The sequence below is a fragment of the Photinus pyralis genome, unplaced genomic scaffold, assembly GCF_008802855.1.
Source record: "Photinus pyralis isolate 1611_PpyrPB1 unplaced genomic scaffold, Ppyr1.3 Ppyr1.4_LG8, whole genome shotgun sequence".
Taxonomy (NCBI): Eukaryota; Metazoa; Arthropoda; class Insecta; order Coleoptera; family Lampyridae; genus Photinus; species Photinus pyralis.
Window position 1 is genome coordinate 27626404 of NW_022170819.1, and position 56417 is coordinate 27682820.

Genomic DNA, 56417 nt, shown 5'->3' on the forward strand with positions numbered 1-56417 from the left:
TTTTTTCGAAATTGGTTTCTAGTCTATAACTTTTGATTGAGAAGTCTGATCGAAAAAGTACGAATAGTTTTGGATTCTACGCACCAAAATTAATAAGAAAAAGTGTTTTCCCGAGAAATTTTGGTGCAGTCGATTTTTGGCAAAAAGGAAGGTAATACACTACCTTTTTTTGAGGCGCGAAAAAAAAATGTTCTCAGATCGACCCGGAAAAAAATTTTCTTATAGAATGTGGCCTGTAGAATCCATAATTTCAAACTGTTCCAAGATTGGGCTACTAGTTCAAAAGTTACAGCCCTTTGAATTTTATTTCGAAATTGGTTTTTAGTCTATAATTTTTGATTGAGAAGTCTGATCGAAAAACTACGAATTGTTTTGGATTCTACGCACCAAAATTAATAAGAAAAATTATTTTCCCGGGAAATTTTGGTGCAGTCGATTTTTGGCAAAAAAGGAAGGTAATACACTGCCTTTTTTTGAGGCAAGAAAAAAAATTGTCCCAGATCGACCCGGAAAAAAAATTTGCTTATAGAATGTGGCCTGTAAAATCCATAATTTCAAACAGTTCCAAGATTGGGCTATTAGTTCAAAAGTTACAGCCCTTTGAATTTTATTTCGAAATTGGTTTCTAGTCTATAACTTTTGATTGAGTAGGCTGAGCGAAAAAGTACGAATTGTTTTGGATTCTACGGACCAAAATTAATAAGAAAAAGTGTTTTCCTGAGAAATTTTGGTGTAGTCGATTTTTGGTAAAAAAATTTTTTGAGGCCCGCAAAAAAAATTGTCTCAGATCGACTCGGGAAAAAAATTTTCTTATAGAATGTGGCCTGTAGAATCCATAATTTCAAACTGTTCCAAGATTGGGCTACTAGTTCAAAAGTTACAGCCATTTCAATTTTATCTCCCAATTGGTTTTTAGTCTATAACTTTTGATTGAAAAGTCTGATCGAAAAAGTACGAATTGTTTTGGATTCTACGCACCAAAATTAATAAGAAAAAGTGTTTTCCCGAGAAATTTTGGTGCAGTCGATTTTTGGTAAAACTGCCTTTTCTTGAGGCTCGAAAAAAAAATTGTCTCAGATCGAGCCGGGAAAAAAATTTCTTATAGAATGTGGCCTGTAGTCTCAAAGTGGTAGCTAATAGAAATGGCGGCGAATCAAAGATTGCGGATACTGAGTTTTATAAAATCAACTATATCTCTGGAATTATTGATCCAATTTCATTATTCTTTTTTTGTAATGAAAGCTCTTTATATGTGCTATAAATATACATAAGTACTGTTTCGATAAAATCAACTGTTAATAAGTAATTTAAAAAAATGTTTTTTTAAAAGTTTTTGCGAATTTTCTTGACTACCTGTATTAATACACAATAAATGGTAAAATATGTGCAGATATATGCAGAATATTAATGAAAAATACGCAAACAGTTTTGATGTATATGCATACATGTGCCAAATTATATATGTTGCATAATTTCTAATAAAAAAGGAATTACGATAAACACTAGCAATAACATGTTTTTTTAAGTTTTCTGCACGAAGTCGCTAAGAATTAATTTATAAGCACTAAGCAGAGAAACGTCTCTCTACATCAACAAAAGTAATAGGTGCATTAGAAAACTACAAACTATGGGAACAACCTTCTTCTATAATCTCTTAAAACAAAAATCTATTAAAAATTGACATATTGGTACTTAAGGTTTACTTGCACTTTTTAGAGAAAACTTTTGGATATCAGAAAACAACAAAAAATGCCATTTCTAAATGTACTCTGTGCAGAAGGTACGAATTTCGAAACACCCGCATTACCATTACCAGAGAATAGAGTAGCGGATCCAGCAATTTTTGAATTTATTGGAGTGGATCTTGCTGGTCCCCTTTCTTTATATTATTAAAAAATTTAATACCACAATTAAAACTGATCTAAAGAACGGATTTAGATCTGCATATCTTGGTCAACTAAATTTAAAGCGAAAATTAAAAGAAAAACGCCCTATTAAAAAAGGGGATGTAGATGTAGGTATACTGATTGGATCTAACACGAAAAAATGGATTGACCATTAGGTCTAGGTGTTAGAACTCTATTCTAGAAAGGATAACCATATTCGAGTGGTGAAATAGAAAACAATCCAATGGCACTATCGTCAGACCTATACAAAAATTATCTTCTCTAGAAATAAATTTTATTGAAGAAATAAGTGAAACTTTTCAAAATGATGATACTAATGAACCTAAGAAAAAATGAAAGAACTTCAACACAATTTATTACCAAGTTTATAGAAGACGATTTCTACAAAAAATGAGTTCAATTTGATTAGTAATCGTTTAATAAATCATGACCAATTAGGCAACCCATTTGTTCCATAACATTGTAAATTATGCTGTTTGGTTACCTTAACGAACTCGATCAAACTGTCGGTTGTAATTTCGATTTTGATAAGCGAAAATCTGTGGTAAAGTTGCAAAGCGCTTTTCGCAATAATAAACTGCACTAAAAAATATTACTTCACGTAAAACTGGAGTTATAAAACTAAAAAAGTTCGGTCTCTAAAAGCAAAAATCCACATAACAGCCATTGTTAAGTATGTAATAAATTTGTGCGGTAGTGCTTCCACTAACTCTTTACCCTTTAAAAATTATTACGTTTCGAGCGAAGTTGATTTCCTTTGTAATTTTCTCTGTTTTACGTCAATAGGCCAAGAAGTTTTCCGCGGAAATGATTTGGAAACAGTCGTAGCGCAATTTTCATAAATAATAAAACGCAACGTCATACAATTCCGGAATAAGTGGGGCCATAATAAACCGTTTTTTTTCCTTTTACCGACCATCTAGACTGTGATAATACACTTAAAACGTAGCATAAATTGCAAACTCTCTCTTTGGCCAAGAAAGCAAATAATATGATGAAGCCGAACTAAAGCGAATTTACAGGTCCCTGTAGCCTTTTAAGTCTCCTACTGCGGTTTTTCGGCTCTAAGCACATACGCGAAATAAAATTAACTTTCCCCAAATAGGAAAAGTTGAAAATTGCGTTCGGAGGGCAGATTTATGAACATCCGTCTACCTCTACGCTGTACTTATGCACGCGTAACCATGCAACAGAGCGGGAGGTTTTCAAAGGAATTCATTAAACGTGAAATTTTCCGAGGCTTTTTATCTTGTACGGACGTTCATTACACAAAACCCTCACATGGATACAGATAATTAAATTAAATTTAACTAAAAGGCTGTTCTTCGGGAGCAAAAGGAGATTATCTGCACTTTCGCCTTAGCACAGAGAAGGTGAAGTTCCTCCTACTTCATTAATGGTAGGTACCTACATAGAATTTGGTTTTATCTTCTAACTCTGAATAAGGAAAGATGGCTAAAAATGTCAGCCATCTTCTGTTTGCTTTTATTAAACTAAGTGAATATGGAAAACGCTTGACGTTAACTTCTCAAACTTCCCGACGACGTCAACGACGATATGCAATTCACTTTGAGAAGTTTCCCCAACCGAACTTCAGTCGACACACAAAGTTAATGAGTATAACGACGACCTCGTACTAATTTTTTACATATCTTTCGGTTTATAAAAATAATTGGGAAACTTGCTTATACCCTACTGCCTTTATTGCGATAACAATGGAGAAGCCTCGCGCAAATACTGAATCCTGTCCATTGTAATTCTTAAGCATCAAAAGAAACTTCGAAAGTTCTATTCGAAAAGGGAACTAGCCTGATGGATTCAGTTCTTTTGTTTCGGGATTTTTGTATTAAAAAATACTGCGTTTTCCACCATCTCAAATAAATAAATGAGAACGTTTCCACTTCAAACGTCCTTCACTATAATACACAATAAGGCGAATTCAAGAAATATTTAAAATTAAGCTCTTAAATCACAGCTTTTTTTAGTACATTTTACTTTCGGACGATATCCTCAGATCTGTATCATAGTAAATGGCACAGAAAGCTCACCTACCCCAAAATTATAAAATCCCAATTTTTGATTTTCCAGATTTTCCGTTGCAATGCCCGGAGATTGTTCGAATTCGACTACCAAATATGAAATAATCGAGCATTGTATTCATAATAGGTTTCGGATGTTTGGAGATGAGAGGTCACAGGGGCGTATAAAACAATTTAGTAAGTAACTGTGGGGCATATGCACATGAGCCTTTTTAATAAATGACGTATGCGTATGCGTGACTATGACTTGATGCCCACGAGCCTTATCTACTCCAAACCACCGGATAAGCATGAGGTTATTTCAGTATCGTGGAAATTGCAACGTGGTACACGTTGGTCATACGTGAGATGAATTTGACTCTTGGAGACCAACAATGATCAACGATTAGAGATGGCCGATTTTGTTAATAAGAAGCCATTTTGCAAGCGTTCATTAACCAGTAAGGGGTGGGAAGGGGAGGTCATTCGGTGAGATTCATTGCATTCATTCGGTGCTGGTTATGAACATGTTTTAGTTAAAGAACAATTAATTAGCTTCGGTTGAAAAATGAACCCAGTGCGTATTTCGTGTACAAATTACGTTGCCAGACTTCAGGCTGCCAGCTTAATTAAAAAAAAACAATAATAATCGCGGATGGACGTTTGTTCATTAATGAAAGATAAATTCGCGCAGTAATCTATGAAAAAACTAAACCTTTCCCTTTGACCATTATTGGTTTGGATTATTGCACAAAAGCATTAAAGAGAGTTTTCATTAGTAAACAAGGTGGCAATATTTTCCTGGCTATATAGTAAACAATAAAAAACCACCAGCGATTCAGTATCCGATAAAAATTCAATTGCGTTTTACATCTTCGCGCCAATTCCGAGACATCCAACGGCTATCCAAATTCGTTTGAAATAGAGTATTCGAAAATGCACCCCTTTCACACAGGAAACCACAGACTTCCGTTCAATTTTAAATTTCTTGTTGTACAAATTAAATTTCTGATTTGGAATCGTTTAATAATAATCTAAACAATAGGAGAAATAATTTCATTGGTGTAAAATGGTAATTAGAATTTTGTGTGATTATTACACAACAGAAGGCTTATGAAAACCTTCATGTGCAATGTATTTATTTACCAACCCAGGTAATTTCCATCGAAATCAACTTCTTTTATTCAGTAAAATTGTCCCTGTAAATGGGTCCGAATTTATTAATTTAAAATGAGTTTCTAATAGGTAAATTTAACGGTATTTTTGATTTAGTCATTCTTATAAAAAATTAGGAGTAGATAAGAAAAAGTTTGACAAAAAGTTAGGGCTACAAAGTTATTCCAGATAGGATTGAGATTTGGTTTAGAATACCATGTGCGAGATAAGCAACGCATGTGTTTATCAATACGGGCGACGAAGCGGTGTTTCGAGAATCGCCGGGAAACCACGATATGGAACTTGTGAATGGAGGTAGTTTCTCCTTTAAAAAGGAAAACGAACAAATAAACGTGGCTGTGTCAATTAAATCATATGCTTCATTTTGGTCCAATACCTTTCGCCATCTTTCAGACAGTAGATTCCAAGAGCTATCAATGATTTCCACAGCCTTCTAGGGTCAGTTTCTAAATCATTTTAAGGATCTCTAAGAGTCAGCAAAAGTCTTCTGAAGGATTTTAGAAGCTTCAAATTCAAATGCTAACAAAATAGAAACAGAAATCAAGAGACCTAAAAAATGACACCGTCCACGTTAACGCAGAAGCTTGTACATGGCTTTAATTCGAGGAACAACCTACACAGATTTATAACAATAGGAATTAATGATAACATTAGATATAAAATAATGATGCATATAAGAGAAGGAGAGATCAGAAAAAAAATTCAACAGAAAATGTAAAGAAAAAAATCAGAGAAATAAAAACAGTGTAGGACTTTTGGAACATGATCATAATCATGAGAAAGAGGAAAACCATAAAAAGTTGGAGAGAAATACAAATATAGCAAGGGAAACAGTACTTTATTGAGGTAGTACAAGGAAAGCAGGAGAAAGATCCTCTATCAACTCATATTTCTCCTGCTTTGCTTTTCGTACCTCAATAAAATGCCGTTTCCAGCCCTCTATTGGTACTTCTCTCCCACTTGACTGAGGAGGTGGAAGAAGGCAAGGTTTCACGAGAAGAGATTGGGCACCAATTATCTGAAGACAGTAAGAGTGACAGGAAGGGATGAATTTCTAGCAGGAGAAGCCAAGAAAACTAATAAATAAGGCATGGAAAGAACTACCGAAAGAATGGCAAGAAAGGGTAATAGTGCTAATCCATAAAAGAGGCGACAAAAGCTGTTGGAAAATTATAAGGGAACGCCGGCGCGGCGTACAGAATATAATATGCGATGGCATTAAATAAAAGCTTAGAAAGAGAAATAGAAGTGAAACAAGAATTGGAAAAAAAAGCTAATGATATAGCGTTTTTCATGGATTTAAAGAGAGCGTGTGAGATAGTGGAAAGGGAAAATGATGGAAGTTGGGAAAATAGGCAATAGGAAAAAGGACAGAATCAAGGAAAAAAAGGAAAAATGAAAAGAGTCTGCACGTGTAAAGGATTGAGACAGGAATGCTCAACATAAGAGATATGGAGAAAATATTAAGACAGGGTCAAAGTGGAGGAATCATAGTAAGAAGAACGAAAATATGGTCTCTGGCATACGTTGATAACAGTATGCGAATGACAAAGAGGGAAAACAGATGAGGGAAATGATGGGAAAAATGGAGAATATCTGGGAAAGAATGAAATGTCGAAAAATCATAGATGATGAACTTTGGGAAGGGACGAGGAAAGAAAAGGACGATAGAATGGAAGTTAAGCGAGAAAAGGTAGAGGAAGTAAGAGAATTTAAATATTTAGAGGTTTAGCATCAAATAATAGGGCAAATGCGCAAAGAAACGAACTAAAAAAAGAGAGAGAAGTGGCGAGATTAGAATATAAAACCCTTTTTGATGGAATGGTGAAAGGGGCGTTGCAACGGAGATATGGTGGTGGAAGGAATGAGATGAACTAGAAAGAATACAAAGAAGGTGCTGTGGGTACCGAGTATTGTGTCTAAACGGAATTAAGTACTATTATAGGAGGACATCGAGAAGATATAGAACAGCGTCGGTACGCAGGAAAGTAACATTCGTGGAAAGGAGTGAAAGAGAAAGTGATTTAGTGAGAGAATGTTTGTGAACAAGGATAAACACCAAAGGAAATTAGGGGAAACAAAGAAAAAATATGAAAGAAATAGATACACGGACGAGTTGAGGTCAAAAGGAGGAGAGAAATATGCGAAAGGGTGGAAGATAAACTTACAAATAAGAACAAGTACAGCAACAGACGTCGAAAATCGAGAGCTAACGAGGAAACAGGAGGTACAAGGAGCTGATAAGGGAGTGGTTGCCTAAAATATCAAGATAATAGCGAGGTTTAGACGCGGAAACAAAAAAAGAAGGAAGTAAAAGTGGAGAAAAGAAGAAAAGAAATGCAGAATTTGTGGAGAGTAACGAGGCAGATATAGAGCGCATGCTATGGGAATGCAGACGTGCTGAAAGAGGAGGAATCGATGAAGATGATTTAAAAAAGAGAAAGAACACATAAATTTTAGTTTTATTTAGTATTTCATAAATAAAACTTATTGATACCTGATACCGCTCACACAAAAAGTAAAGAGTACAATTGAATCTCTGTACCCCTCAAAATCCAAACTTTTTAAGAGTCTCCATGTTCATGGGTCTTTTCAAGATTCTCAGAAATACTCCAATTATCCTGTAAATTTAATGCTTGCAAGCGTATTTGGGAGGTTTTAAGGGAGTTGTCTTGAAGAGCCAAGTTTTACGGGTTTCTAAAACTAAAAGCTTTGATTTCTAGCGTCGTGTTTCAGCCTCCGATAGAGAAATCCAGATGCTGCAACTAATTTGCCGTTTCTAACGGTTCCGGTGGGGATATTTAATTATCTTTGCAGCATCCGAAAGTCCCCTTTGATTGAAAGAGGGGAAAATTAATACTGCTGGGTTAATTAATTATTAACCGATTTTAGTTTTCCAATGTTAAGAGAAAACAAGCATTAAAACTGCAAGGCCGTGCAGTTGCTTTCATTATCACAAACATTTTGGGATTGACCCGAAATTCCATGGAACTATAGGTGTTAATTAGATTATCGAAATTAGAAATTTCAACTCTGTCAATTAAGTCAGTATAATTAACGGTAGTTAATTAAATTCGTTTGATGTGGGTTTGGTGTCACATGAATCGCGCTTAATTAAAATGAGTTAAGACTAGTCTTAGATTTTTGTGATAACCGGAAGCCGAGAAATTAATTAAAGAAGTTTTATTAGCTTTATTTAGGAACCTTATGAGTTTTAAAAACCTTGAAAGCTTAAAAGTCGTTAAGCGTGTTTAAAATACATGAGAATTTTACCTAATAGCCCTTCTGTTTTGTTGAGTTTTGGAAGCCTTTATTAGTCTTTAAGAGCCCACAAATCTTTAAAGGCTTCTAATAATCGCCTTTAACTGTCTTTGACGAGAGTTTTTCTTGTGTCTTAAAAGTTTCAGCAAGTATGATAAGTTCTCTGATTACTATCCGACACTTTGAACAATTTGAGTTATACTCTTGGTACTTTTGTTTTTAAAGACACGCTCATAGTTTCAATAATGAATGAAAGACAAACAAAACGTAAAGTTATACACTCGAATATGTTGAAAGTATAACATCCGCGTATATTTGCCGAAGTAAATTCGCGCAGAATTTCGCAAAATTCTAATATATCGACTTCCCAAGGAGCTACCAAAGTCCGTATATCAACCGAATAAATCCGGCCAAAGAATTTCCTATCGACCAACGACGACAAAAACGTTCGCGCAACATTAATCTCCGAAAGTCTGTATTAGATATATAAATTATTATTTGGCCAACGGAATCCTAAACAAGAGGAATCCTTTGGAGAGGGATTTATTAAATAAAAAAAAAGTCCGACGAAACGAGGCCCAATTGTAATCACCGGCGAAGAACGAAAATAATGAGAAAATCCCTTACTAATCAACTAATCTAATTCAATCCGATTAAAATTACTCCGAAGCGAAGAAATATAGACGAATAAAATTGTTGGATAAGTACGTTTCGAGACTCGTAAATATACACCAGCCTGCAGTAAAATGTGAATTATTCGGCGGGTAGTTTTTAATATATTAGACGAGATATCTGGAACACTATCGTAAATGCCATTTTCTGTAATGTAAGCCCCTAGAAATATGTTCACTTTTAAGGCGAAATGTAAATCTACCCCTATTATATCGTTTTATATTTCCTTAACGTTAATTTAGTGAATGTGTTACGAAGAGCAATTTTGTCAAAGTTTCGAAATGGAACAATTGCATTTTTTCAAGTTGCGACCATTAATCTGGACATTAAATTTTGAGCGAGCAAAGAAAGTTTGAGAGAGTGCAAAAATATTCGTATAATCACACGAAAGGTGTGAATAATGTAGAAGGGAGGTTGTAGGGGTAGCAAATACCTCCCAAGGCGAGGGTGACCCGAGAAATATTTTAAAAATTTAATGCAAAATTTCAGGACGTTACATTTACCAAATTATATGTCAACGATATCGAAAGTGCGTTTTTTAAGAAGAAAAGGATATTTTGTTAGTAGTAAAAGAAAACATGTCCTTATTTCCATCTCTACTAATTCTTTCAATTTAATTCATTGGGAACACCTCCAACTCTGCCTTCGAAGCTTGAGGAGCGATCCCCTGATACGACAGGTGTGAGGAGTGTTCTCCAAAAGACTGCCGCTGATTGAGGAAGGAATCAATCCCTCGAAGTACTCCTTTGAATTGGAAAATCTAGTGAAGTCGTGAAAACTTCCAGAATGTTTTTAGGGCAGATTGGTCAACTCGAAAAGAATCTAGAAGTAGAAAGAGATCTACGAGAAGTATTTTAAAACTCAAGAGAAGTAGCAAACATAGATCTAGGGCCGAACAGTATCGATAGGATCAATCACGTGAGGTCCCATAAACTGGCAAAGTTGCGTATTTTTGTGCTTAACGTAGTGCCGTTTTGAAACTGAAAAAATTCCGACTACTTTCGGAGATACCTATCCTGAAAAAAAAACGGAATTTTGCAAAATCGTTTTTATATTTTACTGAAGGTATTTAAAAAGTTATCTCGAAATAAATGACACATTATTTTGTCCACTTTTTTCCCTCTATAAGATGCTATTTTTAAATTTTAAGTTTGACGTTTCGTCTCCAATCAACCATCATCAAACTTTACTTTTCCTTATGGAAGTAATTTTTACTTTTTGAGTCATTTGATAAACATTTTTTTCTGATTTCAAAAATGTAAGATCCCTTTGAAAAACCCGGGACAACAAGTGGGGACACTGCTGCGGCTCTTTTATATATAAAGTTGCGACTATCCGCATTTATCTAAAAAAAAACTAGTTCATCTTTTTCGAAATTCATCTTTTTAATTAATTTGTGACTTGTTTACTTTCTGATATTCTTTTGTTTTTCATTGTCACAGACTACTTCGGTGTATAAACATGTAATTAATTAATACGTAGGTACTTTTGTGAAAAATATTGAATTACCTAAAAACTACCGAATTTAAGGGTCCGTTAACTTGGCCCCCCCCCCCCCACTGAGAGATTTCATAGTCGTATTATTTTGAAATGAATGCGCTCGTTATGCGCTCATATGCGCCACCGATAATAACTCTTGCGCCATTATCGTTTTTTAGAAATCCGAAAAACATTTGGGGGGGGCCAAGTGAACGTAGCCCCCCCCCGTACGTATTTTGTCCCTTGTAACTAAGTCACCTGATACATTTGGTTATGCGCTCAATTGCGCCACTTGAATTAAAGCTAGCGCCATTACGGTTAAGCCGTGACAAATTTTCAAAAAGTGGGGGGGGCCAACTTAACGTTTTTAAAAGTTACGTTTTTTAACATGTTTTTTCTACTACATCGTACCTTTCATCATGCGCTAAAATGCGCCGTAAACAAAAATCTTGGCGCCATTATAGTGTTTCAGAAACACTCTACAGGGTGTTTTTTTGGGAGCTTTAGTTAAACGATTCTGAGAAAGTAAAATAGGTAGGTTTTTAAAAATTTGTATTTAGGAGTTACTCCGAAGGCCGAATCGATGTAAAATATTTTCAAAATGGACGCACTTCCGGAAATAACTTTTGAAAATGCTAAGTTAGACCCTCCACTTTTTAAAAATTTTTTATGGCTTAACCGTAATGGCGCTAGCTTTAATTCAAGTGGCGCAATTGAGCTCATAACCAGATGTATCAAGTGGCACAAATACCGGTAGCAAAATGCGTTATGGGGGATTCCGTTCACTTGCCCCCCCCCCCAAATATATTTAAGGATAACCAAAAAACAATAATGGCGCAAAGATATCTTTTTACGGCGCATTTCAGCGCATACCTGAGAGTACAATTTCGTATGAAAAGATGTTAAAAAAAAGTAACTTTTAAAAACGTTAAGTTGGCCCCCCACTTTTTGAAAATTTGTCACGGCTTAACCGTAATGGCGCTAGCTTTAATTCAAGTGGCGCAATTGAGCGCATAACCAAATGTATCAGGTGACTTAGTTACAAGGGACAAAATACGTACTGGGGGGGCTACGTTCACTTGCCCCCCCAATGTTTTTTCGGATTTCTAAAAAACGATAATGGCGCAAGAGTTATTATCGGTGGCGCATATGAGCGCATAACGAGCGCATTCATTTCAAAATAATACGACTATGAAATCTCTCAGTGGGGGAGCCAAGTTAACGGACCCCGAATTTAAGCACAGGACATCCCTTATAAAAATTGAAGAGAACACAAACGACAATCGAATAGCGAAATAAAATAGTAAGAGTTCCATTTGAAAAAGAACAGTTATTGCATTGAAATTTGGAAATTTTACCATGTAAACACCCTGTATCACTAAATCCGACTTTCTCATTATCAAAGTGTTGTCCTTTACTCTGATTAACATTTATTATTGATCAAGTGTATTTCTTAACTTCTAAATCAAGGTGGCTATAATTGATCAAAATGGGGCTTGCTTATTATTCTGAAAAAAATTAACAAGATGGCAACGTTGACAAAAAACCAAAAAGTGAATAGGTTTCCTTCCATCTAGAGGTTAACAAATGACATTGAAGCAAGTAAAAATAAACAGGGTGTTTCATTTTCAAAAAATCAATTATTTATTGACACCGTAAAAATGGAACACTGTGCATTCAGAAGTAATGTCTGTAGATGTGCAACTATCTATACTTGTCATCTGAACAAAAGCTTCTTAAAATATTTTTTACCAAGTGTGAGTTGGGAAAGACCCACGCACTGTTACAGGACCCTGTATGTAACCAAATACTATATACAATGCTATTCATTAAGAAGTAGACATAGGGATTTACGGGTATTGTTTTTTCTTATGTCTACTTTTGAAGGGCGCATAATTTTATGCAACGAAAATCTCTTAAAATCTTTTAAAATTCCATGGCATCGCAGATTATTGAAAAAGATGCGGGTTTTATTTTTCCAATTTTCCCTCTTTATTATGCAAAAAATTGAAAACTAATACGGTTGATTGACGTAAAAAAATTTTTACTACAAAAGATTTTTGCTCTAAAATAATTTGGGGAGCCAATAATCGCATGTTATGAATTTTACATTGAAATCCCTATGATGCGTTACGCAAGTCACCACCCTGTATATGATTTTTAAGTTATTTTGACTTTAAGAAAAAAATGGCGGATGCAGACGTTACCTTGATCATTGATTACTTGAAAACGGTTGTAGTTATAGTAACTCATTTTTTACAGTTCATAGAGAAAGAATAAGGCTTTCTTTTAGTGTATTTAAAAAAAAAGTTAAGTTGCGCATGACCGCACCTATGGAGATCCAAGTTTAAGAAATTTCAAAGACTAAAAACTCGGTTTTTTTTAATGGAATGACCATTTTCTTACTATTGCATTAGATAGAAAATCGAAATTGACAATTTTTGATATTACATGTTCGTAGTTTCTGACTTATTTCCATTCTGTTGAATTGATACGATTTTCTTCGGATTTTCTTTATACAGGCTGATTCAAACTCGAAGGCCACCATGGCGATCTCGGGAACTGTAAGAGATAGGTGGGTAGTTTAAATTTGGCAAAGTTGCGTATTTTGATGCTGAATAAAATGCAGTTTTGAAACTGAAAAAATTCCATCTACTTTCAGAGATGACTTTTTCATCTCCAATAGTGGATATTGTTGAAAAGCTGCAACATGTTGTTTCCGTCATGATCTTTGGTCCGATATGTTAGGTTCTAAGGAGGGGGCAATGTAACGATCAAATGAGTTATCAGTGTGACATTAGGAGAATTTTTTAATCTGGTCGTTTTCTAATAAAGTCCTGTTTTATAACGATTCGGCAAAATGCAAAATACCATCCTCATTTTAGCATACATTCCAATATCTCTCAGAAAGGTAAGGGTATTTTTTGCAGTGGCAACATTTTCAATAAGGATTAGTTGTTTTTCGTGGTGTTGGAAGCTCAATGAAAATGAATGTTGCAAGAATTTGGCCAAATTTAATTAAAAAATAGATGGATACGGTTCATCGTTTGGTTTTGGTAAACAATGGTTATTGAAAACGAAGCAACACGCATCATATTAAATGTAAACATCAAATTAGGTCGGCCCATAAAAAAAATGTGAAAACATCCCGTATACGCTTATACATTCGAAAGAAACGAGGAAGAGAGCAGTTACCGATAATGAAGAGGGGAAGGCAGCATTTTTAATTTAAGCAAAAGGTTAGCATGCGACGAAAAGAAAGTAACGTGGATCGATTAAAGGCGGCCATCTCCAGTATAATAATAAATTTACAATTTGGCTTCGAAGCTAAAGGGAAGTTTAGGTGCGTTCTTGCATAGCTTTGTCGATTTAGTACCCCTTGCAATACGTTTCGCAAAATTTCACAATGCGTAAGCAGGAGATATTTCATTAGCGTAGGGAAAGTTTGGAGAAGTTTACAAAGCGTAATCTATTTCTAAAGGTTGCAGTTAATTTTGATCAAAACGGAAATGACTTGGCGGGAAAACAAGCGAGGGGGAGAAGTTGCAAAAAATAAAACGGGACAGATAAGCAATATTTCATTGTCAAGTTTTCCAGTACATTATGCCCGTTGCTCCATAACCGAGCCATACTGCTTTTGTGTCGTGGTTAATTTCCCGTTATGTTCTGAGAGTAATACGAGCTAAATGCAAATAAAATGCCTTCCAAAATCTATCGAAAACCGATATTTCAACGCGACATTTTCATTTACCCGGTTAATATTTATGTTGGCAAAATCCTTACTCTCTCTAAACCGTACGTCATATTCCATTTGAAAAGACCTAACGGAGAGTCGGTTTTTTTACGGCGAAGTTACGACTCACACTTAAGATGGAAAAGCACTTAGCGGAAAACGCCATCATTTTCGATGAACTTAAATAAGAGCTGGCTTACCGTAACTACATACGAAAGTCCATCCCACGTCATTCTGGCTACGGAGTCCTTCCTCTTGACGCTACTGCCGTTCCTGTATTCCGGCATACTGTCGGGTACGTCGCTTGGTCCTGGTAAAACGTCGGGTCGCCAGCCGGATACTCGCCCAGGAATCGGCTGTACGCCGGTAATTTCGGAGACGGCTCTTCGATGGGCCATACCACCCGACGATTGCCGATATTCCGCCTTAAGAGGTCCGTATGCTCTGGAAAAGTAAGTCAGTGTTAACACTAAGTTCAAACTTGTACAATATCAAGTCAAGAAACAAAATATCTAGCAAATTCTTGTTTTCTTTTACTCAATACGTAAACATCTGAAATTTTCAAAAACGGAACTCATTTAGATCCTGCAACCATATGGAATACCGGAATCCAGCATTATTTCACATTTACTTTTCGTTACCTGGATTTATACCGAAGTAAGGAAATTAGGGGAAGGGAAAAAAAAGGAAAAATTCTGGAAGGTTGATGTCAAGTGAGAGTATCGGTATTTCTATTTCATTTTTTTTAAATTTTGTTGTAAAGTTAGAACTTTTGGGACTTTTTAAATTAATTTAAACACTGTGTATCAACCGGCTGTCAAAATTTAGAAGTTCGCAATTACCAGGTGGAAAGTGGTTTTGTTACAATTTAAAAGAAGAAATTCGTTTGCAAGGCAAGGAACGTGCATTTATTTCTGCGTTTTTTATTTTCTATGAGGTTTGTTTCTTAATGGGTTTAGGAAACCTTTCGAGCCGAGATGTCATCGATATTTCGTGGCTAGTTAGTTACTTCTGGCAAGAAATCCTAAGAAGTAAGGCTCGTCAAAATGTTGTTACGTGGGTTAACAAACTCATTAATTTCGGGGCGACCTCCAATAAGATTTCTTTTTGAGAAAACATGGTGGACTTAATTATTACACGTGACAAGCGAATTAGGGAATTAATTAATGGGAATCGCGATATAGCAAGCGAGGCGACCAGTGTAAGTCCATTAAAAAATTTGTAATTGTTTCCCATTTAAGTATTGAACCGTATAAATCGCTTAAAGTTCGAGTCTTGTTTTAAAAAAAACCCAAGCAGGTTTAGTTCCTAAGAAAGATGTTTCGAAAAAATGGGGTTCCGTATTAAACGCGTTGCGTCTGTAATTTGTGATAGCGAATGCAATTTGTTACATACAAATCCATTAATTGTATGAGTATACAGGGTGCGTTCCGAAAGTAATGCAATTATTATAGTACTTGACGTCCTGTCGTTTCCACAGCTCGGAGAGCACTGAGGTCTGTTTTGCGCACCGCCCCACCAGGATCGGCGCGGGAAATTCATTTGCATTACTTTCGGAACGCACGATTGTACGAAAAAAAGAACTTGTCTTAACATTGCGATAAAGATAAAGATAACGAAAATTGTACACAATTATGGTTGCCACCTTTCCAAAATATTTTTGATCACCAGGGGCGTGCTGTATTCCAGTGGCGTAGCAAACTTGAGTCATTTTTTTAATGTAGATTTGGAAAGTACTTGAAAAGTATTTATTAACAAGCTCCTAGCGCGGTGTCTGTCCGCCTGTTCGTTAGCACGATATCTCGATAATGAATCGAGATTTCGCTGAAATTTTGTAGGTGGATTCCTTGTCAAATTTGTAGAAGCTCGTGAATTAGCAATGTATCCGTATCCTTATCCTTGAAGTTAAAAGTTTAATATGTTGTATAAAAAAGAAGTACTTTTCAAGTTCTTGCAAATCTGCATTAAAATGTGGGGTGTTCTATTAAAAAAAAACACACGTTTGATACGCCACTGGAATATACTGAAATTTAACATTTATGAATCTAAAATGTAAAAATGGATTGAATGTAAAAAAGTGAGTCTTGTTTTAAAGAGTTTGGTCAAAGTTTTGAATGTAATCAGTATGCATAACTGGCAGCTATTGAAGTGATTATGAGAGAAGAGTTGGAATTAATCAAGTTTTGCGTGTTTCACAAATCCTCCTTCTTTGAAATTTGACCGGCAGATAGGTTTATCCGAGGGTAACATGAAGAACCCTCTCTAAAAGGCTAAATTATAAATATTATAAACGATCCTTTTATGAAGGCTATTATTATAAATAATGTTTATTTTACATTGGAGTATGTAACGGTAGCTCTAAATTTGCGTTTAAATTTTTTCGTAGATTTAGGTAAAGTTGCAATTTTTGAGATTTCTAAGGGCAGAGCAGTTTAGGAAGGGTGCCAAAATCATGAGTTGGATTTTCTCCGACAATATGGACGATAAGTGAAACGACAAGCAAGATTTGTAAGCCGTGGTGGAAATCAACTAATCGCCTTTATTCTACTTGTTTCAATTCAGTAGAGCTTTGTTATCTTTTAAGAATGACGAAATAATGACACCAGATTCCGAAGAAATGAAGTGAACTTTTAATTAAGATTGTGGAAAATTTAGGGTTTCTTTCCCAATTTTTACCCGAATTTTTGACAGAAAACTGTTAGTAGTTTAAGGTTTCACTAAATTGTTTATTTGTTATTGAACGCTAATGCGGGGTGTGTAAAGCGAACTTATTAATAGTCCGCCTTAATTAGTAGAATTTTGTTATTAGTTTGATTTGTGTGTTAAAATAAACTTTGTGTTAAGTCATATAAATCGTGTGTTTATTCGAACCCTATAACGATCCAGATAGATGTCTCATGCTTAATTATGATTAATTTTGTGGATCCGTACTCAAAGTTTGTTTCAGATGTTTCCAAAATTTTTAAGTACTGTTTTTTGGAATTTAAGGAATTTGTTCGGGGCCGTTATTTTCCATAACATTTGGAATTTGAAGTCGGGATTGGAATTTCTTATTGTGCCGAGATTCAGATGGTCCTGGGAAATTTTTAATACGAGAGTTTAAGGTGTTTTGTGTATGGTTTATTTTGGGCGGGCTATTGCACACATCATTATTATTTGGCGCCCAACGTGGGGTATTGCATTTATTTTTTATGTGCCCTAATTTAGAGGGCCACCGCAATTTATTGCATATAGTTTGTCATTATAGAGCCCATCAGAGTTACACTTAGTAGTTTGTTAAAATCTGGGGAATCATAACATCATATAAATTTTGGCATGAATATATTTGAATTTTGCGGTGTTTGATTTTGCACCGAAGCTATTCGGCCAGGGAGAAGTCTGATCGAAAAAGTACGAATTGTTTTGGATTCTACGCACCAAAATTAATAAGAAAAAGTGTTGTTCCGAAAAATTTTGGTGCAGTCGATTTTTGGTAAAAAAGGAAGGTTATACACTGCCTTTTCTTGAGCCCCGAAAAAAAAATTGTCTCAGATCGATCCGGAAAAAAAAATTTTCTTATAGAATGTGGCCTGTAGAATCCATAATTTCAAACAGTTCCAAGATTGGGCTAGTAGTTCAAAAGTTACAGCCCTTTGAATTTTCTTTCGAAATTGGTTTCTAGTCTATAACTTTTGATTGAGAAGTCTGATCGAAAAAGTACGAATTGTTTTGGATTCTACGCACCAAAATAATAAGAAAAAGTGTTTTCCCGAGAAATTTTGGTGCAGTCGATTTTTGGAAAAAAGGAAGGTTATACACTGCCTTTTTTTGAGCCCCGAAAAAAAAATTGTCTCAGATCGACCCGGAAAAAAATATTTTCTTATAGAATGTGGCCTGTAGAATCCATAATTTGCAAACAGTTCCAAGATTGGGCTACTAGTTCAAAAGTTACAGCCCTTTGAATTTTTTTTCGAAATTGGTTTCTAGTCTATAACTTTTGATTGAGAAGTCTGATCGAAAAAGTACGAATTGATTTGGATTCTACGCACCCAAATTAATAAGAAAAAGTGTTTTCCCGAGAAATTTTGGTGTAGTCGATTTTTTGTAAAAAAGGAAGGTTATACACTGCCTTTTTTTGAGGCCCGCAAAAAAAATTGTCTCAGATCGACCCGGAAAAAAATTTTCTTATAGAATGTGGCCTGTAGAATCCATAATTTCAAACAGTTCCAAGATTGGGCTACTAGTTCAAAAGTTACAGCCCTTTGAATTTTTTTCGAAATTGGTTTCTAGTCTATAACTTTTGATTGAGAAGTCTGATCGAAAAAGTACGAATTGTTTTGGATTCTACGCACCAAAATTAATAAGAAAAAGTGTTTTCCCGAGAAATTTTGGTGCAGTCGATTTTTGGTAAAAAAGGAAGGTTATACACTGCCTTTTTTTGAGCCCCGAAAAAAAAATTGTCTCAGAATCGACCGGAAAAAAAATTTTCTTATAGAATGTGGCCTGTAGAATCCATAATTTCAAACAGTTCCAAGATTGGGCTACTAGTTCAAAAGTTACAGCCCTTTGAATTTTCTTTCGAAATTGGTTTCTAGTCTATAACTTTTGATTGAGAAGTCTAATCGAAAAAGTACGAATTGTTTTTGGATTCTACGCACCAAAATTAATAAGAAAAAGTGTTTTCCCGAGAAATTTTGGTGCAGTCGATTTTTGGTAAAAAAAGGAAGGTTATACACAGCCAGGTATTCGGCAAATGAAATTTTAGAAACTGACTTTTAGATAAATCTAGCGAAAATAAAAATACGGAAGCCAAAGCAACAATATTCAAATTAATTGATATGACAGCCAGATCTTTAATTGCTTTAAAAAGTTATTTTGCTTGCATAAAATTAGGCGCGCTTCAGAAGAGATTTTGTCATTTAAAAGTAGACAGGGAAAAACAATACACGTAAATCTCTATGTCTACTTCTTAATAAATATCACTGTAAAACTAACTGATTAAATTTTGGTCATTTGGACTTGCTGTCCGTCCGTCTGTCGCTCGTCGACTATATTCGTTTGAACAGTTTACGGAAGTTTAATGATGAAAGGAAGATAAAATGCAGCACCAAATTTAGGGGTGAATCGAACCATCCTTCTCTCCAATAAAATTTGAGGATTGTGTGATGAAAAAGGGACGACAAAAATGGAATCTTATCTGAGAAGAACAAACAAAATGGCATATAAATTCCGACATGTTCTTAATAAGTAAAATCTACGGTCCTCAATGATTAGGTAGAGAAGTACCTATTATAAAAAATACAGTATAAAAGTTAAAAACGGTAATGCAGATATAAATATTACACTTTGATTTTCCTATCTTTTTTATTTATTGGTATTCATATAAACGTTTCCCATTCTAAAAAGTAAGAATGGAAAACCGTACAAAGGAAAATTCTCGAATTTATTTCAGCATAAAACGCAAATCGTCTCTTAAGTGGAGAAACAATACGAAATAAAATATATTGAGCAATAAAGATTTTTATCTAACACCAATTTTTACATAACAAAACTTTTCTCCTAAACCCACTTTTAACAAACTCTATTGCTTTTCCTTTTTGTGTGTACAACGTTCTCATTTTTATTACTTCAGAATTTTTGCGAAAACCTTTTTTTCTGTGAAATCTAACCCTAATTTGACAATTGAACGGAGGACTGGTACACTCACAGGTGGAAAGTAAATGCAGAAGTACAATGCTCATCAACTGCTTCGACGCGTATATATCGCGTGGAAAACGCAATTACTTTATAGCCCTTGGCCACTGAACGACGCCATTTTAATTACCTACGGAGCCCGCTCTAGGTTATAACTAATAATGTTATCTATAATAGTGGAGATCTAGAACGATTTATTAACGAATCAACTATAAACTTGAAAAAGACATAAACTTTATTGCAACTAAACTCTACTACAAAGAGAGGCACTATAACATTTTATGCAAAAGGCACTTACATTTTAGAACAAGCAGACCTTAATTTCCGGAAACTGGGTGCCCGCATAATTGCAGAGATTTTTGATAAGTACGCTTAAGTAAGCAAAGTGAACTATTGTTTCAACAAGTCTACTGACCCATGAACAGTGTCCTAGAACTACCGTGGATAAATAGAGTGCCGAAGGTCCGCTTCCAGCATTTCAACTAAGTTGAAGTGAAAGTTTCGCGCACAAACTCTTAATAGAAACATTCGGAAAGGTAGTTATTACAACTAACTTTAAAGGCCCTGACATGCTTGGTAAACAGAACCCTTCCTTGTATAATAATTATTCCTCCTCCAGGTGTTATTTCTCGTTGCCTTCTGAAGAAGTAATAAAACAAGTATAAAAGGGCCATGGATTTGAAATGTCTATACACCTCCTTCAACCAGTCAAGGGAATGGTTGTTCTACGAACATTATCATCTACTGACATTGTTGTAAGAGATACTGCACGCTTGTTTATTTAACATTAAAGGATGCGTATTTTTAAGAAAAATCATCGTAAATTATATTTGCTGAAAGCTAAAATTATCAATAAAAATTTGGTTACGTATGTTCTTAAAGAGATCAATATCTGAGCAAATTAAGGCCGTTTGTATTGCATGTATTTTACAATTTATGAACTTTTCAAATCGCTTCGTTCAAATTTCAAGAAAGAAATTCTCTAAATTAATGGGTCCATTTTGATTATTTAGAAGGTGAATTGTGGGCACATTGGGCGCTATATTATTATTAGGTATGATATTGAGTTATTGGTAGTTAACGATCGGAGATTTTGGAGAAATCTTTTTGTTCCAAAATCTGTAAAATCTGGAGCGAAGCAAGAATTTGCATTTTCACGTTGCCTCCTTTTAAAAACAAGGTAGGCTACCTGCCACCAAGATGTCATGGACTTAAGAAAATTAGATGAACATACCTTGAAGCCAGTCTTTTTCTCCTATCCAACCATCTCAACTGTTGATCGTTTTGCTTACTTTCATCGACGCCGAAAAAATTCGCCGTCTCCTTTTTGACAAAGTTCTTAATGGCCTCCTTCCTCGACGTCGACCTCACGAGCTTCGGCCGGTTCGGCAACCGTTCGCTTTGGCTATAATCAAGTCTATGTTCAGTCTGCGGTAAGGCCCTGTATCTTTCCGGCGGCGAGGCCGGTAGCGACACGGTCCGCGGAACGGTCGCCGATTGTTTTGGAGGCGATGGCGGTTGTGACTGCTGCGGCGTGTGCCGGAGTTCGACATTGTCCTGCTCGACGACATCAGTCTCGGCGGTCGACGGGGGCGTTGGAGATTTCGTGGGCGCCACTTGCGGCGATTGCTGTTGCTGACTTACAGGTTGCTGCGGCGACGGCTGCTGAAGTTGCGGAGGCTGTTGCGTTTGTTGCTGCGGCGGTTGCGGCGTTGGCGTTGATCTCCTACAAGGAATGAGAATTGTTAGAGGATCAATCAACTTCTTAGTCAAATAAAAAAATTCATCTCATTCCGAAAATGGAAATGTAATCGTGTTAGCGTTCCTTAAAGTTCATAAAAATTGAATTCGACAATAATTTTAGAACAGAACAGTTCTTAAATGAAGTGCTTAATTGGAGCGCTTTGGTAATTACTTATGATAACATTTTTTAAAAGAAAATTCTGAGATTTAATTTTCACGCTTTCAGAATAATAAGGATAAGCACTGAAGAAATCTTTTGTTTTACTAAATTTAATAATGGAAGTTCTTAACGGCGTTGCGTAATTCACTTATTTTTTTACTCTGAGAAGTGGAACGTACGTTTGAAATCCGAGGTTTTCTTTTTCGCACTTTTATTAGGTACTAGTAAAATTCGGCTGTAGGGCCATAGACGTTTCAAAATATAGAGAAGCTGGTGACTACTATAAGACGCTTATGATGAGATGTGATTGATATCGAATCTCAAATATAGGCTTGGAATGCTCGAACGAGGGTCAAAATTACCGATCCCCGAGAAGGGCCGCGCTGACCTAAACTCTTCAGTTTAGAATCTATGTGCCGTATGAGTTGCGATTCACTAATATCCGCATATTCGATTTGTTAACGTAGCCATGTTCCTTTAACAAAAGGTAACCAAAGATAATACCACACGTACAGCTACCTTGTTTTGTTACCCAGTATCCCAACCAGTTCTTTGTTTAAAAACTTGCCTTGAACCTGTTTTGATATATATTTTGTGAATGTTATTTATATTTATCATGCTTTTTACCAACTTTCGAAGCTATCCAGTAATAAAATCAATTCATTTTTGTACGTTTGGAGAAAAACGCAATAATTTCGGGTTTATTTTGCTAACATGTATATAAATAGGCAGTAAACAGAAATGTTTGATGTTTGATATCAACAGAAAGAAATTAATTAACGCTCAACGAATCATTTTCTCCATAAGAATTACCTACTGAATATACGTTTTATTAAAGGCAATATATATCTGAGTTTAATTAAAACGAATTTTAGTAAGAAATCGCCGAAGTGAAAATTTACGATAACGAAATGAGAACGATTTTGAATGAACTTGACTAGAAACTTCATCATTTCCACAACTCATCTTAAAATACTAATAAATCTTGAGCTGTATAATTAGGGTCAATGTAAAAGCGCCATAGGAGACTTTTCTTCTTTTATTTTCTCGTTTGCTAATTGCAGCGAACGATTTATGCATTAAATTCGTCTTAGGCAACACTGTAAAGTAAAAAATAATATTTTTGTTTAAATCTTCCTGCGATTGTGCATCATTTTGATACTATCAATAATTAAAACTTTAATAATGTGTTGGGGGAAGAAAGTGGTAGAGATAACTATATTATAAACTAAAATTTAAAATTTATTAAGTAAATTTGGGGGATTATTTACGAAATTAATAGAAAATCAGTTCGTTTTATTTGAATTTGTATTTCAGTGTTTGTTTTTCCTTTTAGAATTTTTTGTAATTGCGTAGTTTTCGATTGAATTTATTTCCCGTTTAGATACGATGTTTTAATTAAGACAAATCTGGTTAAGTGTGCGTACCTTTTATAAAGGTTTTTATTTATTCTTAGGAGCAACAGTTAATTAATTTGAAAGAAATGAACATTTGGTGAAGATAAAAGATATAGTGGTACGATTAATTGCGCGTGTCATGTGAAGATGGGGGGACGTTCGGCGCGTTTCATCGTGGCTGGGTCGATTTGAAAATTCAGGAGAAAGGAGCTTGTTTTATGGTAGAAGTGATAAATACTGGAATCAACGTAAAGACGAGGCCGATGGTTTCATGACGGTTGAAGAGCGTGTACATCTTTTTCGGTCAGTCGGCCCTACTTGTGTAGTTCAAGACGCAGTTCGTCATTTTTATAATAAATGTGTGCAGAAACAAGTTAACCAAAGTGGTGTTGTCCGATTACGGAAAAAGTCTGGTCGAGTTGAAAAAGCAAGCAGTGGTAGTACAGCGAGACGTTTTGCTAAGGTTCTTTCCTTATTAAAGGTTTCTACCGTCTGAACAGCCACCGAGAATTTGTCTAGCCAGTTTTGTTATAAATAATTTTTATGTGAGTTAAGTGCGACTAGATTATTTGGGTTATTTAATTTAAATTTAAATTTTTGAATTTTAAATGTTGACTGCCTGCGTGACGGACCGATGGACAGAAAGTCCAAAATCGGGGTCGCTCGTTAATAAAGGTGTTCGAAATCGCGAAAGGTTAGGGGAGATAGTGGGATAAGCGATTTATTCGAAGAGTTCGACGGGGTGTGAGGATAGGCAACACACTATGCGAGATCCATTACTGTTAGTAAGTTGGGGGAATTTCACACGGAAGTGACTGAGGGGGGCGCCTCCGAGCTGCCGAGGCTGGCAAGCCCCTAACGCAGTCGGGGATCAGTGTAGGGGGTAAAACGAGAAAATACGCACAAAAGGAAGAGTAATTCGGAGCATTTAAAAAGAATAATGAAGATAAGATCACCGGAACAAAGGAAAGGGGGGCGAAAAAGAAGAGAATGGCAGAATAAGGAAAAAAAGAACTGATGAAAGGACAGCAAAATTAGATGAAGAAAATGAGAGAAAGGGAGGAGAAGATAAGGAACAATATGACATTATAAGTAGTAAAGAAGGAAAATGAAACGGAGGCTAAAAGAAACCTCCAATTAGAGATAAAAGTAAACGCAGTACGGTCTTAGTAGGATAGGGTAGTAGTCGCGGAGAAACGAACAACAGAAGAAAGGAGCAAAATTAAATAAAAATGGAGATGAGTAACATGAAACTGATGTTCTGGAATATCGCGGGGGTAACAAGTAAATATGACCAATTCTTGGAGCTTATAAGAGGATACGATGCCGTGAGGATGGTGGAATCGTGGATAAAAGAAAAGAACTGGGAGAAAATAACACAGGATAACAAGGGGGGGGGGAGAGAAAATTCCAGCGCTATTTCGCCCTAAACACCAACAATAATGTCGGTACAACTGATATGTAAGAATATCTAAAATTTATTAAGTAAATCTGGGGAATTATTTACGACATAAATTCATTTGAATTTGTATTTCAGTGTTGTTTTCCCTTTTAGAATTGTTTGTAATTGCATAGTTTTCGGTTCAATTTATTGCGTTTTTAAATGGTTCAATTTAGATATCAGGTTTATCTGGTCAAGTTTGCGTACTTTATAAAAGGTTTTTATGTATTCGTTGGGAGTTAGTTTCAAATAAATGGATATCTGGTGCTGATAAGGTGTTACGAATAATTTCGCATGTCACGTGAAGAGGAAGGGACGTTCGGCGCGTTTCGTCGTGGATGGCGTTTAGCTGAATGTGATTGGCGATTGATTTAAAAATTTAGGAGGAAGGAGTTTGTTTTATGGTGGAAGTGGTAAATATTGGATCAACGTAAAAACGAGGCTGCTGGTTTATCGACGGATGAAGAGCGTGTAAATCTAATTTTCGGGCAGTTTGTTTAGTTCAAGACGCAGTTTGTCATTTTTATAATAAATTTGTGTAAAAGTAAGTTAAGCAAAGTGGCGTAAGAAGTTTCACGCGTGTTGTCCAATTACGGAAAACGTCTCGTCCAGTTTCTACCGTCCGCACAGCCACTGAGAATTTATCATCTTATTCTACAAGTTAGTTTTGTTTGTCATCTTGTGTTATAACACCTAAGGAAATTCCCATCCCTCCCACAGATGAAACATTCTCACCTCAGCCCAGGTTCGAACACCCGACCTTCCGGCTATGTAACCCAATGCTCTGCCACTAAAACACATAAATAAATAAACAATTGCTTGTTTTCTAGGAATGAATTCAAAGAAGGTAGGTAGGTTTATGTATCCAAGTGGGAGTAATAAAAACAGAGAAGGATTTTTGGAAGATGATAACTGATTATACACTCACATTTTATTTACACGGCGCTTCCCCCTCGATCTTTCGTCCTTAATTTTATAATCTAATAAACGACTTGACTAGTCTAAGCACCAAAAACTTCATACGCGTTTTTTTCCAATAAAATACTACAACAAAGTAATAGCAACGTTTTTAATGATGTAGGCTTGTCAGTAAAAGTAAAAAAGTAACCTTTTACAAACTGTCTAAATAATGCTATATAAAAATGAGAGAAACTATCAATGCAATTATTGATTTGACTTAGTTTAAATCATTCTTGTGGATACAATCTTCCATTTAGTCAGCCCGAGAGATCAAATTGATCATCTATAAAGAAATATTGGTATTGTAGAAAACAATACTCATATTTTAGCAATTTTGGGAGCTGACTAAACTCCCACATACTATAACCAATCTATTTTTTTAAATACTTCGTTACTTATTTTCCACATTTTTTAAGTTAGGAAAACTTGGTCAGTAACAGTGTTATTCATTAAGAAGTAGACATAGGGGAGTATGAGAATTTTTTTACTATGTCTACTTTTAACTGACAAAATCTCTTCTGACGGGCGCCTAATTTTATGCAGCCAAAATAACTTTTTAAAGCAAATGAATATCTGGCTGTCACATTAATTACGTTGAATATTGTGGCTTTCGGTTTCGTTTTTATTTCCGTTGATATTGCTAATTGGTATAGTGCCGGTAACAGTTTAAGGAGCATAAAAGATTTATTTTCTGGTAATCTAAAACAATATTAATAAGACAGGTATTAATTTAATTTTAATTTTATCCCTCTCTTGTTTTGGGCCCTCAACAGGCATGCGCCCAATTACAGAGTGACCCGCATAATGCTATTTAGAGGTGTCTCTGCAGAAGGTCTTAAGTTGGTCTATACTACTCCGGTATTTACCTTACGAATTAGGAAAACTGCAGGAAAACCTAATTCGGAGTAGCCGGTAGAATGCTCGGAACTGGTCTAAGGTAATTTCCATCTCCGCCACAGATGAAAAATTCACCTCAACCCAGGTTCGAACACCCGACCTCCGGATTTATAACCCAATGCTCTACCACTGAGCCATAAATCCCTATTGTTATTTTAGATTCAAAAAATTAGGCGCTCTTCAGAAGAGATTTTGTGTTTTAAAAGTATAGACATAGAGAAAAACACACGTAAATCCCTATGTCTACGTCTTAATAAATATCACTGTATATTGATAACTATAGTCAGTTTAATTTAAATTATGTAAGCAGATAACACAAAGGAGTATTTCCATGGAGAAAGCAGTATGTTGTGAATCAACTTCTAAAGACCAAGGAAGGTTCGAAGAAAATTGCTATGCCAATTTTCTCCTGTTTATTTGATCTGGAGCCCGACGTGGGGCTTTGTGTGCATATCCCGATGCAGACGTGTGTGATCGTATAATTCTTTTAGGGTAAAATATGAGGTGCGAATTTACAGTGGGAGCTACACGAAAATCACAATGTCATGCCATCATACTCGCTGTACGATGAATAGACACGTAACCAAAGAATATTTTATTCTTTGACGTAACTGAGATCGAAGATAGGAAAATCGTAAGCACCAAATAAATAACACGATTTGTGTGTGCCGATAACACGACGACATAAATCTACGGTGACAACTCACTTTTTCCAGACTTTCCCCGCTTTTTTTTTCTTCCATGCAGATTATCTTTTTCTACTCGACTCTCGCGAGCCGTTATAAATTTCATCCTTCCTCCGTGTATTATGTAGTAGGTAAATATATGCATTTTCCGCGTGAATTTTGCTAATTAACTCCAAACGTCACAAGTTTTCCTCGCAGAAGTTGTTTCCCAAACTGTACAATAACAAATTTCGTCGTAAATGATCGGCGAACTGCTACGGGGATGATCTCTCTTCTCGTAATTAGTTTATATTGTTCTAAATGCGTCTTCTCGCTCATTCATCTACGAAATTTAATTAATTACGTCGCAATTGTTGTTTTTGATGTTGTGAAAGTTGGAAAACGACGCGCACGCTTCATATTCGCGCTTTCAAAGAGACATCAAATTTAATAACGACCTGAAGGTTCCGATAAAACGTCGACTAAAAACTAGCGCTTTGTCGAGATGTCGTTGGCAGATGTTTTATTACAATTTTCTCCTGTTGTCATTTTTAGGTACGTTCGAGGGAGCTTTTTCGCAGACCTTAATAATGAAATTCTTAGCGTGTTTACTAATGCTCATGGTATCGCTAGATCCTGAGTGGAAAAGCCATTGCCATCCTTCGGGTTGCGCGGAAAAACGGTAACTAATCTTTCAATTACCGAATACATAAAACATGAATCTCTGTTAGTAGTATTCACTGTCTCTATTAACTGCAGCAATAAACGATTGGTCAATTGCCACGAAACACTTTTTTTTTGTTAAGTTTGATACGGCTGGAAAAGTTATTAGGGTCACCTGACTTTTTTTAATTGCAGTAAGGGATAGGCGGTAATTTCCGTGGAAACAAATAGTTAATTACCTGTCAGCTAAAATGAGCTACAATATGATAGATCGGCTCTTAAAGTTAGAACTTTGAATTCGGGTAGTAGGTATTCTCCACCTTCATTTTAGTTTAAATGCCCTGCAAATTAACTGACGGTAGCAAGAAAGTTCGATCCTAAAATGATTTTATGCCAGGAAACGATTGCGCCGTATCCTCCAAGATTTTATGAAAAAAATCAAGCTTGTGCAGAAATGTTATAAGCCAAAGGAATTATGTTCCTCCCAATTTTCTTCTGTGACAAACATTCTTTCACTTTTTTCCTCGAAACTTATAACCCTACGCTGTCCTTAGCTCCTTACCTTCTCCTTTAATATGTAATTTGATGTCCTACCATTTAATCTCAGTATCCACTTCTAATACCTTTTTGGTATTCCTCCTAGTTTATCCTATTCCTTCCACCCCCATATCTTCCTTACGTACATCAGCACCCCTCTCACAATTGCATCAAAAATTTTGTTTACCCTTTAGATTTCATTTCATGTTTTGGTATATCTCTTAATTTAATTATTTTCTTTTTTTTTTGTTATTCAGGGATTTTTGCCTACTACTATATTCACACTGTATTTTTCTCATAAGTTTAGAATTTCGTTTCATTTTCTTTATACTATTGTGTACTGTATTAATTTGTTGTTGTCTTGTAATTGGAATATGTTTTTCTTCTATTGGACATTAAATATTATCAAAGAGGAATTTTTTATTCCGAATTTGATTTCCCACACCTGTCTCATCACCAACGCCCTTTTTTCTTAGTTCCCTTATTTGAGCATTTGTTCCATTATTTCTTTACATCTGGTACTCTAATAAAATTATTTGATTTTAAACATTCCTTTTCGGAACATATATCGGTGACTATTGCTTCTGCTTTAAAAATGCTTGGCTTTATTATCAGAAATTGTCGTGATTTTTCCAATATTTTTGCTATAAAATCTCTATATGCTGCTTATGTGCGATCCAAACTAGAGTATGGTTCTCTTATTTGGTATCCTTACTATGACTGCCATAAAACAATCCTGGAAGCAGTGCAGCGTAAGTTTCTGAAGTTTTTATCGTTTAAATTGGACAGAGTTTATCCCGCAATTGGTACTGATCATCAACTACTGTTATCTCGATTTCAGGTACATTCCTTAGAAGTTCGCAGAACTCTGTCAAGCCTTAACTTTCTCTTCAATTTGTTACACAATAACCTAGATTGTCCATCTCTTTTTTCCCTTATTCGGTTTCATGTGCCACGTTCTTCGGCTCGTAATGTATATACTTTCAATTGTGCTAAGGCCAATACAAACTTACTTTGTAAATCACCTATATTTGTTATGGTAAGCAACTTTAACAAAATTGCTAATATGTGTGACATTAACACTTGCTCAGTATCTGATCTTAAAAGATTGATGGAATATTTTTAATCTTATTTTTAATCTTGTTTAAGTTTAATATCATTTAATTTGGTTTTTATTAGGTTAGCGGTTAAGATATTAGTATATTTAGTTATTGTGCTTTCTTAGATTAGTAATTGTCCTATAATTGGAATTTGATTCTGTTGGGCAATAAATCATATTATTATTATTATCGGTGTTTCTTGTGAGAACTCAGGTCTAGCCTGGTTAACTAATCGCACGGATTAAAATCAAGTAACGATTAGTGTCTGTGTCTAGTGAAGTTATGTAGGGTTCTAAAGAAAAATAAAAAATAAAATAAATATTCACACACTCACATTGGAAATCTAGAGATAGTATGTAATTCATACTTACCAACATAGCCATTAATGGCCCCAATAGTCAACGCTATCAGGAAAGAAGAAAACAAAACAAAAATATCATTATAATAATTCCTGTAATTTTATTAAATAGAGTTTATTGTGTAAGTGTTCCTTTGGCTTTGCGTTTGGGTTGAATACGAGTGGGTTGTGATAACGTGGTGTGTTTATGTGAAGAAGGAGTTTTGTGTTTTTTAATTGTATTTATGGTGTTTCTTTGTTCCTGAGGTCGTATTTGTGAGGTTGTTTGGGTTTTTGGTGGAGATATTGCAGTATTTTGTGAGCCTGTGGTGCTGTTAAGGTTTTTGCGCTTCGGTTGTATACGAGTGGGTTGTGACAATGTGGTGTGTTTCTGTGAAGAAGGAGTTATGTGTTTTTTAAGTGTGCTAGGGCGTGTAATTTTATTGGGTGGACCTGTCTTTGTAGTGCATGTTGCGTTACTTGTATTTATGGTGTTTCTTTGTTCTTGACGTTGTATTTGTGTGGTTGCTTGGGTTTTTGGTGGGGGTATTACAGTATGTTGTGAGCATGTAGTTCTGTTAAGGTTTTCACGTTTCGGCTGAATCCGAGTTGGTTGTGATAATGTGGTGTGTTTCTGTGAAGAAGGAGTTTTGTGTTTTTTAATTGTGCTAGGACGTGTAACTTTATTGGGTGGACCTATCTTTGTAGTGCAAGTTGCGTTACTTGTATTTGTGGTGTTTCTTTGTTCTTGAGGTTGTATTTGTGTGGTTGCTTGGGTTTTTGGTGGAGATATTGCAGTATTTTGTAAGCTAGTAGTGCTGTCAAGGTTTTTGCGTTTGGGTTGTATACGAGTGGGTTGTTTCTGAGAAGAAGGAGTATTGCGTTTTTTAACTGTGCTAGGACGTGTAACTTTATTGGGTGGACCTGTCTTTGTAGTGCATGTTGCGTTACTTGTATTTATGGTGTTTCTTTGTTCTTGAGGTTTTATTTGTGTGGTTGCTTGGGTTTTTGGTGGAGATATTACAGTATGTTGTGAGCGTGTAGTTCTGTTAAGGTTTTCGCGTTTCGGTTGAATACGAGTGGGTTGTGATAACGTGGTGTGTTTATGTGAAGAAGGAGTTTTGTGTTTTTTATTATTTATTATTATATTATTATTATTATTATTATTATTATTAAAAGTATTTAAAAACTCTTACTTTCTCTATTTTTCCTCCCTTCATTTCCATTCTACCTCCTCCTTTCAGATCTCATCATCTCCGATGTTTCATTAGTCATTACATTCTATTTGTTGTCCAATTCCTCTCCATTCTTCCCATCATTCCATTTCCGCTTAATAATTTCTCCATATACATACAGTGACTTACTACAATAGAAAGTTCCGCTTCAATTACAGATGATGCAACTGATGCGACACTGGAATCTGTCAGACACTTTCCTTGCTGAAATTATAAGTAGGTGGCTAAAGACTATACAGGGTGGCCCATTGAAAACAGTCAATGCCAATTTTTCCCACTTAACGACAGTTTTGCCAGAAGCGCTCGAACACGTCAATTTCAGTTTTGAGGGGGATACCTAAATTAAGTAATACTACTTACATAACTTAAACTCTGAGAAGGAGGTGAATTGCATCCCAACAATTTTAAATGGGAAGGGGTAGTAAATGTTAGATAGGTCGAAAGAAATGTTCATTATGTTTCCAGAACTGTTTTTATTTTTCGAATCCGATCAGTAGTTCCAGAGAAAACTCGATTTAGATGGATTTACAGAGCCGTTTTAAATGTTTATTAAGTAGGCGTTGAAGTTGAAATAATTGAGAGCTTGTGTCAGAAAAGAACATCTGACATAAGTGCAATAAGTGCACAAGCAATGAAGCGAATTTGTGAATTAAAAAAAAATCGAAACAATTTCCACCCTTTGCGCTATAGTGTAAACCATCATTGTTTTTGAATTTACCACAAAATTAAACAATAAGTTAATTTAAGTTTAACACACTCACACATTCGCTTCATCGCTTGTTCACTTATTGCACTTCTGTCAAATGTTCTTTTCTGACACAAGCTCTCAATTATTTCAACTTCAACGCCTACTTAATAAACATTTAAAACAGCTCTGCAAATCCATCTAAATCGAGTTTTCTGTGGAACTACTGAACGGATTTAAAAAATAAAAACAGTTCGGTTCGGAAAACATTATGAACATTCCTTTCGACCTATCTAACATTTACTACCCCTCCCATTTAAAATTGTTGGGGTGCAATTCACCCCCTTCTTATGGTTAAAGTTCTGTAAGTAGTATTACTTAATTTAGTTACCATATAATTCCTTGATTCAGTCCTTTAGTTTATTGTTTCCATCTTTCATCATTTTCCATACTCTTCTCTTGAAATTTCGTCCCCTTCCACTTGTTCTGTTTTCCCTTTTCCTATGTTTATTAATTATACAAGGTGACACTTTTAAAACTTTCAATGGGCGATATCGTTTTTTATATTAGAGGTATCACAAAATGGCCAAAACAGTTTCGGTAGAATCAAGGGGGAAGCAAAATGGTCGTATAAAGAAGGAACCAATTTCAACCTCGTATCCCCGCCAGCCCCATGCCTAAATTTTGAATTGTGACATATCACTTGTGATACATCATTGGAAAGCTCTTAAAAATGCTTTTCAGAAATACCAACACTGGTGCATTTAAACTGCCCATTCACAATTTATGTAATAAAAATGAGTAATTTGAGTATTTGATGAATTTGTCAGTGTTTGAAATAAACAAAAATTTCTTAGATCTAGTGATGCTTTGGAAAAACAATGACAGCAATTTTTAGTAGGTAAATAATAATTTTCTATTGCTTTATTATTTTGTTGATCGGTTATTATTATTTTAGTCTCGTTTTTAGTATTTCTTGGCAAGAAAATTACAAATTTTGAATTTAACTAAAGATTTCATAATGGTGTACACGTTAGCCGAAAGAGTTGAAATTATTTTCATCTATGGTTCTGAAGCGCGATCTGCATTTAGAACAGCAGCTGTTTTTAATGCCCGACACCCAGAACGACGTGTCAGTCACACTTATGTTGCAATGTTAGTGACTAAATTTGAAGAAACTGGGTCAGTGGAAAATAAGAAAAGAGACGGACCAAGAATAATGGATGAAGCTACTCAGATTGAAGTTTTAGGTCATTTTGGTGCAAACCCAACATCATCTATTCGAAAAGCAGCGACTATGACCGGACTTTCGCGAGAAACTGTACGACGAACTCTTAAGGTGCACAAATTCTACCCTTATAAGATGCAGATTGTACAGGAACTAACCGAAGACGACTCCGATCGAAGAATCCAATTTTGTGAAATAATGACCGAGAATATTCAAAATAATCCGGAACTGGTGAAAAACATTTGTTTTATTGATGAATGTACATTCTTTTTAAATGGAAATGTGAACAAACATAACTGCCGGTATTGGGACGATAAAAATCATCATCTTTTTCGCGAGGGGCATACTCAACGGCCCCAAAAAATTTACGTCTGGGCAGGTATCTTAGGTGATAGCATTATTGGTCCTCTGTTTATCGAAGGAAATTTAACTGGATATACTTACCTAAACATGCTACAAAATACCGTCGAGCCTCTCATCACTCATGAAATAGAGAATCAAATAAATCCAATTGACGGCAACATGAATTTGATTGAAGATTTCATACATTTTCAACAAGATGGGGCTCCTCCTCATTACTCTATGGCTGTTCGTGAATTTTTAGATGAGAAATTTCCGGGACAGTGGATAGGACGAAGAGGTCATATAGAATGGCCAGCACGATCTCCAGATCTGACACCATTGGATTTCTTTCTTTGGGGTCATTTAAAATCGGTTGTGTACAAAACTGAACCAGCTTCCATAAATGATCTTCGCTACTGGATAGTCAGGGAGTGCCGTTCACTTTCCAGGGAAGTGTTTAAAAATGTTAGAAATGAATTTGAAAACCGTTTGTGGTATTGTTTAGAACAAAACGGTGAACATTTTATTAAATAAAAGTTGTTTATTTGCGGAGTTCAAATTTTAGTGTAATAAATTCTGAATGGGCAGTTTAAATGTACCAGTGTTGGTATTTCTGAAAAGCATTTTTTAAGAGCTTTCCAATGATGTACACAAGTGATACGTCACAATTCAAAATTTAGGCATGGGGGTGGCGGGGGGTACGAGGTAGAAGTTGGTTCCTTCTTTATACGACCATTTTGCTTCCCCCTCGATTCTACCGAAACGGTTTTGGCCATTTTGTGATACCTCTAATATAAAAAACTATATCGCCCATTGAAAGTTAAAAAAGTGTCACCCTGTATAATTATGCTATCTCTCACCTGGGGAGAAATGCGAGCAAGGGTTACTTGCGTCCGTAGCGGCCCCCAGAATTCGGATCGGAGGGAGGCCGGGTGATAACCGAGACAAACATACTGACTAGGCTAGGTGGAATGCCACGGGAAACCACCACCGAATCTTTCCTCAGGAACAACTTTACAATGGAAATGGCGTATTAAAAAATAAGAGAATCCCAGGTGGGGAGGGCCAATGGTCCAGAGTCCCACACTGCTGTACACGCGGCAGTGCGCCCTCTCTGGGGAGGGCAAAAAACGCCTAAGGAACACCTTCTACGAGTCGGAGCATGGAATGCGAGGAGGATAGGTAGATTAGAAAACTTAAAAATGAAAATGGTAAGGTTAGATTTAGATATTGTCGGGCTAAATGAAAGTAAGTGGAAAGAACAGGGTGACTTTTGATCAGCTAAACAAGAAGTTAGGCACTAGAATTAAAAGCTGCAAGATAGTTAGTGATAGGAGCATTGTAGTTAGAAACCTTCGATACGATAGCGGTTCAGGTTTATATGCCAACTTCTGGGCACGAAGATGAAGAGATAGAGTAGGTATACGAAGAGCTACAAACTGCGTTAAAGGGAGTTAAGGAAGAGGAGAATTTAATTATAACAAGAGACTGGAACGCGGTAGTAGGAGAAGGTAGGGAGGACAACATAGTAGGACCGTATGGTACAATTTTGCGAAGATTAGATTAACTAACACACGGTTTAACAACCATAGGCGTAGATGTACCTAAGAAAAAAGGCAGGGTAGATTTAGAAAAGTTAAAGGTTAAAGGTTAAAGATTATAGGTAATAGTAGAGAAACGAACCATGTAGAGGAGGTTTGGTCAGAGATTAGATCAGGACTGAGGAAGGTATGTAGCTGGAGATGTGTTAGGAGTAAAAACAAGGGGTCGCAGAGGAAATTTTAGAACTAATGGACCAAAGGAAAAAATATAAGAACGCATCAACTCAGCAAGGTAGGGATAAATATAAAAAATTAAAAAACAAGGTAGATAGGGAATGTTAGATAGCAAAAGAACAGTGGCTCGAGGGGAAATGCGAAGCAATAGAACGAATATATAGAGCGGAAGGACCGTTAGCAGAATTAGAGCAACCAAACATCACACAGGAAGAACAGGATTTAGCATACTTAGGGCAGAGTTCGATAAAGCTATAAAGGACCTTAAAGTAGGGAAAGCAACAGGAGCAGTATCGGCAGAATTAAGGGACCAAGGTGCAGGATAGACTCTACTAACAAATAGGAATAATAGGATATACGAGACCGGGCAGATGCCGAGTGACTTTCAAAAAAATAGGTTGATTATGATCCCGAAGAAAGCAGGCGCAGAAAAATGCGAACAGGGGAGAAGATCGAAGGGAGGCTGGCAGATGACCAGTTCGGGTTTAGAAAAAGTAGTGGCACGCTTAAGACAAGGAGGAAAGGTTAAGAGGAGGAAAAACAACTTTCGTGGATTTGGAAAAAGTATTTGATAGAGTCAATTGGAACAGTTTATTTAGGATAATGAAAGAGGCAGGGATCGCATACTAGTGTAAAGATAGGAGGGTCATTTACAACCTCTACAAGCAACAGAGAGCGGTGATTGATTAACGTAGAGGGTGAAGAGGCGGCAATATTTAACCTTTACATAGAGGAAGCCATAGAGTAAAGCAGGGATTTAACTTAGGGGTCAAAAGTGCAGGGCGAAAGAACACATATGCTGAGATACGCGGATGACAGTAATACTAGCAGAAAGGGAAAGTGATCTAGAAACAGGAATACTATCTAGAGACTATTATACAGAATGAAAATGAACAAGGAAAAAACAAAAGTAATGAAATGCGCGAAAAGAGAGGATAGGAAAAGGATAAAGATCCGAAGAGGAAACGACACTTTAAAGGAATTTTGCTATTAGTAAGGTTACACAAGATAATCGTAGAAAGGAAGATATAAAATAGCGCAGGCTAAGAAAGCATTTGAACAAAAGAGGGACCTGCTAAGTTCCGCGATAAATATAGATTTTAGGATAAAGGCTACTCAAATCGTACATATGGAAGGAGTGTAGCTCTAAGGGTGCGAAACCTGGACCATAGGTAGGGAAGACAAAAGGAGGATAGAAGCATTCGAAATGTGATGCTATAGAAGGATAATGATTAGCCGGATGGACAGGGTAACAAACGAAGCAGTTTTGGAGCTAGTACAGGAAAATAGGGACCAAGTTCAAATACAAGTGGCGCGTGTTAATAATACGATGGTAACGAGAGTTTAAATGAGTCGTTTTAATCCGTTGTTAATAAAGAGCGTGTTAAATCAAAATTATCTCAAGGTTAGATTAGATTAGAACACGTCTCTTGTGTTGTGTATTAATTTTTTTTAATGCATTTGACTCGATTACCTGATTTTCATTGTGCAACTCGAGATGTGTATTTCTCTTGCATTTTCTTGTCTGTAAAATATCTCTTTTATTCTTGTCTTTTCTTACGCACAAAGCTCTTCGTTTTCTTCAAATTACCTTCTCGATTGTGTCTCAGGTACGAACGCATAAAAGAATCGACAACGTTCTGTTGGAGTTCTATTCACTACACACAGCTCGAACCGACTGACCGAGAGTAATGCATGTCCGGTTATCGGGTGACATAACGTGACGTCACAGTAATGCGTTATGATTACCTGTCCCATTTTGTAGCGGTAAATTGAAATTTTTTACTGTCATTTGCTGTGTCATTTTCAATATACAGAGTGTAATGATAGTTATATGCAGGGTATTTGTGATCGATGTTTTTGTACCAGGTCATTAACTAGTCACTCATTTTGTTTCGATGAGACTAAATTGACTAGTGTGTCGGTATATTTGGAATTAAATATACAGGGTGTAATGACAGTTATACATAGGGTGTCATTCAGTTCTGCTGCGGTCATTGTGAAACCGATAAAATTTGTCATAGTGATTATGTGACATAGACGATGGGTCTATTTGAGTAGATTTTCAAACTTGTGCGATACATTATTATCTATTATCTGCAAATGGGACTTAATGTAGCCAGTGATTTGTGTTGTTGTGCGAGGATTTTGAAAATGAGTGGTGATCGAAGTGTGTATTTCAATTATGAGACTTTTATACGATTCATCCATTGCTAAGAGGAATTAATGGAAACATTAAGACATTGTCGTCGATATAAATCAATAATTCGTAGGAACGATACGTGTGGATTTGAAGCGAAAAACTCAAGATTTCGATTTTCTAAATTTTGTAAGGCTTACTTATGATTTAATTGTGGAAATATACTGCTTTCAAAAGGTAAATACCTTGAGTGCATTTAATTATTACCCTTCCAGCAGAAGATATGTCATTTACCAACTCCAAATAACACAGTGGTGACAATTTCTCCTTTTTACTGACTAATAAAATTAAGGTTAGTGACTATTCCACTAATGAGCTTTTCATAATAAGAGACGTTTGTTCTTTTCATTCAAGCGATGATTCTGTAGAATAAAATGAGGTATCTCTGAACCAATTATTTTTATTTCACAATAAAACGATAAGATCATGCCACCATAATGTAGTGGTATTTAATTGTTGTGGATAACAATCTCCAACTAGATAATATTATGTCGACGAATTTCTTTTCGTTTGGAATTCGGAAACGCGATTTTCAATGTATGTTTTTTTCTGGTTTTACTGGTGCCGCCATACGTGGCTTTGACCATTGTAGCACTGTCCGTCAAGTTTAGTTGAGCATGCAAAATTCAAGGAGTTCTAATTCAATTTTCATATGTAATAGTACACAATTTCTATGTTTTTGACAATCATCATTGTAACTATTGTTATTAATTTAAGTTTTCCATAAATATTATAAGGTTGTGTGCCGGTGCACCATCCTGTTGAAACCAACAGTTTCCAGCTTTCGTTTTTTTTGTGCCGTACATCGTTGTATTCGTAATAAAAAATGCTACCCAATACAGTATGTGCTTTTTAGCTCAAATAGTGCCAATGAGAAAGGGTTTTTTTTTTAATTTTTTGAAAATACACAAACCAAATCGTCAATTTCGGTTTTTCTGGCATATCTTCGGAAGTAATCGAAATTTTCTGATTTTCTTTACAGCATGGTAATTACTATTTAATTGCGTAACTTTTCCCTATTTTAACCATCGATAGTTACCGAGATCCTCATGGCTACTGCCTTATCTTGGACACAATGTATCAATAGACTATGGGAATCTGGGAAACCGTAAAAGCTACAAATCCGGTTTAAAGGCAAACAGTTTCAGAATTAAGGGGCAATCTTCCTAAGAAATTCGAAAAAATACGAAATATCGTGATTTCGCTATTCTTTTCTTAAGGTTACTTCAAGAGAATCAACGTAATAAAAGACAGTTTCTCATTGCAGCTATTCAAGTTTACTTGGACACCTGGTATGGTTCTGTGTAATTTTGCAAGCTTTGAATTCACTTGAAGAATTTCTGATTCAGTGCTCTCATATTTTGTAGCAACTCAAACACTAATCCACGATCAAACTAAACATTAATGCCGTTTTTGATGGTCAAATTTCTACATGCAGTTTTATACTATGAAGCGATTGGAAAAGAGGACATTTGCTGACACATTTATAAATGTCAACTTCTATAAATCCAAATAAATTGTGTTTATTTTCAGAATTTTTCAAAAATTTAGAGAAACTTCCTATTTGTTCCTAAGCCTTATTTACGAGACATACCGTTTGGAAAACTATACAAGGACCTTCATTTTTGAATTCCAAGAAATTCCTTTGCAAACAATAAATTGCATTTAACATTATGGAATAAATCTAATATATTATGTGAGAAAGTATCCTAATTAAGACGTGCCTATACAAATTCAGTGTACTTAAAAATGGGTTTTGTGTAGCGTACTGACATAATAAATTATGAAACGTAAATTAGGCGTGTATAATGGTATGTCGGAAAATTTAAATTCGCATTCTTTGTACAAATAAACAACGTTAGTAAATTACGCAAAATAAATAAACATGACGTTTATGTTAAACATTTTTCTACTCCTCCCATAATTACATATTCGTATCCGGATACACTGCAATAACATATAAGCATTTCGTCAATATGGATTTTATCTCACCTGTGCCCATCGTTAGCATGTAATGTCAAATTGGAATTTTCGAATTGTTAATGATAACGCTTTTTTGGTTGTTGAAAGGGGTAATTAAACTGGGTCAAAAATGTGGATAATCTAAAGGAAAAAAAACTGGACTGGAATCGTTATATTCATAAAAGCACAAGAAGAAGAGATAAGCGAGTGATCTAATGCTGAGCCAGCAAGTGTAACCCAATAGCACGAATTAGGAAGACGAAATATGGACATCTCAGTGAAACAGGCCTCCGAAACGCATTAGAAACAATGTTCCATAGAAATTAAACGACACAGGACAGGCACCACATTTGCACCAGAGTTGACAAATTTATTCTGTGAATATCATTTTGTGGCACGGGGGATCAAAACGGAGGAAATTACTGGCGGTAGAGAAGCGACCTAAGAGCAGCGATTGGCGTTCCTTTGGTGACAGTGGTAGGCGTAAGGTGTTGTGATTTTGGCGTTCTGTGATTAATAAATAAGTTTATTACTGGCGTAATTCATTGTTTGTTGTAAACATTTATTTATTATTTATTTTTTTTGCGGGCCTCAAAAAAAGGCAGTGTATTACCTTCTTTTTTATCAAAAATCGACTACACCAAAATTTCTCGGGAAAACACTTTTTCTTATTAATTTTGGTGCGTAGAATCCAAAACAATTCGTACTATTTCGATCAGACTTCTCAATCAAAAGTTATAGACTAGAAACTAATTTCGAAAGATAATTCAAAGGGCTGTAACTTTTGAACTAGTAGCCCAATCTTGGAACTGTTTGAAATTATGGATTCTACAGGTCACATTTTATAAGAAAATGATTTTTCCGGGTCGATATGAGACAATTTTTTTTGCGAGCCTCAAAAAAAGGCAGTCCTTCCTTTTTTACCAAAAATCGACCACACCAAAATTTCTCGGGAAAACACTTTTTCTTATTAATTTTGGTGCGTAGAATCCAAAAGAATTCGTACTTTTTCGATCAGACTTCTCAATCAAAAGTTATAGACTAGAAAAGAAACCAATTTCGAAAGAAAATTCAAAGGGCTGTAACTTTTGAACTAGTAGCCCAATCTTGGAACTGTTTGAAATTATGGATTCTATAAGAAAATTTAGGAAACCCATTCGACCCGCTAAATTGTGATACTCTGTGAATTTCCACGATATGCATACTCTTAGAAATTCCCAAGTTTCACAACGAAATTTTGAATGTAAATTTAGAGCTACATTTAAATATTTTTACCTTCTCTCTCTACCACCATCAGACGCTTCCGCCCCACAGCACAGTATTAGGGTGAATCAGCAATGGTCGGAGGTTGAGGAAAAAGCCGTAGAGATGGAAATTGCCTTAGATCAGTTTCGAGCATTCTGTCGGCTACTCCGAATTAGGTTTTCCTGCAGTTTTCTTAATTCGTAAGGTAAACGCCGGAGAGCCTCCTCTAAAAGCATTATGCGAGCCACTCTGTAATTGGGAGCAAATCTGTTTAGGGCCCAGAACAAAAGAGGGTCAATAAATAAATTAATAATAAATGATATAGGTATACATTTTTCATTCGATGATAGGTACATTTCAGAAGCACTTGCATCCCTCTGCCCTCGCGCGTTGATATAGTTTGGGGGGATCTGACGATATTACATGTACCCCCACCACTCTCCGTCTTCTATAGGGGCAGCTTACAGCAAAGCCATTTTCATTTGAACGACCCTTGTATGTACCTAAGGTATACTGGATGTATGGATCCTGGATCTATGTTTTACTTTTAAGGTGCGCTCTAGGGGTGGAATGGTTAGCCTTACAAAAAGTCATATAAGGAAAATACTGGAATGCTTCCTTTCTGAAATATCGGCCTAAAACTGAAAAAAGGGCCAACATTCGGACAAAAAGTTCCAAAAGACAAAGTTCTGGATCAAATTTTTCCCTGTACATTTCAAATTCGTGTTTAGCAACCCAAAAGGTATAGAGGGTGAGTAAAAGTATAGCAAAACTCCCCTCCGAGAATTCTAGTATGTCTAGCCTAAGAAGATGAGTGTACCTATGTGACTTCTGGACCAGGAAGTGACGTCATACCAATCAGAGACGAGCACGTGACGTCACGGCCAATCAGAGACGAGCAATCGCCCTCTCTTTGGCCAATGGGATACGGTAGGCGTGACCTTTACAGGCGTCACAACCAATGAGCAGTGTGGTCCGCCATTTTGTTGGGACCCATCTTGGATATTTTATTAATCACCAAATCCGCCATCTTGGATCAGTCGCCATTTTATTAGTCTCTAATCCCGTCATTTTGTTGCGCGCCATCTTGGATCAGTCGCCATTTTATTAGTCACTCAATCCGCCATCTTGGATCGGTCGCCATTTCATTAGCTATTAAATCCGCCATTTTATTAGTCTTTAATCCCACCATTTTGTTGGGCGCCATTTTATTAGTCACTAAATCAACTTTAGTAACGGGGCTACATGGGCACCATCTTCGAGCGTGGTTTACCAACGTCGTGATTATGCGGTTTTTTCCTTATCTTCTTTCACAGTTTTGGTCTGATTGATTTCAAACTGGTGGCGTCGGAAAGATCTTGTAAATGCGCACAACCCCTGCGTGACGGAATTTTTTTTCATAGGGGTGAAATTAATTACCTTTTGCAAGGCGCGATACTTCGAGGAGTAGTCGACTTCGGGGGCCCAAAAGTTACCTTGCGCTGCGCGGTTTAAAGTTTCTTAAAGCTCGCGGCCTTTTTAGCGCATTTTTTAAGAGTTAAAAAAAATGTGCTATTGTTTGCGGTTTGTCCGTCCGTCCGTCCGTCCGCCCGGAGCCACTTCTACCGTTTTGAACTACTTCTAGGGGAATGGTCCTAGAGTCCTGGAATTGTTTACAGTAGGTAGCCTATACCTTGAAGGTGTGCCCGAGGGTGTGCCAGACGGCCATCAAATTTCGTTGTCTAAAAGAGCCCCCCCCCCCCACGAATTATTTCCTGAAATGCTGTTTTTGAAAGTAAAACGTGCATAACTTCTGCATACGACAACCAATTGGCCTCAGATTTTGCATACGCATGCTTTCAGTAGTGCCAAGTCAAACTTTAAAAAGTTGGGGGGGGGAGGGAGGGTAAAGACATGTTCTACCCTTCATGGTATTCTAATGAAAGGTCTCATCAAAATCAATTGGTTTGTATAAACTATAACTTTCCCGTGCGACTCTTTTTCGAAATCAGTGAGCGACGGGGCCTGAGTGGGGTGGAGGGGAGCGGGGGGCTAAAAATTAATTTGATTTCTCATTGTATGCCCTTCTTTCTGTGCTCTTATCAAAGTACGGGGTGGAGGGGGGGGGGGGAAATGGAACTAGTTTTTTCCTTTATGGTACTCTAATGAAATGTCTCGACGAAAGGAATTAGTTTCTCCCAACCATAGCCCTCCTCCTCTACCTCTTATCGTGATCGGGTATATTCCCTTATACCTCAAGAACGGATTGTCGGAAGAGGGTGCTCTCAATGGGCGATTGAGATATCTGCAAGAAATATATCCATTGGTGATGTCAAAGCAAAAGCTATTTCGGTTTAAAAAATGCGCTTTATCTGCACAAGAATTGTGCATAATTTATACTTGTTTTTTCGTGTCGCTAATAGAAAATCGAGCAATGAGAAAAGACGAAAAAATTGAATAGGAAAGGATAATTTATTTAGATGGATCGGAGCGAACCACTGTTGTGGAGGGTTCTTAGCGAAGTGCAACAAAATGGCGCATGTATATAACTATCCAATGTCCTTACATTTTAGTGCATTTTCTCGAACCGTTTAGATTGGGAAGAAATGCAACGGGTGTATTGTGCTGGCAAACAACTAAAATCCATGACTTTTGCAACTCTCTTATCCTCGATACCTTCGACGAGGAGCATCACCATTCCTTAGAATGGTACCCGTGCGTGGTACCATAATTTGCAGTACCGCCTGTGTGAGAAAATCAAAATTAAAACCAACAACAATCCTTTATTTTAGTGCATTAACTACGTTTGACCTTAGTAGTTCAATGTCTACTTAAGTCTTGCATCCCCTAAACGCTATATGAGGTAGTTTGTCACACATAACCTTGTTTGAGATCACTGCAGATCGAAGATGCCCAAACTGTCATAAAATGGTAAGTAATATTCGATCTCCTTCAGATAATCTTCATTATTGAAACAGTGATGCCGAAAACTATAATCTTCGAAGAAAGACTGCACGGTACCGTCGGTTCTGCTCGACTTTACCAATGGCAAAATCAGTAGCGATGATCCAAGACCGCAATAACTAAATAAACGGAAGTCGGCATCGAACTGTTCACGTGTAGGCAACGTCTTGGTGCCGAACAATTTTAATCTCTGCATCAAGTTCTTGAAATAATGATCAACAATTACATCCCATTCGGTTCTGGTGTCCAAGTTTAAACTCGAAGCTAAGAAATGATGCAAGTCGAGACATGGAGTGGTGAAGCAAGCATTTTGGAAGTCAACCTAACGTAAAACGTCTAATTGTATGCCTATTAAGCTATTCACTTACAAATCGCACGTCGTCCACCTCATTGTCGTGGTCGTAATGGAACATCAAGTTGTTAATCCAGCAATCGCCGTGTGTTAGGACTTTAAAGTCTGCATTTGCGTTATTAATCTGAAATATCTTTTCCAAAACACCCTCCTTAGAAAGCCTTAGCTTTTCCACGTACTTACTCAGACCTATCAATAGAAAGTAAACGGATTGATGATTTTTAATGATTGAAGTATACCTGCCACGTTTTCACAAACTTTAACCACCTCGTCATACGATAAGGAAACAAAATCGTAAGTGATTCCACTGTGTCGATAGATGGGGCGAACAAATTTCGTTAGGTGGGTTGCACCCTGTGAAGCAGAAGGGGTTAGTTATCACCCAATGGAATAATGCGTAGCACCTTTTCCAATAAAGCGTACGAAGCCGCGTGGAAAAACGCCAACTTCTCCATTACCAAGCGACTATGTTTCAAATCTAAACCGCCCCTTCGATGCACAATTTTATAATTTACGGATGCCAAGTCCTCCAATAGCAACATTGGTGAAGGTTTGGAGGTATAGAAGTACACTTTTGGAGCAAACCTTTCTTGGGATTCTGAAACAAGTACGTTACGCGGGGGGCACACAGCGAAATAACGACCTAATCGGGATACTCGTGGAATGACATCGCCATATACCGCAAGTTCGCAGTCAAAAAATTTCATATCGCCCACAAATTTGGCTTGATACTCGTCTTCTGGAAAACATTTCGCAACCATCGAAAGCACTCGACGCTCCCTAAAATTCACGAAATTACCACCTGGCTTTCACCAATACCACGAACCCATCCTTGCTCAAGTAATGGGCCTTCACCCTCTTCATAAGCGAACAAAAATGTTCAGTATGCTTGGACACATCGCTGGAAATATTGATGTCGAGAACTCGAATGGTTTCTTCAAAATATTTTGTGAGAATCTCTTCCAAAAGCTCTTCGCTTAGAAGTTTTTCAGTCAATGCCATCTCTATGATTAATTAATCACTGTGAGATGTGATGTGGCTAAATGGTAAATGTAATTATATCCCACGATTATTAGGAAAGGGACGCGAAACTTAACACGAAAAAATACTTAGCAACTGTGTATATATCACTCGCCTTGAGATGGTGTTTCCCGAAAAACACGTTTCAGAACAATTACAGGAACAGTACCGTTAGAGGATTAATTGATTTTTGAAAGGAGTTCCCCTAGAAGCTTTTGGTCTCTGCGACGAACAAACGTATTAACAAAGGACGTTATCCTAACAGTCACTTTCAAAATATTACATTTTCTTGCCCAAAGCCGTTTTGATGTTCTGTATTGTACTGTCATGTCAATACATATTCCCTTCAGGTAAACATAAATTAACGACTCGGTAAGTGCTAAAGTAGTATCAGATCGATGTTTTACATATATTTCAGAAATCCATTAATTAAGGGAATAAAATTAATTGATGTTCTCACAACTACTTAAGTAAATAATGTAACAAAAAAAAATCTCATATTAGAATAAATTATGCTGAGATTAATAATGATTCAAAGCATTAATTAAGACTATAATGTTTTACATGTGCAAATTGGGATAATGGGAGGCGCTTTAAGTTAACCGCTAGTCTTACTTTACTTTCTTTATTTACGACAATCGAATGGAACTACTCACGAAACAAAAAAACATCAGTTATACAGGGTGTTTTTTTGGGAGCTTTAGTTAAAAGTTTCTGGGAAAGTAAAATAGGTAGGTTTTTGAAAATTTGTACTTAGGAGTTACTCTGAAGGCCGAATCGATGTAAAATAGGTTCAAAATGGCCGCACTTCCGGAAACACCGGAAGTAGATAGTAACTTCGTTATTTTAAATGGCAACCCCTATTTTTTATTGCATTTTTGGATTCTATGTGAAATTTCAGTTCTGATACCCATATGTCGATATCTGCCATTTATGGTTTTTAAGTTATTTTGACTTTAAGAAAAAAAATGGCGGATGCAGATGGTACCTTGATAATTGATTACTTGAAAACGGTTCTAGTCATGGCAACCTATTTTTATCAGTGAATAGAGAATGAATAGGGCTTTCTTTTAGTGCACTTAAAACAAAGTTAAGTTGCATACAACCGCACCTATGGAGATCCAAATTTAAGAAACTTCAAAGTCTATAAACTCAGTTTTTTTTAATGGAATGACCATGTTCTTAATATTGCATGAGATAGAGAATCGAAATTGGCATATTTTGACTATACATGTTCCTATAGCTATCTTTAACAGTTTCTGACTTATTCCCATTTTATTGAATTGACACTATTTTTTTCGCATTTTCTTTTTAGTAGTTGGCCATGATTTTATAACAATCGAATTTTAAACAAATCAAGGAATGGATTCTTTAATACCATTGATTCTAGTTCTAGTCTAAATAATTCATTAATAAATAACTCATTTATTAAGGATATAGGACGGAAAATTTTTGAAAAATCTGAACAGAGTCGTTCAACTGAATTTCTTAAACAAGTCTGGAAATTAAGAGAGGTAATGTGATATCTGTTCTAGCAACAATTCCATACCAAAAATGTTTCAACGAAGTTTTTTATATTTTGCATTAAATTTAATATGTTAATCTTGCATTTGCAATTCAATTCATTTTCTTAAATATTCTCTTGTAGAGCTTTGTATCACTTGTGCTTCAACGGTTTGTAGTGCATTTGGGGTACAAAATTTCCAAAATTCATACAATTTCGTTCCAGTTTTCGAATGAATGTACGGAAAGCACGCCCCGCGATTCTGTCTATTTCACCATAAATAACAATTAAATTCCAAAATAGGTGAAACCACTGCGAGTCATTTTTCGATTTTTGAAAAACTTATGTTAACCTATAAACAGTGGGTGATGGATTAGTGTCACTAGATTTGTTTAAAATTCAATTGTTATAGAATCATGGCCGACTACTAAAAAGAAAATCCGAAAAAAATAGTGTCAATTCAATAAAATGGGAATAAGTCAGAAACTGTTTAAAGATAGCTATTATAGGAACATGTATTGTCAAAATATGCCCATTTCGATTCTCTATCTCATGGAATAGTAAGAACATGGTCATTCCATTTAAAAAACCTGAGTTTTTAGTCTTTGAAGTTTCATAAATTTGGATATCCATAGGGGCGGTCGTACGCAACTTAACTTTTTTTTAAGTGCACTAAAAGAAAGCCCTATTCATTCTCTATGCACTGATAAAAATGGGTTGCCATGACTATAACCTTTTTCAAGTAATCAATTATCAAGGTACCATCTGCATCCGCCATTTTTTTCTTAAAGTCAAAATAACTTAAAAACCATAAATGGCAGATATGGGTATCAAAAGAACTGAAATTTCACGTAGAATCCAAAAATGCAATAAAAAATAGGGGTTGCCATTTAAAATAACGGAATTACTATCTACTTCCGGTGTTTCCGGAAGTGCGGACATTTTGAAAATATTTTACATCGATTCGGCCTTCAGAGTAACTCCTAAGTACAAATTTTCAAAAACCTACCTATTTTACTTTCCCAGAAACTTTTAACTAAAGCTCCCAAAAAAACACCCTGTATAGTAATTCACCAATGATGAATTGAGATATCTCTAGCTAGTTCAAACTAATTGAATCTTACTGTTCTCGTACCCTTTCAGACTGCTGGAGACGAACAAAAAAGTCTGATCTGAACAATCTATCTGAGTCGCACAATGGGTTCGAATAAACACACAATTAGTTGATTAACAATGGAAAAAGCTTATTCTGAAACACATTAAATGAAAATTAAAATCAAATTCCTGAAATAAAGAGAAACTTACAAAGCTTATTTAAATAAATTACCACGGACGCAGGCGTCCGAAAATTAAAATTCTTGAAATTGCTTAATTTGTTTTTCTCTTTCAATAATCCTAATAATCTGGTAATTAAAGGGTTTTCGATAAATAAGTGTAGTCAATGACTATCTTGATACACAAGATAAAAAAGATTCTGGACGGCTGATCTGACGGTTGAAACTTTTAACTTTCACTAAACAAACAACTGCTTAGTTGACTCCCACTCACACAAAATGAAACACTTAGCGTAAACTAATTTACACGCTCTTTTCACCGCCGTCAAGTAACAACAGTCTTGCCTCACGTATTTAATCGAACACCACTCCCATCAAGGGATAATCTCCTTCGTCCGATATTTACAAAACAATGCGCCAATCAAATTAAATTAGATGAAGACACGTCCCCACTTACGCCGAAATAATGCGCCCATCCTTGATCACCTGTATCTCTTGTTATCAACACCAGAAATCTCGTCCAATATTATCGCAAACGATAATGCCACCATTTTAATTTCACGTTTTACAATTAAATAAACAAATCTAAATAGACACGGTCACCCTGTATGCTCTATGCAAATTTTTTAGAAATTTATCTGCTTTAATTACCGACTCACCTTGTCGTTTATTCATCCATCAAATATAATAGCAAAATATTAAACTTTTTCGACAAGTTTCAAAGATTTTTCTTTAGTTTTGATAATCCTCACTTTCCTTTTGATATTTAATATTACTGTATATCACTGCCATTTCATACATAAGGCAATTTACCAACAAGAGACCAAAAACATAAGGAGCAGCTCTCTAAAATGACTAGTAGTTTAAATACTTGCAAATTAAAAATTAAGAAGTAAAAAATAGAAAGTAGTCAAGCATACTCGTTTATAGCGGAGAGATATAGAAATGTGCATTTGTTTATTCTATTTAGTGCGAATCCACTACACTACTACTACATACTATACTACAAGGTAAATTCTACTCAATTAAATTAATTAATTGAATTAGAGATATATGCAATTATGTGTAATTGGAGGCGGAATTAATTGCGCAAGCTCCTATAGTATAATTAACTTAGCTGAAAGGATGAATTAATTTTTCCTCTTATAATTGAATCATATTTTTTTTATTAAAGGGTTCCAAAGAAAGTAACACCGGTTTTAAGTGGTTACTACGGCTGACAGTAAGGTCAAATTGTACCTTAAATGTTGGCTCTGTAAGAAGCAGATCTAGGCTATTATAATGAAAATTTGTCAGTGGGGCCAATGGAACTTCCAACTTGGTTCTGTGAACCACTGCCCATTTCAAGTTTGGTAGTAATTTGACCATAGTCTGCACAAAATATTTTATTCAGATGATGAGCTACACAAAAATGATTCGTGAGCAATATCTTTGGGCGTAAAGTTTTCCAAATAACAAGAGCTTAAAATTTTCTAATTTTTTGCGCTGGTTTAAAATGACCTTTGACCATTCTGGCGCATTTATTGTAAAATGTTTGTGTGGATTGTAAATGAAAAGAGTTTATATCCAAAATGTTAGTTAAGGAATAAACCTAAATAACTTTTACGATGCCTTTAATTTACCTTGTCTCTGTGCTACCTCAAATAAGAGAAGTGACAGACGAAGACCTCTAAAATTGTGACTTCAAATACCAGAAGACAGAACGTAAAATCTAAGGTTCTAACACTATCATCAGGAGATCTGGGTCTGGGAGAACGTGAGTGGTATAATAAGCAAGTCTCACTACAAGACATACAGATGTGACGTATCCTGCAGGCTGACTGTCAAAAAACGAAAAGTTCAGAAAAAAGTTTATCTTTTAAACAATCTGTAATGCCAAATTCGCCAATACGACGATCAAGAACACCAAGACGTCAGTGAATTTGCTGTTTTGTATGACAAAGTGAGTGTTGATAGAAGAAAAAGCGATAGTCCATTAAATTTGGACCAAATGAGTTGAATTAAATGTCGTACATTTTCGGTGACCACAAGATATCAATATCATTGTGTGTACACTAATTTAATTAAGAAACAAGCTCGATGCCTAAAATTTTTTTAATATTCGGTTTTTAAAAACTTTAAGCTTTCATCGATAACCTTACTGGATTTGGTTTATTTTCTCCAAATGTACAAGGCACCAAGCCATAGTGCAACAATATCTACAAGGCATACAGAGACTCGATTCTGGTACATATTTTGCATTGAGATTTGTTATAAAAAGCTTTTACACACGTAAGTACTCTCTGGATGTGTCAGAAAAAGGATAAGATAAGATGCTCTAGGTATAGTAGGGCACATAAAACTCAAATTTTGGGGAGAATTCACTAAATGTCAATGTCGGTTAATAAACTTTTACCAAATTACAATTCCATACATGGAGGTTTTGCAATTTCGATATAATTATCGTTTATTATTCAACAATACACTGTAAACAAAAGAAGGTCTCAGCCCACTCTGCATTATATTTAAAAGCGTTTTATTTATGTTATTAATTGAAATGTAGTATCACTGGAAACAAACTAGATTTAGCTACAATGAATTTAAAGAAAGGGTGAGAAAATTTGGTGAATAGATATTGTTTATCGCGATTCAATTTTGTTCTTAAAAGTCCTACTCAGTTGTTTGTACTTCGTTGCATTAGATAATTGTTTATAATCCATTATACACTTGCAAAATAGTCGAATGGACGAACGAAGATTGAAGATAGATCTAAAATTCACTTGCTTTTTATTTGACCATGTGAATTGTTACATGGTATATCATATATAGCCCTATGGGTTAGTAGTTCATTATCGTTTTCCTACAGTCATCCTCAAAAAATGCACCATGTAGTGGTTATACTTATTTTCGTTGTCTTTCCCGGAATCTTCGAAAATTCATTATTGACAAAGAACTTGCGAGTACAGTTGGCCGAACAAATAGGACTTCAAAAATGTTTTATTGCCGTCCTCAATTTCTCAGCTCAAAAATCAATTATAAAAATGTCCTGCTAACTTCACATTCATTTGGCGGATGTCTAAGTGGCCAAAGCTCTCCTATAGCAATGGTCCTTCGAACCGCGATGGTCGTTCAAACAGACTCGCGCAAAATCAATTGAAATTGACGACAATTTGATCATCGTAAAAGCAAACCTTAGCAGACACGGCAATCCAAGCCTTCAGTGTTGCTGGTCTTATTTTCGTGGAAGACACCTCCGATTACCTATACAAAGTCGTCGAGGATACTTCGAGGAAAACCAGCGAAATTCATTTGGAGATCCGCAGCCACGGACTTGTAAAAATTTAGATTGTCAAATTGACGTTACATGCAAATAACGATCGTTGTCTTCGATAAGGAGAATAATATAAGTTGGGAGGACAGGCATTCAGTGAGTTCGTTCCAATCATTTCCATTTACCCTTATCCACCATAATTTCATTATTTTTTGTAAATCTGAGTTTCGCATTAATCCCTATTCATTCATTCATTATGGAAGATAAAATAGATAACTTAATTAAAAAACGTTCTTCTTACAAACGCAAAGTAACTAATTTTCAAAATTACTTAAACGGTTTAATGAGTCAATATGACTGTTCTTTACTAACAGAAACGCAAAGATTAGAATTGCAGAGCCGATTTAATAAATTTGATGCTATAATAATGAATTTGATGAATTGCAGACGAACATCGAAATTCTTACCGATGAACAGGAAGTGATGTATTCCTACCGTGAGGAGTTTGAAGACCGATACCACTCACTTGCAGCACATGCACGTCTAATACTCGAAGAGTACAAGGAAGGGAACGGTAACAGCTCCAAAGGTACTTCAGGTGAAAAACAGAATTTTGTGCGCTTACCTAAAATTGATCTTCCTCATTTTGACGGTAGCTATCGGCACTGGTTAGAGTTTCGCGATACTTATTTGTCTCTAATTCATGAAAATAAGAGTATAGATAATATAAACAAATTTCATTATCTACGTGCCACTTTGAAAGGTGATGCTGCGTTAACAATAAAAAATAATGATTTTAATAGTCAAAACTACGATACAGTATGGCAACTGTTATGTGAAAGGTACGATAATAATCGATTATTGATCAACAATCATATTCAATCTTTGTATCATGCAGAGTGTATTAAAAAGGAATCCAGCAAAAGCCTACGCTATATAGTAGATGTCACAAATAAAAATATACGAGCTCTTACCTCTTTAAATGCAACTCAAACTTGGGACCTTTTGATTATTTATATGATGTCCATTAAACTAGATACCGAGTCTTGTCGGCATTGGGAAGAGCATGCTAACAAATTATCAGTGTTGCCTACACTTACACAATTTTGCAAGTTTTTGAGCGATAGAGCTAATATCTTAGAGTCTATTGAAGAAAAATGCACACCATTGAAATTTGAAATGAATAGCAAACAAAAAAGTTTCATAATAGCTTCAGATAAAGCACCAAATTTATTTGATAAATCTTATAACTGTCCAATGTGTAAACAAAATCATTTTCTCTTTATTTGTGAAACATTCAAGCAATTGCCTATTGAATCTCGTATTACAAAAGCAAAAGAAAGTAAGGTGTGCCTCAACTGCTTACGGCCAGGCCATATTTATAAAAATTGTAAAGTTTAGCATTGTAAATATTGTAAGCAAAAGCATAACACGTTATTACACATAGAACCAACTTTACCACTATCAGAAGGTCCTACTACTTCTACTGATAATGTTGCCTTAAACACTAACACCGCACAGTTTACTACTCAATCGCATGTATTGCTTTCCACTGCAGTCGTGAAAGTCTTTAACTGCCAGGGTAACAAACACAAAGCACGGTTGTTGCTGGATAATGGCAGCACTGCGAATTTCGTAACGAGTGGTCTTTGCAGTAAGCTAGGGCTGTCACGACATAGTGTGGGCTCTACAGTAACAGGTATTAACAATCAATTCTCTACTATGTTCACAATCTTGTACACTCACACTTGAGTCTTGTTATAGTGATTATAGAGTCGTTTTAGATTGTCTTATTTTACCTGAAATCACCAAATCTCTGCCGTCTTCCTTGATTGATATTAATAGCATTCCTATTCCGTCAGGGCTTCAGCTGGCGGATCCTTCTTTTAATATACCATCAACCATTGACATCCTTGTGGGCGCAGAAATGTTTTGGAGCGTCTTATGTTCCTCTTCAATCGACTTAGGAAAAAGTCAGCCCAAACTTTACGAAACAAAATTAGGCTGGATAGTGTCGGGGTATGTAGCTCGTCCTATTTCATCAGCTGCGCATACACATTTGTGTCATCTTTCTCAAAATGATTTATATTATGATTTAGGAAAGTTTTGGGAGCTTGATAATGTTTCAGAAAGGCATTTTCTTTCATCAGAAGAACGCAGGTGTGAAGAAAGTTTCCTTAAAAATACCGTTCGAAAAGAAAATGGCTCTTTCGTAGTTACAATGCCTTTGAAAGAAGATCCAAGTATTTTAGGAAATTCTTACCAAATGGCCAAACTTAGATTCCTGTCATTGGAACGGAGGTTCAGACGTGATCCTGTATTCAAGGAAAAGTACTTAGAATTCATGCGCGAATACGAGCGTCTAGGTCATATGTCTGAAAACGTTGAGTCTTCGTCTTTATCACAAAATAAGGTTGACTATTACTTACCACACCACGGTGTCATTCGCGAGTCAAGCACTACGACAAAACTTCGCACTGTGTTTGATGCTTCGGCACACTCTTCTTCCGGAAAATCTTTAAATGATATTCAACTCGTTGGCCCTGTGGTACAGGATGATCTTACATCTATTTTATTGCGCTTTCGTCAGCACAAGTATGTGGTTTCAGCAGACATCGAAAAAATGTATAGATGCATGGAACTGAACCCTCTTCAACGATCTCTTCAGCAGATCATATTTCGATACGATGAATCCCATACTTTAAAGACGTACACTCTAAATACAGTTACATATGGTACAGCATCAGCGCCATACCTTGCTACCAAGTGTCTCGTTAGTCTAGCGCCGTTAAGTCCTAACATTAGAGTACAAAGGTCTATTCAGCGAGATTTTTACGTCAATGATTTTCTTAGTGGTGACAGCACTGTCAGGGGCGGATTGGGTACTTACGGGCCAGGTGGAATTGCATAGGTTACGGGCCAATTTTTTTGCTTGATTTTAAAGTATTCCTTTCTCGAAAATCAATTAGAATATAGTTTTTTTTAATTGCAGCTGATAAGAGAAACGTGTTAATAATTTATTAATAGTGCAAGAAACTAAATACAGCACATACTTATAAATAGGGCTAGGATTTTAATGACGTTAAAAATCAGCGAAAATGCAATTATGACTTAAAAATTTCGCAAAAATGACATAAAAATTTAAAAAGATGACATTTTAAATAACAAATAAATTTATTGATGAAACTGAATAAGATCGCAAAATTATGTTAAGAAGGGTAGTGATTAGGTAAGATAAGACAGGAATTTCAGTGGTGGTTCATTTCCACCCTCTGCCGGTCAGTCGTAGAATACCGTAAAATTACAAAAAAATTAGCGCTACTCCATCAAAATGCTAAACATTCAAAGTAAACACACAAAAAATGCTAAAAATACCGTAAAAATGAGCAAAAAATGACCCATTGCTCAAAAATGGCAAAGAATGCAAAAAATGCACCAACAAGTTGCTGTCATTTGATTCAACTTATCCTGAAACACCTTTATATATAACAGAGCAATGTCTCAGACTTTCAGAAAAAAAGATACAAAATCATCAAAATTCTAGCCCTACTTATAAATTTCCAACGGGCCATTATGACCTACAGGCCAGGTGGCAATTGCCACCCGCCCCCCCGGGCCAGTCCGCCTCTGAGCACTGTCGATGATACAATAGAACTTTGTAACAAAGTGCATTCAATATTAGCATCCGCCAAATTCAATCTACGCAAATGGCAATCGAATAATACTGAGATCTTAAAAGGCATCGATAGTGCAAAGGTGGAATCTTCGTGTTCATTGGATCTTGCGAGTAATATCAACGCTTCATCAAAAACTCTAGGCATCAAGTGGTTGCCTAATCCAGATGAACTATCATTTTCCATCAATGTCAGTCAACAAGATAAAATTACTAAACGTCATATATTATCAGTCATAAGTCAAATCTTTGATCCTCTTGGATTGGTTGGACCCTGCGTCATTGAAGCCAAGCTAATAATGCAGCGTTTATGGGTTGAAAATAAATATGACTGGGATGATGAGGTGTCACAGGAGATAAAGGAAATTTGGTCCTCTTTTGTCACATATTTACCTGCTCTTAATAATTTACATATACCACGGTGGGTTCTTTCAGATGTCTGTGCCATTTTTCAAATTCATGTTTTTTCAGACGCCTCTGAGAGAGCATATGGAGCATGTGTTTACATACGCTCGGTAAAAGCAGGTGATATTACTGTGAAGCTTTTAGTGTCCAAAAATAGGGTAGCTCCATTAAAATCAACCACAATACCACGACTCGAACTATGCGCAGCATTACTGGGCTCTAGATTATCTTGTAAGGTTCTAGAATCGCTTATTCTACCTATTACTAGGTGCTGTTTCTGGTGTGATTCTACAATCGTGCTCGGTTGGTTGACTATGCCTACTCAACAGCTAAAAACATTTGTTCGAAACCGAGTAAGCGAGATACAAGAAAATACAAACGGTCATACGTGGTGCTACGTACCGTCGAACAGCAACCCAGCGGATATCGTTTCGCGTGGGGCGAGAGCTGACCAAATCAGCGACTTGTCTTTTTGGTGGTCAGGTCCTACTTTTTTAAGTGAGGAAGAATCTAAGTGGCCAAAGCTATCCAATACCAATGGTTCTACAGAAACTCTACCTGATGTAGTTTCACTTCACTTTACTACCAGGCCACTGCAACACTCGTCAGTTATTTCAGATTGTAACCACGCGGCGATGCAATACTTTTTTTTTGGTAGCCTCGTGTAACAAATGCAAACGTGGTACAACTAATTGGAAGGATTGGGGTTCGTTGTTGGAATGGAGGCCAGAGGATGGCAATCTCGAGGCAAGGTATTCACAGTGGACAGTAGCAATAATAAAACAATTCTGTGATGTCAGAAATTGAGCAGGGACAATGGAAAGCGCTTTCTACTGGCCACCTCAATGAATTGAGTATAATCTTGCAAATTTTAAACACTGATCGGCACACAATAATGTAGTTAGTGATAACAATTTTGACAATTAACAATATGAGATGATGCGTGTAAGTGATAAGTGAATGGTAGGTGAAAGACGAGGTGAAAGACTTATCTTTCTGACGAGGGCTCCCTTTAGAACTATGTTCGTTACTCCGCAAGGGGTGGATTTCTTATGGTTCGACTCCGTGACTCAAGAACTAAAATTACAGTAATTGCGCATTGATTATTAAATGAGTAAGCATACTCACATCCATATGTGGACTTCCTGATATTTAATTTTGTGCAGATTATGCACTTATAAATTACTCAAATGAGTTGGTAATAACGGCTTCTATTAATTGTATTAGGTAAATAAAATGACCAACGGGTATCGAACTCGTTGATTTTCCAATTAAACAAATCCCAAAACGGCAAATAATCTTAGAAAATTATAAAACTCAAGAATTTAGCCTTGCATACATTTATACGCTTTAATAGCTCGAGCGTCAATGTCATCGTCCGCATTTATTCGTATTGATAAACGCACATAGATATTTATTGAATATGATAAGCGCCTAAAAGTTATATACAGGGTGGCCATTATCCTGTTACAGTTATATACAGGGTGGCCATTATCCTGTTACAA

The 56417-nt window shown here is 36.0% G+C and overlaps 2 protein-coding genes across 3 annotated transcripts; both read right to left on the bottom strand.

Annotated features, from left to right (window-relative positions):
- Positions 1-14395: 14395 nt before the first annotated feature.
- On the bottom strand, positions 14396-36842 carry LOC116179503 (drebrin-like protein). Its single transcript, XM_031499298.1, has 4 exons — positions 36676-36842; positions 36559-36609; positions 21154-21645; positions 14396-14690 (listed from the first exon to the last, which is right to left on the bottom strand). Exons 1-4 carry the CDS (start codon positions 36840-36842, stop codon positions 14396-14398), a joined length of 1005 nt encoding a protein of 334 aa, XP_031355158.1.
- A 6368-nt stretch (positions 36843-43210) lies between these two features.
- On the bottom strand, positions 43211-45479 carry LOC116178125. Of its 2 annotated transcripts, XM_031497508.1 has the most exons (6): positions 44613-45479; positions 44430-44566; positions 44191-44384; positions 44026-44140; positions 43803-43975; positions 43211-43756 (listed from the first exon to the last, which is right to left on the bottom strand). In XM_031497508.1, exons 1-6 carry the CDS (start codon positions 44786-44788, stop codon positions 43364-43366), a joined length of 1188 nt encoding a protein of 395 aa, XP_031353368.1. In that variant the 5' UTR covers positions 44789-45479; the 3' UTR covers positions 43211-43363. The 2 variants fall into 2 exon arrangements, with proteins under 2 accessions (XP_031353368.1, XP_031353367.1); XM_031497507.1 differs by having other exon boundaries at positions 44191-44566.
- Positions 45480-56417: the final 10938 nt, after the last annotated feature.

Coding starts and splice junctions, on each gene's coding strand:
- LOC116179503 (XM_031499298.1), bottom strand. CDS start 36,842: ATGGGACAGGTAATCATAACGCATTACTGTGACGTCACGTTATGTCAC. Junction 36,610..36,675: donor CCTGAGACACAATCGAGAAG/GTAATTTGAAGA, acceptor GATATTTTACAG/ACAAGAAAATGCAAGAGAAA. Junction 14,691..21,153: donor AGAAAAAGACTGGCTTCAAG/GTATGTTCATCT, acceptor TTACTTTTCCAG/AGCATACGGACCTCTTAAGG.
- LOC116178125 (XM_031497507.1), bottom strand. CDS start 44,788: ATGGCATTGACTGAAAAACTTCTAAGCGAAGAGCTTTTGGAAGAGATT. Junction 44,141..44,190: donor CGTACGCTTTATTGGAAAAG/GTGCTACGCATT, acceptor TCTGCTTCACAG/GGTGCAACCCACCTAACGAA. Junction 43,976..44,025: donor AGTTTGTGAAAACGTGGCAG/GTATACTTCAAT, acceptor TTCTATTGATAG/GTCTGAGTAAGTACGTGGAA.